General features: G+C 30.7%; 4 protein-coding genes across 4 annotated transcripts in view; 1 reads left to right on the top strand and 3 right to left on the bottom strand.

Annotated features, from left to right (window-relative positions):
* Positions 1 to 4,288: 4,288 nt before the first annotated feature.
* LOC111625825 (peptidyl-prolyl cis-trans isomerase D-like) lies at positions 4,289 to 5,791 on the top strand. Its single transcript, XM_023369063.1, is given in 2 exon segments — positions 4,289 to 4,409; positions 4,412 to 5,791. Coding segments are annotated over 2 exon segments (1,083 nt in total). The 5' UTR covers positions 4,289 to 4,370; the 3' UTR covers positions 5,456 to 5,791.
* Positions 5,792 to 8,189: 2,398 nt separating this feature from the next.
* On the bottom strand, positions 8,190 to 37,623 carry LOC111625812 (BUD13 homolog). The gene is made up of 5 exons (XM_023369045.1): positions 37,533 to 37,623; positions 29,448 to 29,518; positions 24,516 to 24,631; positions 14,376 to 14,536; positions 8,190 to 8,382 (listed from the first exon to the last, which is right to left on the bottom strand). The coding sequence occupies exons 1-5, from the start codon at positions 37,621 to 37,623 to the stop codon at positions 8,204 to 8,206; spliced, it is 618 nt and encodes a 205-aa protein (XP_023224813.1). The 3' UTR covers positions 8,190 to 8,203.
* Positions 37,624 to 67,270: 29,647 nt separating this feature from the next.
* On the bottom strand, positions 67,271 to 69,448 carry LOC111625831. Its single transcript, XM_023369067.1, has 5 exons — positions 69,297 to 69,448; positions 68,200 to 68,313; positions 67,875 to 68,080; positions 67,509 to 67,585; positions 67,271 to 67,419 (listed from the first exon to the last, which is right to left on the bottom strand). Exons 1-5 carry the CDS (start codon positions 69,385 to 69,387, stop codon positions 67,407 to 67,409), a joined length of 501 nt encoding a protein of 166 aa, XP_023224835.1. The 5' UTR covers positions 69,388 to 69,448; the 3' UTR covers positions 67,271 to 67,406.
* An 866-nt stretch (positions 69,449 to 70,314) lies between these two features.
* The window catches only part of LOC111625813 (UPF0686 protein C11orf1 homolog), a 2,644-nt gene continuing 869 nt past the window's right edge, over positions 70,315 to 72,089 (bottom strand). The window contains exons 2-5 of the mRNA XM_023369046.1: positions 71,042 to 71,103; positions 70,867 to 70,965; positions 70,708 to 70,783; positions 70,315 to 70,614 (exon numbers count right to left, since the gene is read on the bottom strand). Of these exons, the coding sequence (XP_023224814.1) occupies positions 70,397 to 70,614; positions 70,708 to 70,783; positions 70,867 to 70,965; positions 71,042 to 71,103 (455 nt within the window). The 3' untranslated portion in view covers positions 70,315 to 70,396. The remainder of the gene's footprint in view (positions 70,615 to 70,707; positions 70,784 to 70,866; positions 70,966 to 71,041; positions 71,104 to 72,089) is intronic.

Genomic DNA, 72,089 nt, shown 5'->3' on the forward strand with positions numbered 1-72,089 from the left:
TTTTTTATGGGTCTAAACGCCCGAGTTTTATGTAACGCTATCTAACTTGCCCGAGATATCTCGGGCTTGGGACTTAAGGCGAAAGTCTGTGTATTATAATTTTGTTACGGTCCGAAATTAAAAATTGAAATAACTTTTAAACTAGTAATCATTTTAATACAGTAGAGTCCCGAAAACTCGGCACTCGATAACCCGGCAGTCTGGATAACTCGGCCACACCCTGGCAGGCCAAAAATCTCTAGTTAATTTTCATTATAGACAACTTTATGTTTCATAAAATATTTTTTGAGGTCTGTCTTGTCGGGTAAATTAATGTACACTGTGTATTTATTAATTTTCATTTTCATGTAGTAAAAGCTCTATGCCTTCATAAAGGATGTACTTTTCCTTTGTTTAAGGGTATTTGGGCAGTTTATTTTCTGTTGTATTCTCAAGCAAACAATACATACAAGTATAGTACAATATTTTCTGAGGAAACACGCATACTTATCCTTTTTTAATTCCATTCCTGATAACCCGGCATTTTTAGAGTTGCCACCTCAGAACTTAGTTTCGCCCGGAGAGGATGATTTAAGAAATAGAAAAAACTCATATGCCTACATATAAAGTTTTTTTATTTATATAAATCCCATAAAACAATTAAGTGTTAATCGTGCGTCATTAAAGGTTGATTAAAATCGCGATAAAATTTTTTCGCGCGGGTAAAAATTTTGAATTAAAAAAACATCCAAAAATAATATGTATATATATTTTTTGAGGGTCCAACAGACCGTTTGTTATGTAATGCTATTTAACCTGTTCAAGTCTAACTCTAACTATAGGGCCTATACTATAACTTATCATTAATCATCAACCAACAAGAACACTGATTATCAAACTATCAGCTATGTACGCTATATCATTTCACTCTTAATTAATTAATAGACATCTCTTGACAGAACAGTCACAAGAAAGAGTACATCTACAGAGCATGCAGCAGCACTGCGCCTATGCCAGTTATAGACGTTATGTTTTTAAGCCAACGACTACCACACTAGTAATTCGGTACACGGGGGAAGAAATATATGCGACGGTTTGCATATAATTTTGTACATATTCATTTCAACTTGCACAACCCGGAGAAATATTAATTAAATCCGGAGCCCGGAGATAACTCACTCAATCCCGGAGTCTCCGGGTCAAACCCGGACAGGTGGCAACCCTAGTCATTTTCACAAACTCGGCCACCCTTCGGTCCACATTAGGCCGAGTTTTCGAGATTCTACTGTATAAAAATTTACTAAAATGTATTAAATTATATTTAAAATCTGTAGATATAAGTAATTTTTATAGCCTTTTTTACCTAAAATAAAAAATAACAGGTGTGTTTATACATTTGTTACAGACCAGAATTCGGTGTATATTTATAGTAACTACAGAAACTTCCTCTAAACTCCACATTTNTGTGAATATTCATCTTCAGAATCAATGGAGCAATTAAGATTTAGTGAATAGTCACTATTATTATTATAACGATGAAAATGTTGTTTTAACGCGCATTTTGGTGTAAAAAATAGGATATTTTTGTTAAATATAAAACTGACAGAATGATAGAAAAGATTGATTTATCGCTTACATTGATAACTATCGGTTATAAATGGAATGATTATTAATTGTATAGTAGATGATAACATAATCGATGATGATTAATCATTATTTCGATTATAAAAATAAAGAAGAGACCTACTTTCTGTTCGTAAAGATAAAGTGCAGCATATACAACGACATATATAGTCATAAAAACTGCTATTTTTGCAGCTGTAATGGATCGTAGACGTCCTCTAGTTACAGTATATCCTTTCCCAATTAGAATGAGTAAGAGTAGGAATATAAGAGTGCTTATAGCTTCTAATAATTTACCTAAAATAAAAAATAGAAATTCATCTTTAATTCTTATTACAGACTAGAATTCGGTGTATATTTATAGTAACTACAGAAACTTCCTCTAAACTCCACATTTTAAACATTTTTTTAGAAATTTAGAAAAAATGTCTAAAAATTTAGAAAAATTTAGAAAAAGGTACTTATGGGTTGAGGACTCCTGTCGGAAATTGCAATTTTTCCGAAAGATTTTTCCGAAATGCAAGTTTTTATTTTTCAATTTTACTAGTCTACTGTTATTTAGTTAATTACATTCAAAAACGCAATTTTAATCGCAATTTCCGGTTAGTTTTAATATTTAACAAATTTCAAAAACTGCTTACTTGAGCAGTAACAACTTAATTTTGTCTTCAAATACTAAAAATAAAAAGAACCATCGGACGAAAAAATTTTTATTAGCCTATTGTTAATGTAAGGTTAACTCTGGTGTAGATTGGGCCTAAAATCCGACTTCTGACGCCAGTGTAAGTTTGCCGACGTTAAGGGGGAATAAAGTCTATCTCGCGTCAGAATGAGCCTAAGGGAAACCGCGTATGTGGGCGGTGGCGATGGAGGCAAATGAAGTACAAGTGTTTTACAAAAAAAAACCCGTTTCTTTGTTCGAATTCATGCTTACATCGATATTGGACAATTCCAAATCTCGGTGCTCCTGTGAACGGCGAAAGTTCGGGTGATCGGTCGCAGCCGGGGCGGACGAGAAGGATCACTGGACGATACAGATGTTCGTTGTTAAGCTGCGGCGTCCTGGGTGATTGGCGGTTGCACAACACAATCTAAATCACAACGGTAGGCTTAAAATGCAAGACTCGCACGAGAAAACCCTCCCTTGTTCGTTCCACGTGCAAAACAACGTGTGTTCAAGATGACATAAACGAAGATTTCTCTGTAAAATAATTAACTCTTTGTGGTTACCCTTAAGACAATGACAAGAAATATGTTTATGAAAAGTGAATGTTTATGAATTTATATAAGTTTAAAACAGGTTAAGTAAAAAGTTGCAATGGAGAATGTTGTTGTTAGAACGAATTTACAAATTGTCTTATCTTTCTTTCTCAATAAATAAACAAATATGGTTAACGACGGAATATCGGAAGTGGCTATTTTGTTTTCGAGATGACGTTTTCGCTTGCTTGCTATGAATACGGGGGCGTAAGGCTACCGTTCACTTGTCAGGACGTCTAATTGGCTCTCAAATTGTCAGGCGAGTGGATAGAGAGAATTTGGGGTCGACGATAAGGTGAAGGGCGTGATCGAGTAAAGGAGTCTACCATATTTATAACAAATAAAATAACAATTTATGAAAAATAAGCAAAATGACAAAAGACTACACAAAGCTCTTTTCTATACCGACCTAGAGATAGTTTTACAGTTCTTTCATATCTCTGTATAGCCGTCCCCTTGACGATTCTGAACGATCCAAGGGTTATAATCCAGTTTCGGCACAAATTACATAAAATCGCGACTTAAGCGGAATTCAGCGGGTTCGGAAGATCGGCGCGATGTCGTCTATCCGGCGTTTGTTAAGATACTCCCCGAGAGGGGGTAAGAACGGTCTTTTATAGGTTTTGTGGGGAATTTCCACCACGTGATCGGATGTTCATGAGTTAAAGGTTATAGGTGATCCTGGGATCTACAACAAATGACGACATTTAGATGCTAACTGTAAACCTTCTTGCAAGACGAGATGCAAGTTCTGCAGAGAACAATGGATGTTGCTAGTTAAGACCGGAAAGTTTACCGGGCAAGATCGTTTTTTCTTTTAGGGCGTTACATAAACGAAAGTTTAATTAATTAACATTTTTGTTAATAAAAGATCGGAATGTTCGTCATAAGAATTCCGGATCTCACACTTGCAAATGATTGGCTGCTTAAAATTTGCAATCGCTTTTCGCTTTTGGTTGTGTGGGTCAATTTTGCTAAGCGAATAAAAATTGCTTTTCGCATTCGCTTTCTCTATTTGCTCAGTGTGAACTAAGCTTAACAAGTGCAGAGATCGTTTCTTTCTTTCCGGCTCCGCCTCAAAGACGACAAAGTTGCGCGATGACCTGAGGAACCCGAGATCGAACCCGAACGGGTTAAAAAAACCCATAAAACTTAGCTTCGTAGTCTGATCGTGTATGTCCCTCATCACGTGGCTACCTCATTGTGACTTAATCGAATTCATAACGGGAGTGTTAAAAAGCCTAATTATTAATTCGCTTTTTAAAGAGTTAATTAAAGAAAGCAATTAAAAATAACAAAGTTTTAATATTAATACTTAAATTATAATGTTATTTAATTTTAAAATATCGACAAATCAATTTAAAGTGAAAAACATTTTTTTTCGTTTGATCTCTCAATCCGGCAACACTTAACGGATTTCATTTTGATTAGCGCATTGAGCTGTTATAGCTTCGTTTCTGGTTTTTTCAGTTTAAAAACCGAAATGGAAACCACTTCTAGTGAATGCAATGCTCGTCCTAAAGTTTACTTTGACATTAAAATCGGAGAAGAGAAAATCGGAAGAATTGTTTTCGAGTTATTCACCGATATAGTACCAAAAACAGCAGAGAACTTCAGAGCTTTGTGCACGGGAGAAAAAGGAACTGGAAGCAAAGGAAAACCACTTCATTATAAAGGTTGCAGCTTTCATAGAATAATCAGGCAGTTTATGATACAAGGAGGCGATTTCACAAATGGCGATGGAGCTGGTGGAGAAAGTATCTATGGTGAGAAATTCGAAGACGAAAACTTCCAACTAAAGCATGATAAGCCTGGACTTTTAAGCATGGCTAATGCCGGACCCAATACTAATGGCTCTCAGTTTTTCATCACAACCGTTCCGACTCCCCATCTGGACGGAAAGCACGTCGTCTTCGGTTGCGTCTATAAAGGGATGAGCGTGGTCAAGGCACTGGAACAGGTCGGCACTGGCCAGAACGATGCTCCGACGGAGCATTGCGTGATAGAAGACTGCGGCCAGTTTGCTCCCGGAGTCTCAGATTTTGGCCTGTGCGAGTGCGATGGCACCGAAGACGTGTATCCGCCTTTTCCGGACGATTCTGACCTGGACTTCACGCAGCTGGATGCTATCGTGCAGATCGCCAACGCCATCAAATCTTCTGGTAATATATACTTCAATAAGGAAGATTTTGTCACTGCCAATTTAAAATATAAAAAGGCACTCAGGTATCTCAACAGATTACACGAAGTTAACGATTTGAAAAAGGAAGAAGAGAAAAAATTGTCTTCGATAGTGTTACCGTGTATACTGAATAGTGCAGCCTGTAAAATTAAACTAAAACGATATGATGCGGCCATCGAAGATTGCAATGAGGCCCTTGACATAGAATCACAGAGTTCCAAAGCCCTGTTTCGACGCGGTCAGGCGTATCACGGCAGTAGGGATTACGAACGAAGTCTGGCAGATCTGCATGAAGCTCTACGATTGACTCCTAACAATAAAGCTATTATTGCAGAAATTACTGCAGTTAAAGGTGAAATACAAGCTTATAAAGCCAAAGAAAAAAAGGCTTATGCAAAGTTATTTGCATAAACATATACATGTTCTTCTAACTCAATTAATGCATTTTTTGAAAAATTTAATCTTTTTAAAATGTCTATTAATTGATATTGTTATAGTAATATTGTGAATATATGCTTTGAAAATTTACACCTGCAAACAATTCGAAAAGATGTATGCAAAGAGAGATGACGGTGACGATAATTAAAACTTGCACGTGTTCCAAATTAGTTGTAAATTTTTTATGTTAAAATTTTATATTGAATGGCACATTGATAGATAAAACTATTTTAAATTATTAGATTTATATTCTAAATATGTAAAAATCAAATGGAACTGATGTAGAATATGAAAATATAAAAGAAAAAATATATATATATTTGTCCTCCTCCAAATATTTTTCAATAGTTTTCATATTGAATATAAAACAATAGATAAATAAAATAGTTTGTGAATGAAGTTAGAGAATGCTTCCAATTTTTTTGTTAATATGCTTATATGTTGCCTGATAAAACTAGCTGCTGTAGGTTGCTACAAGCAATTTCCACTTTAGAAAGAAACAACTATTTGTTTATTTGTAAATATGTTTATATTATTACTAATTTTGAGTAAATGATTATAAAGCATCCAATGATACATTTATTTTCCAGTCTAAAAGTTACAAATTTCCCATTTTTGTGTAGCCATATACAGTGTGGTGCCTCGAATAACGGACTTTCCGTTCGGCAGTTACGTGAGGCGAACAACGGTCTTTCTGCAAACAAGTTCTAATGATGTTTCCACTCTTTTGCCGTTGCCAATGACAATTGGCTATTTTTATAATATGTTAGTATTATTAGAATATATTATTAGTATATCTGAAGTACAGAGCTCCTGTTGGGATTCGGCTTGCTCCCTTGTTTATTACGTACATCACCTCAGTGCAGGGTATTTATATTGAGGCCAACAGGATCAATGACCTCTACAATCACACCCTTGCCCATCATTTCTGACAGGTGTTGAAGAAGAGAGAGAAACTGACCACCTTGGACATGTTTTTCAATAAGTTGCCAAAAAACAAAGGATGGAACAAGAGATGACCCTGCAAGCTCCGGTAGCCTTTCCTGAATCTAACTCCGATTAAAAAATAATAAAAAGAGACCTGCTGCAATGTGTGAAAAGTCTGTATCTGTATGAATGTGTTCCTCCACTTCTCCTCACAACATCTGACTACCCGGCATAATTGGTGACTGCTCCATTTTCATTTTTTTATGGTACAGTACGGTTATTTTATGCTGCGGAACAAATTATATGTTTTAACATATATTTCTATGGGAAAATGCGTTTCGTATAACGGACTTTTCACTTAACGGACGTGCACCTGGAACAGATTAAGTACGTTATACGAGGCACCACTGTATGTTTTGTCTTCAGTATTACCAAATTTTAATTAGCCATAGTGTAATAAAGTGAAAATTGCTAATGTCTTTTAATTCAAAGCTTTGTCGGGCAATATTTAATTTATCTGCAATATAATTTGATTTGTTTTTAATGATGTCAACATTAATGGTTACATGAAAATTGTCTTAAGTAATTTAGTGTTTCCAAAATATCCTTTCTTTCAAATGACAATTTTTGGGTTAACTTTCTGAATGATTTTATCCACAAAATAAAGATTATATCAAAATTTATTTAATGTTTGTTTTTCATAATTAAAATTTATAATAGTTTTTGCATCTTTAAACGTTGTTATTCAGATATATTTTATAGGGAAATTTGATTGTTATGCTTTCCAGCAGCACAGTAATTTTAAGGATAACTTATGTTTATAATATAATTGAAACATTTCATACTTAACTTTTATATATAAACTGTTCTGTCTGTTAAATTTTAGGAGTATGTTTCTGGAAAAACTTATTGTAAATGATTGAAAGTTAATTTGAATTTTACAAAATATGCTACAATTTCCATCTCAAATTGGAATTGGCCTGTAAAACAAAATCAATCACAATTTCATTTTTAAGAGAGACTCAAAAACAATATTTGATTAAAATATTTACAAGAAATGGAAATTTATTAAACTAGTTTTAATTTTGTTTTGAAGTGTACTTGTTGTAAAGTAAACTAAAATGTATGAAAAAATATTTTTACATTATGCAAAAACCACATATAAATTAGAAAAGTTTATAAAATACCTATCTAAATTATTTTCCCGTAACTGTTAATACAGAGGATAGCAAGTAATTGTTTACATGTTTATCTGTTGGATGATCTCATTGTGTTTTAGAATTTGTGTACACATGTGATAAAATTCACAATTATAAAATTTAAAACATTTTATTAAAATATATATCNCCTTGACGGGAGGTGCGTCGGACTACTGAGCATGTCGGATTAAAAAACGTCGGACTATAGAGGGACAACTGTAATTTACGTCAACTAGAGTTCCAAGCCACAGTAAATATCATTATTTGGCAAATTTATTAAGTAAAAAAACGTTAAAAAATTGACGCAATTTCCTACTATATTTAATTGAAATTAACGTTATTAAAATGTGTAAAATATAACGATTAAATATCAATTTTCTAATTTTTGGCTAGATCAGCTACCGATCGTATATCAGCTACTAATTCTGCTCATTGCAACAAATGACTTTTGTTTGATAGGCGCCTATTTGCTTCTCAACAGACAAATACGATACAAGACGTTTTGGATGCTGCAGTCGTAAATCTTCTGTAGAAACCGCATTTCATTGAAAAGAAACTATCTCCATACATTCACTTTATTTATTATTTTTAAATTTTACATATCTTCAACACTCCATTTATACGCAAGTTCTTCAAAAGCCTTTCTCTGTGCAATATTATCGAAATATTTCTTCTCAAAACCGTTTGATCGATCTACGCCGTCCCATCTATGACCAGGATTAATATTGAATCTGTTAGGTGGTGCGGGTGGACCTTTATAAGCTTGAACATTTTCTGAAAACAAAAATAAACATTATTTTACCAAGCAATTCTTCCAAATTTTTAAAACGTATTTTTTTATTTTGTTAAATTTTACAAAGGAAACTGATCTCTGTACATGCTATTGTAAATATTTTGAAAACAACCATGAAAATATCAAAAAAGAATTTAAAAGTACATCAAACTTAAGATATAATCTGATTAATTTTTATCAAGGGCATATTTCAATATATTACATATTACAGTTTAATTTTCTATAACCAAACATGTAAAAGTAAATTATCTGTATATTCTATTTTAAGTATTATAAAACAAATTTTTTACTTCTGTAAATTTATGCTTGTAACTTCTAAATAATCTTTTCATAGATTGCATCAAATAATCGATTAGTTAACTTCATAAATTTAACTAATTTATTATTATAAGTAGACATTATTATTATTATAAGTAGACATTAATCATTATTATAAGTAGACATGTTCAATGTTAATTTTATTAATTACTTAATAAAATTTAAGATGTAATAATTAAATATAGAATGATCTTCAAACAAGAATATAAAACTACATGAATATATTACTTATGAATATGTAAATATAAAACTATATGAATATATTCAAATATTTTGAAAGTTGAATTCTGTTTACATCTGTCTAAATTTATAAGTTACCATTGCTTTCTGATGTTACTCATTCTATTACAGCCATAACCTTTTCTAACATATATTCTCGAATGGCCAATGGCCAAGGTGGTTAAGGCATCGGCCTGCCACTCCAAAAGACTCAATCAAATCTAGGCAGTCAAAACATCCAAGAATTTTTTGAGAATTGTTCCTTCCTCATCACCCAGTCATTCTTCATTGTGGGCCTGGCCAAACCCACAAGGATAGACATGACTAAAAACATGCTCTTAGTGCCCACTTGGAGGAAAGAATAATAATAATAATTATATAGTGTGTGATTTTAAAATATGGATAAGATCTTTGTTTTTAATATTTTTCAATTAAAAGAGCTTTTTAGGATTTTAAATCTAATTTAAAATAGCATTTAATTTTTTTGGAATAATGCCAAGATGAAACTATACTGATTAAACTTTGAAAATATTAGTTCCAGTATTATTGAACAGACTTCAAAATTACACATAAGGTTCCAAAAATAATAACTGAATAATAATACATGCAACTTGATTTATTTATTTATGATATAGTCTTTTGTAAGTTAAAATATCATTTTACAACTGATATTTTACAACAGAATTAAACTTAATAATATAGATTAATTATACAGAAATTACGAAATACAAAATTTTTTTGTTACTTTCAATTTTATCCATATTCATAATCAAGGATCTAGAGCAGTGATTCTTAACTGGTGTTCTACAAACTTTCCTCTGGTGATCAATGAAAATATTTTTAATGTTTTATGCAAAATTTATTCTAATATACAAGCGTCTCCTCCTAGCATTGAAATCCTGCTTCTATGCAGGGTCCACTTTCTTGCATGCCCTTCTCCATTTGGTACAGTCCAATGCGTTTATTGGGGTGATGTTCGCCCTTTTTATGTCATCTTGCAGTTGGTCCATCCACCTCATTTTGGGGTGCCCTCAGAGTCGACATCCAGGTGGGCTGAGATGTAATGCTGTCTTCGCCACTGAGTGTTCATCACTACACATAATATTAATATGTCCATATCATCTGAGTCTTGCTTCCCGCATCTTTTCAGATATTGGGGCCACTTTCATGATCTTTTGGATGTCTTCATTCGAGATATGGTCAAGTCAGATAAAGCTGAGGCACCAGCAAAGCATCTTCATTTCCATGGTATGGAGAATTTGTTCATGGCGGGTACTTGATGGCCAACAGATTTGTAGACTTTTGCCTTCAACCTGATCTGCATTCGGCTGTCACAGAGGATACCAGTGCACTGCCGCCACTTTAGCCAGGCTGCATTGGCCTGCACCTTTGCATCCAGAATGGTTTCATCATCATTGCTGATGAGTGAGCCAAGGTATTTGAAGAGTGGGCTTCTTGAGATCTTGTCCCTTAATGTTAATCAGACCTTAATCTAATATACAATATATTACTTTATTCATAGACACTTTCATTGTTCTATTTTATTCAGTACAATCAAGCTAATTAGTTTATTGCTTCATTTTTCACGAGAATAGTAAACATGGAATTGCTTAATGAGTTTCAAATATATTGATGCTAATGATTCTTCTAATAAAAAGCATATGACCATATCCTTGTAATAAAACATATGGTGTTCCATGGTTTCAGAAAGGTTGAGAACCAAATTTAGAGTAAAAATAAGTAATCAAGTGCTAAAAGTAAAGTGATCCTCTAACTCTTAATCTTCAGTTGTGAATAAGACTACAAGATGAAAAGTACTCATGATAAGTACTTCGAAACAAAAAAACTACTTTTTATTTGTTTTTCCAAACAAAAGCATTTGGAAAAACGAATAAAAAGGCTGCATTTTAAAGGTTTTTGTTTCAAGGTGAGTTGTATTTAAGTGTAGTTACAGAAGAGTGTAAATATGGCAAGTTAAGTACTGGTAACACATTACAAATATTGAAAATATGCACAACTTTAAATATGTCTTATCCAAATTACTAAAATATGGCAAATATCCCAAATGGATTATCAAACTACATAACTTTTTGTCTAAATTTTGGCTGAAATTGCATTAGTTCATAGTTAACAAAGTAGGAATGAATAATGAAAACATTCATGTATCGATAGGTAATAATCCATACAAAAAAACAGTTTTCTTATGATAATGGAAACTGTAAAAAAATATAATCCTGTACCATCAAAAGAATCCAAATAGAATTACATAAATAATTGTAAAAAATACATGATTTTACACAATTTCAATAATTCCATTTTATAAGTTGTTATTGTTTAAAAAACTTGTCATTAAATAATATAAAACTTTTTTATTCCATTATTGTTGAAATTATCTACAGTACAGAAAAAATTATTAATAAATTTAACAATGAGTTAAAAATTTATCGTATATACTAATCTGAAATGAATGTTGTTACTGTTCTAAATGTACTTAATACAATAATGTTGAAATAAATTTTTTTCATTCCTGTAAAATTTTTTAATATAATAATATTTTTTTTGTCTTTGTGTATAATTTTAAATAAGCATTAAAAAGATTTTTATAAATAGGTCTGTTTAATTAAACATTTCATATAATTAACTACACATTATTCAGAATATATTAGCTTATGTAACATTTTTTAAAAAACATGTTTAAATTAACACATTATCCACCACAAGATATTACACGTGTGACTCACCAAAAGTTTTCTCTGCTGCTTCAAAGTACAAGGTCTGTGCCTTGACAATTGATTACACAATATACTCCATGGAGTACCAATAGTACTTCAAAGCATTTCTGTAAATTTATGGTACACAAAACTTCTGATTATCCATGTGCACATTTCTATTTGTGCATTGTCAAAATATTAGAATTACTGTAAAATCACAATGTATCATAAGCAACATTTCAATCTTCACTTAGCACATTCCTCCCTCAACTGTCAATTCTAAAAAGCAAAAGTGAGGTAAGTCATTACTATTTTTTTGTAATGACTTACAAAAATTTTTACAGTAGATAAAGTTGATGCTATAAACAGTAATTTAAAAAAAATACACTGGTAGCTCAGGATACAAACGCCCCAGCATACGAAATTTTCAAGATACAACATGAAATTTGAACATATTTTTGCTCCATGATATGAACAAAAACTCACCATACGATGTACATTAGTTCGCAATGCCATTTTCTATTCACTTCTGTTCATTGGTCTCAGTCTGTGTGTTTACTTCATCGTGGAAGGATCTCGCTCGATAAAGGAAATCTTGAGGTATTATCAGAAAGTGACTTATTTTATTGAAAAGAAACATCCCAAAAAGGTTCACACTGGCCGTATTGCTGCTCAGAGTAATGACATTTGCCTAAGTCATTTTAGAAACATTTTAAAAAGTAGACAAAGCCAAACCTCTTTGGATAGATATTTTACCAAGTGACCTCTATCAGTGAAAGTGCTGGTGGAAGTGAAGGAAAGAAAGCAAAAAGCAGTGAATAAAAAATAAAAAAAATATATAAACACTAATTTTTTAACTTTTCTGTTTAAGTTATTGTTACATTATGTTATGTAAGTTAAGTTTTAGTATCATTTCCCTTCTCCCTCTCCTCTGCCACCAGTTTACACCTCCACCAACATCTATCCTCAAAGGTAAAGTGCAAATAAAACTACATTTTTTTTATCAATTATTATTCTATTGTTGTTATTTATACATTTACAACTACAAAACGCATTTTTCAGTGATTTCCTTACTATAGTTATTTTTTTTAATATACTACGTAGCTTTAATTTGAGTGTATTTTTCATGTTGAAATGAATTATTTGGTTTTACATGTAATCGTATGAAGAAAAATGATTCACCTTATGACATTTTCATGATACGATCTCAGTTTCGGAAAGGATTAATTTCATATCCTGAGGTACCACTGTATATCCTACTAGCCCTAAAATTAAAACTCACAGTAATTTTAAAAAATCTAATAATTATACATAGAAATGTTATGTTTATTGACTAAATATGCATTTCAGCTTAAGAAACTTAGGACTCACACTTGCTTTGAATTATAACTCAGTTAAACTGTATATATACAGTACTTCATTTAAAACCTATGAGCAGGGGTGTCCAACCTTTTTGTTTCTCTGGGCCACATTGGAAGAAGTCGAGGAGTTTGGGCCACAAGTATATATAATATATATTTGTGGCCCAATATACAAGTACATTTAAGGATTAACACGTCTAGATTATAATAATAAGTATTAAATCTTTATCACGAAAAAGGATATTTTAAAAAATTATTTCTACAGACTCTTTCAATTTTTACTTAGAAATAGATAAATTCATTTATTATAAAAGAGACAAATGAAAATTTATTTGAAAAACAAATATTTGTTTTATTTGGGTCTCTATTTAATAAAAAGTGATGAAACACCAAGTGCATTTTTATTCAACAAATATATTTATAAATAATATGTAGCCCAAGAAGTAGCCAATGCACAAATGATAATTTCTATGTCAAACAAAAAAAAAAAGTAGCCACATTTGGCGCAATGTAGCCAAATCTTGCAACGTTGGAAGAAATACTAAATAAAGCTGGAGTTGTGACTCAAAGGATTATAGACCCAAATGCAGGGAAAGGAAAGGAGAAAAGATAAAGAAAATTAAGGGTCAATATTTGCAAAACAGAAGATCTATTTAACCTTTCTCAGTATTTTTCATCTTTTGTCCTTTTTCTCCTTTCCCCAAATTTGGGTCCATACTCCTTTGAGTCACAACTTCAGCTTTATTTAGTAATCCTTCCTCATTCACACATCTCCAAGTATTTGAAAATATTTCTTTTCCACTCAAAAATAAAATATGAATAAAGGTTTATGACTTTGTGAAACTTCATTTTTGAGTTTATGCAGTTGAAATAAATAAATAATGAAAAAATTAAAACATTTGTCGGTCTTATTTACATGTTTATTGGGTCACGGGTTGGACACCCCTGGTTTAGAGGGATATTTCAAATTATCCATGATTTCCATGAATATCCAAATAATTGGGAATTTGATGTACTTTAACTTTTCTTAGCATAGCAAACCAAAACTTATTTTTAGCATATGATTTTTTAATTTTTTTATGTTTATGCAATGTATATGTATATTGACTGTACATGTAAATTCATTCATCTAAGTCTTGAGGCATATATATTGTACCTTGGATAAAACTTTCAAAACTAGCAAAGATATTTTTTTTAAAAAACCAACTCAATGAGTAAATTTGAATTTTCTGAAATGAAAAGAACATAAATCTATAGAACAAAGAGAATGGCCCAGGAGGCATGAAAATTATTTCAATGGTGGCAGTTAACATATTAAAGTAACAGAAACCTAAACATTCATTGATTAAATAATATGAAACATACCAGTAGTTTCATCTTGATTCTTTAAATTTTTTTTCCTGATGTAGGCCAACATTGGATCACCTTCCCTTAATTGACTTTTCAGATGATCTTCAAGTTCGGGATCATCTTTGTATCGTGCAAAAGGTGTTTCTTTAAACTCTGGTTCTGCATTATCTTCAATGCTATAATAAAAAACAATGGTTCAAAAATTATTCATTTCTTTAAAAATTATCAAGGGTAGTACAGTAGCACTGCACCTTAATATGATTAATCTTCACTTAGCACACTAACAAAAATTTCCAATCCAAATTATTCAAACCCTAAAAGTCAAACTTTGACCAAGTAACTTTTGTTAGAATCATCTTTCCAACATCTACACAACTCTAGTGATAAAAACTTACTTTATGTACCATAACTCCTTAATTTACACATAGCATGCATTTAAAAAAATGGCAAAATGTCACTATCATAGTCCAAACCATTGCTGATTAGACTGATCTCAAAAAAAGTGCAAGAAGCTAAATCAAATGATGTCATTCCTCAGATGTTGATTCTCTTCAGTAGTGCTAGAGATATTCGCATATTTATTAAACAAATCAAAATCTTTTAAAAATTTTGCCCACCAGTGGCCAAGCGGTTTTCATTCCCTGAACACTGGGAGTTCAGTCATGGGTTCACGCCTCACTTGGACAGGCTGGCTACATGGAGTTTTCCAAGTTTTCTCCACGTCTGTAATGCCTAAATAGGGGCCAGTTTCCCTTAAAAACACGTCCCAGAAGGCATCCTCCCTAGGCAGATCATGTTGTGTTGCATTGCCATAACTAAACATACAAACTTTTAAAAATTTTTGTCACAGTTTAGTATCCTTTACCTCAAACTTATGCAATCATGTTATAAACTTGGTCCAAACATAATTTTATAACGGCATAAGATCACAAATCTCAATCTTATATCTAATTTTAGACAGTTAAAGTTCAAAATTTAACAAAATGAATTTGTTAATAGTGAAATACAATAATTATGACACAAAATTTACAACAGTTTATAATTAACAATTTTCCTTTAAAGTTTAATTAACAGTAACGTATAGAGTGATAGAACAATAAATGCAAATAAAATTTTTACTTGGTTCCAAACAAAATGAATTATTTTAGAAAGCAAAAGAATTTAACAAACTTTTATCCAACAGAAAAATGCTTCTTAACTTCTAACTTACAATTGTAACTTTCTGAAAATCAATCACATATTCATTGAAATGCTCTATCAAGTTTTAGAAGTTTCAAGTTTTTATCTTTAATGATGACTATTGAGCTGGACCCTAAAATGTTACATGACATCCTTTTTATATACAATAGTTTCAAGAAGTACTTTTTTAAAAACTAAATGAAAACACATATTGCCACTTAGGATAGATCTTCAATACACAGGTATCCCTTGATTAATGTGGTTAATTAATCCCTCAATGCTACTGTGTATATCAAAGATACCATATGTGATTAACACAATTATATTAAGTAAAGACAGCTGGCAAAGCCCATGTTAATTAAAACTTCTGCCACATATATAAATAGGTTGCTGTAATTAATTTTGTGCATTAATCAAATCCTCCATTAAGCAAGGGGTTTGATTAACTGGGCTAGAGCTGCTAGAAATAGTTCTGGAACTTGGAGTTTGAAATGGCTTTTAGAGTTCTTATCACATTTTTTTTCTATGGCTTCTGTCTTTGAAACCTTTTTCCTTCAACACAGTTTTCAATTCCAGAAAAAGGAACAAGTAAGAGGAACCCAAACATGGCAAATGCAGAGGATATTTGACCAATAGGACATTGTGTTCAGCCAAGTACTGGTTTATAGTCAGTGTCATAACATGACACATTGTATTAAAGAAACGATGACTTGAACTGCCATTTTTTTGGATGCCTTCAGCAGTTTGTGGACTTCTGACCATTTTCCTCACAAAAAATTTCATTGCAACATTGCTCCTGTAGGTCCAACAGTTTGGAATGCAACACTGGCACTAGAGATGGTCTCTCTTTTTCCTGTCTCTCTGCCACCACACACAAACCACTAAGATAACATCTAATATGCAAACACCCTAATGGCTAGTCTATTACTGGGGTACAACATCTATCCACTAGAACTTTTCATTTTTCGTAAAAAAATAATTCTCATAATTATTGATTACATCTTCTACATTCAATACTGAAGCACAGCAACCAATGATTGGTTACAATGTTTGCCACTCTAGCCACCTTGAAAAGCTTTACACAATGAATATTTATTGAAGCTCTCTCATTTAGTGGTTGCAAAGTTATAAGTGTTTATTTGCTTAAAAAAACAGAAATTTTTTTAAACATTTACCTTATTTACAATGATTTTTTCTCTACCCTATCATAAAAAAATAATCATTGATGCCACAGTGATGAAATTGTAAAAATGATGGCAGGACCTTTCTAGATGATATTTTTTTGTATTGTGATATTGATTGGTCTAGATTCCTTAGTTGCAGACTTTAATTTAAAAACAGTAATATTTGGAAAAATGCATATTGTGAATAGCTCATTTTTGAGCAAATATAAATTTTACCAAGCTGCAATATAACTCATTTAAAAGAGCACTAAATTGAGCAATTTAATGTAAGACGATAAATTAAGACTCTACAACCAATAAATGGTGTGAAGTATGGCTAAGCAATAAATAACAAACTTTTCATAACCTCTTCTGGGTTCTTCGTTGCGTTTTCTTAATTCTAAATAAGCTGGATCTTCAAAATCATTCAAGAATATAAAATTCAAATATAAAATCAAACAGTAGATGAAGAGTTCAAATAAAGAGAATTTCTGTGCATGTGTTCACTGTGTCACATCAAACACTAAATATTGCTGTCAAGTAAAGCATGCCACACCATTGATAGACACATCTCTTCCTTAAAATTAATGCACATGGATTTGCATTAAGCCTTAAAAATCTCAACAGCCTCTAACCACTTGTTCTGTGTGACACATAAATTTTAAAGAGACCGCTAGGGGTCGGAAGTGTTAAGTGGTGTTGTACATGTGCTCCGTGTTTAATTGCGATTTCTTGGACATAAAGTGTATTATGAAGGTGTAAATTATTTATCGCTAAATTCAGGAGGACAAGCGCTCTCGGTTAGTATTGTTATTTTTATATTCGGTGGACTTTCGTTCGAGTTTTCGAGGCCCGAAATTTCGGTTTTGGGCAAGTTCTCCAACGTGTTTAGCTCTTTATTTCGTTCTTTTGTCTGCGGGTATAGACTCTTTGAATTGTTATTATAATTATAAATATAATTATTTTGACGGTGAGATACTCATCAACTGCGGAAACACGACTCGTTTCCTTATATCGCAGTGGCCACGACTCGTTTCCATATATCGCAGTGACCTTTTCACTCTGAACAAAGGGCTTTGTTCCCTACCACGTGGTGGAGGTAGCCACTCGGCGTACTGTGTACTGTTGCTATTCCGTTGGGGACTTTTTGTTTTGACTTATTGCATCGGTTAAGTGGCTTGGACTATACACATTGTTCAGTACTGCTTGTATCTTCAATATGGAAGGTGTTACCGTACCTCGGGACGATGTCAATTCCCTCGAGGAAACTATTCTCGCAGAGGCCAATGAGCACTTTGTCAGAATTCTAGACCTAGTGCCAGAGTCTTATAAATCGAATATATCCACTAAGGAGCGCAAGGAAGTTCGGGAAAGGCTTACTTGCCTTTTCTCTTGCCTTGGTCAATTCCAAGGCATCCTGCGTGAGGTCAGATCCAACCACCCCAAGTGTTCTCCGCCAACAGCCCAGGCTGTTCCGGCTACCACGTATGCAGACATCACCCGGCTGAATATGAAACCTACCTCAACAACCAGGACAATAAACAAATCTCTCCGAAACAAACTAGAAAATGAAGGCTCTGGCGGAAGCTTTGCTCTTCTCCTGTACCCAAAAACTGACGAGGAGGGCGGCAATTCCACTACTAACATGCAACTCATTGAAAGTGAAATTATGAAAAAAATAAAACCACATGAGCTCAAAGTGAAAGTTAAAGCAGTGAGAAAAGTAAAGGGGGATGGCATTTGTTTCAGAACAAATAGCCACAAGGAGGCCGAAGTCTTAGCGGAAGCCATTGAAAAGCTTCCAGAAATTCAAAGTAAAATCAAAAGCAAGATATCTGAGGGAAGGAGACCCAGAGTAATTCTTAACAACGTACCCATCACTGTTGACAAGGCTGAAATTCTCCCCATAATGTACGAACAAAATGACTTTCTACACACTACCACCAAAGAGGAGTTTCTTGACAATACAAGGGTAAGCACAATCCTGCACAGAAACAGTACTAAAGAAAACTGCAGGCACATCGTCTTGTCTACAACACCTAGGCTACGTGACTCCCTGATACGTACTAAACATATAGCTATCCAATGGGCCAATATTTTTGTTAATGATTATATCCCACTGGTGCGATGCTTCCAGTGTTGCGGGTATAATCATATTTCGGCCAACTGCCCAAACAAGCAGAGGTGCAGCCACTGTGCCAAGGGACACAGGTTTGGGGAATGTAAGAGGCTTGACCACACCCCTTGTTGCACCAACTGCAAGGAGGCCAATAAAGATATTCCAGTTCAAGACAGATATACCACAGACCACAATGCCTTTAACCCTCGCTGTCCAATTACAATAAGAATGAAGACCCAGACTATAAAACAGACCAACTATGGATTGTAACCAGCCACTACATACTACGAGGTCACCTAATTCTTCTTGTTTGTCCACTACCGCTCATAACCTAATTACAACTCATGCTTCTAACCGTAACAGCCATACCAAAAGGAATATATCAATTCTACAGATTAACTTACAGCGGGCCAAGGCCCCTTCCTCCCTATTAAATAAAACAGCCGAAGATTGGAATTCTGATCTCATTGTGGTCCAAGAACCTTACCTCTTCAAAGGCGAGCTCACCAGTTACTCTGGCATGACATCTTTCCCACCCAGGGGATCTAAGAGCAATTTTAAAACGGCAATTTTGGTTAGGAATAAACACCTTTCTGTTCAGTATTTGCCGCACCTCTCCACTACTTATGTCACCACCTGCTCTATCATAATTAACCATGGAAGCATATTTATCTCCTCAATCTATTGCTCACCGTACCAGGACATCGAGCCTATGTTAGATGACCTGGATCAGATCAGTAAGACAGTCGCTGATAGACCTTGGCTGATTTGTGGGGACACAAATGCCAAATCGTTCTTATGGCACAGCCCAGTCGAAGACAGCAGGGGTTTTCGTATGCAAGAGTTTGTAGCAACTCTGTACTTGACCTCATGTAACACCAGCCCCCTCGCCACATTCTATTCCACAAGAGGTGAAAGCTGGATTGATGTTACCCTGGCAAATATTCATATGGCACCAAATGTTTCCTACTGCTCAACGATGACCGAGCCGAGTGCCAGTGACCATAGGTACATCAAGATCGAGCTACAGTTTGATATTGTGAATACTGTCAACACCACCATGTACCACCACACCAACTGGACTTCCTTCCAACAACTTATTCAAGACAACTGGAACTTTAATATGCCTATTATTCAAATGGACGAAAGGGACATCGACAACTGCATCCAGAACCTCACTAACCTTATACTAAACTGTTACCAACTGGCCAGCAAGAAGAGGACCAAAACAAAGACCAATGCCCCATGGTGGGATGGGGAACTAGCGAGGCACCGTAAGCATGTCCGTACTCTCCGAAAACGCTATCAAAACCAGACGGACGAGCAAATCAGGCTCACCCAGAAGGCCGAATACACATCCAACTTTAATAATTACAAAACCCTAATTAATAAAAAGAGACATCAAGCCTGGAGGCAATACTGCAGTCGGTTTAACGAACCTTGGGGTGACCCATACTATATTGCCTTCAAAAGGAGAGACAAGGTAGATATTCCTATGGCTGTTAAGACTAACGAGGGATCCTATACCAATTCCCTGGAGAATACTCTAAAGGAATTGTTTGAGTATCACTTTCCTCTCGATGACCCTGAGGACGACACCGTGGACCAAACAGAGACCCGTAACAGCACGATTGAACCAACCAACCAGGAAGATGATCGACCCTTTACTTACAGAGAAGTCAATCATGCAATTAACCTTATCAACAACAAAAAGGCACCTGGTATGGATCACATCACTGGAAAAATGGTCAAAGAGGTGTTCCTCGCCATTCCAACAACATTCGTCACACTATACAACCGATGCCTAACTTTGGGTTATTTCCCTCGTTATTGGAAATGTGCATCAGTAAAATTTATTAGGAAACGCCAGAATGAAATCCCACAGTTTGCGAAAGACTATAGGCCTATCAGCCTGCTCCCAATCATGGGCAAGGTTTTAGATAGGCTAGTTATTACCAGGATCCTATCCTACCTAAGAAGAAAGAATGCCCTTAGCCATCATCAACATGGCTTTACTCCTGGGAAGTCCACCACTACGGCTCTCACCAAGATCACAGAGTACATCACCCAGGCTAAAGCTGAAAGGAAGCACACGCTGTTAGTCTCGATCGACTTCCGTGGAGCCTTCGACAACCTCTGGTGGCCCACAATCCTGCAACAGCTCCAGGTTCACCACTGTCCTCGAAACTTATTCCATCTGATCAAAAGCTTTATCAACGACAGGAAGGCTGGCCTTTTTGTGAACAACATTAGTCACTGCCATCATGTCACCAAGGGCTGTCCACAGGGGTCAATCTCCGGTCCGGGCCTATGGACTATCGTCCACAGCGATCTGCTATCTAATATTAATAATGATAATGACAACAACCATCTTATCCAAGGCTATGCTGATGACACAGTTATTCTTGTCTCTGACAAGAACTCTGGCAATTTACCCATCCTCAGTAATAATCTCCTAACAAAGGTCTTCAGCTGGAGCGACAAAAACAAGCTCCCCATCAATTATTCGAAGTGCTGCTATATAATTTTTTCTAAAAACACTCCGCTACAGAGAAGCCCACGCATTGAGATCAATGGTGTCAAAATCTCCCGTGTCAAGGAATTTATATACCTAGGTGTTAAACTCGAGCAACAACTACAATGGTCCAGCCACATTGACATGGTGGTCTCGAAAGCAACTAAGGCATCAAACGCCCTTTTTTCTATCGCTAAGAATACCTGGGGCATTGGATACAAAGCAGCCAAATACATTTATCTAGGAGCAATTGAACCTATTTTGCTCTATGCGGCTCCGATCTGGGCGGAGGCTGCACAGAAGGTTCACATTCAAAGGAAGCTTTCTAAGGCCCAGCGCATTGCAGCTCTTAGGATCTGCAGGGCTTACCGGACGGCCCCGACCTCTGCCCTTCTGGTCATTGCTGGTCTGCTTCCTGTCCACATAAAAGCCAAAATGGCAGCCAGGATCTGGAACATTAACAACTTAGGCACCAGCAACTACCTCTGCAACACCAATAAGAATAATACTATGCTTTCTGATCTCCCTGAGCAAGTAAAGGAAGATATCAAATCCTACGGTATTGAGGTGAAGGATGCTAACTCTAATATGACGGTAGGCTACCCTACCATCAGTAGTTACACCCTTCCTCATGATGATACCTGTGACATCTCCATCTACACCGATGGGTCCAAGAACAACGAGAATGTGGGGGCAGCGTTTGTTCTTATTAACCATCAAAACGGCGACACTCATAAGTCTGCCTTCAAATTAGGTCCTCATTGTTCCGTCCCCCAAGCGGAAATACTTGCTATTACTAAGGCAATCGACTACGTTTTCACCGATTGGTTCCCCCGTAACAAAACCATCATCGTTTATACCGATAGCATCACTGCCATCCACTACATTACTGGCCTCCGACGCAGAGGCGATAACGTTCTTCGAATCCACCGTCATCTTGCCTCTAATACGCACAACCACAATGTACATTTTAAATGGGTACGTGGCCACTCGGGTGTAGCAGGCAACGAAGCCGCCGACAGCCTCGCTAAATCCGCCGCAGCCTCCTCCCTCCCGTCTAGCTACGACAAAATCCCACCTTCTAAAATTAAGTACTGGAACTTCCAGCTTGCAATCCACCAATGGCAACAGGAATGGGATAGCAGCATCACCGGCAGGACGACTTTCAACTTCATCCCTAACATCACCCAGCGCCTTCAGTGGAGACACTTCTCTCCTTCTTTCGCTATGACCCAGTTGCTTACTGGTCACGGCAACTTCAAGGCATACTTAAAAAGATTTCATATTCTAGAAGACAACATCTGTCAGTGTGATGGCACTTCCATCCAGGACAGCAGTCACTTCCTCTTTGACTGTACGCTGTTCAACCAGAACCGTGACATTCTTATTGGCAGTGTACTCTATGCTGGCTTCAACTGGCCCTGTCCTTTTAACGTCTTCCTTGAAAACAAGGACATTTATTATAAGCTAGCAGACTTCCTCTCAGCGACGGCAGCACTGAATCCAGCGAGCAGTCTACACATCGCAAACAACAGTGTTCGAAATCCTGATTGAGTGGACTTCTCTTCAAAAGTGTTTCTTCATTGTACCCAGGAACTGTTACCTTGTGATTTTCACTTCCTTTGTGGCTTTCTGTATCATAGTGTTATGCTACTGATCGCTACGCTACATGCTACTGTTTTATCTGTTTTACTGCTTTGCTTGTTCTCCCCACCGCTTGTCAGGCAGTTGTCCTCATTATTTGTCTGTTTTTTTTTTTTTTTTTACTCTGGTTTATTTGTAAATAAATGTGATGCGTGTGCTGTGGGATCCCACCTCTTCCTCCCTCTTCCTGCCCCCACTTTCATCCCCTATCCTTCGCATTTCTCCTTCTTCCTTCATTTCTTTTCCCCTCCTGGTCGTACCTATGAGTGATACCAGGAGCTCCCCACTTTTCATAAATAGAAATAGAAATACTTGTTCTGTGTGTGGGGTAGTAAGGATGATTTGGGCATTGGGGAAGTCTGCCGTAATATCAGGGTCTGTTGTGTATGTGGAGAGTGCCATGGTACTCTCCTACTATGCTGTATATGCGACTTAAACAAACATTTTCTGACACGCATTGAATGTTTAATAGACCAATGTACACCATTTCCAGTACACCAGTATTTCACACTGGTTATTAGTTGTAGAGAGTCTTATTTTATTATTATCCCAGTGTGGTATGCAGATATGTATTCATGTAAAACACATACTTGTATGACATTAAATTTGAATTTGAGCAAAGTGCAAGTGTAAAAGGAATATCACTAGTTTATTGAAAAATTACTCAAGCAAAAACACAAGAATATTCTTTAATAGAAAAAGATGTAAAGGTTTGGGATGAATAGTTTTCACACAAATGAGTGTCTAAGAGTTGATGATGTCAGTCTTTTATGTCATTTAAGTCTTGTATGTTGTGTAGGTTGTTAAATAAAATTTTTATTTCTTCACATTCATTTTTAACAGTTAAACCTACAGAGACTTTGTTTTTGCTAAACAAGAAATAATGTCATCTTTTTTAATCTCTTGTTTTATAAGATTTAAACTTAAGAAATAATAATTCTAATAATAATGATAATGATATGATAAAATAAAATAATTTTGTTATAAAGAAAAACAAACTAAAATTGCAAAGGGTTAAACATACATTGTGTAACTCCAGTGCCTACCATCTTATCCATTTGGCTATGGCCATTACAAGAAATACAATTTTCAAAGACTTATAAGCTATACAGTCAATTTTCAGAGGCCCCCTTTTTTTTTGGAAATGCTTGAGAAGTAGGTCCTATTATTTGAATAAGGCACTATTCATGTTTAGGGTTGCATGCTCACCAACTTTCATTCAAATCAGAGACTCAAACGTCTGGCATTCTCCTTGTCAGTCAGGAACCTCAACTATGTAAGACTGAGATAGTTGGAAAAACATTCAGCACACTCCATAGAATCAACACTAAAGACCCTACACAGTAAGCATCAGAAAAAAAAAAATCGATACTTTTACTGTTTGATGACATATTGAAACTTTTTCTTGAAGATAAATTTTTTATTACAATATATAACCTAACTCATTTTGCTCAGTCTTAAAACTAGTCATTTCATACAGATTTAAATATTATCAAAATTCTATCTATTATTTGAATTGATTATAAAAACAATACTTTGTTTTAGCAATATCTTTTCCATCACTCTCTTCATTCTCTACTTCTTTCTGAACTGCTTCTAATTGTATGTTTGAAGTTCGTTTTAATTCCTTTTTGGATGTTTTCTTAATATCCTAAACATATTTAAATAATCAAAATGAATTATTCTACTATTACTATTATTACTAATATAAATTATTATTATTATGAATAATTTGACTATTAAAAATTCAACTACATTATCTATTTGAATCACTGAATTTATGCAGTTGAGATGATAAATAATGATCTCATTTTTTCTTATTTTCCACTGACCACTGAGTAAACAAGAATTTTTTAATGCAGAAAGATGTTTCATTATCCATTGTTTTAACTTTTTTACAAAATGCATTTCAGCCAAAAGTAAAAAGTAAAAGAACAATGCCATGGATAATAAAACATCTTTTTGGATGTAAAAACTTTTGTTTGCTCAGTGGTCAATGGCAAATAACAAAAAATGAGATCATTATTTATCATCTAAACTGGACTGATTCAAATAGTTAAAAGAAGCCAATATTTAATAAACTATTATAAATTTCTATTGTAGTTATATTTTATATAATTTTAAAATATACTTTACAATGTTGAAGTTGTACCATTTGATCATTTGTATTTCTTGTAATATACAAAAATTCATTTGGAATCAAAAGAAGAAATAAACAAAGCAGTATTTTTGTTGTTGGAAGATTGGAATCTTGCAATTTATTTATTTTTTTTTTACATTTTATTATAAAAATGAAATGTAATTTTGTGTTATTTATCTGAATAATTTAAAGATTAAAAATAAACAAGTATTAGTTCAAAACAGAAACCTACCAAAATGAAAAAGTAATAAATCAATGCCATGATATTATGGTTTATGCAGGTTTTACTGTATTTTAATATTAATTTCTGATATGTTCTTATGTAACAAAAAACAAATCTTCAAGACATTCCACATACTGATTAATCAGTTCTAATTTAGCAGACTAAAAACAACTGCAAACTTTTGATATTCAATCAATCAATCAAATCTTTAACTAGCATAAAGGAATAATTCCCTGTTGCAGGGGGTAATACATAAATTAGATGAAAAATTCACAAAAGTATTAGAACAATTTTTTTGTAAATTATTTAACATGTACAATTATTTTTTACAGTAAAAACCAAATAGATCTACTCTAACAATATACAAGAAATGCAGTTTTAACTAATGTATCCTTACTGGAACTACTACATTTTATACAATGTTATTACACATTAAGTTTTACTATCTTAAATTTCTTTGCATTTCCATAATTTTAATAAAGTAATTACACAATTTAAAGATCTTTTTTTGTTAAGGTTGTTTAAAATATTTCTAAAATCAAGAAATGAGCTACAATGAAATATCCACAGAATATCATGAGTCATGCATGCTTGCAAGTCCCTGGCAATTCTGCAACAAGTGAAGCATTGAAAAATCCTTAGATTTACACCAAAAGCACTCAGTGTTTTAAAAATTAATATATGAGTTACCAATAAATAGTGAATATTTGTTGAGTTGTAGTTGGGCTATTAATCTTCTCACATTAATGTTTATTGATTTAGTTATATATGTTTAAGATGATGGTATATTTAATATATTTAAGTCCAAGGAAGATAGTTACTTTGACTTAGATTGTCTTGGTCCTTATTTATGGATTGTGAAATTGCAGAATCTAACAACAGTGATGTAGCCATATTTCCAATCTTGTATATTTTTTTAAAACAACAAATCTGACACTCCGAATGAATTCAAAATTTATTAAACTTGGTTTGCCAAAACTGATCGGTTTTTAATTTTTACTTTGTTTGTTTGTTTCCTGGTGTAAAAAAGTTATATTGTTGTTGCTTCTGAATTTTAGCTGTAATAAAATTTAATTATACGTTTCAGAAAAAAAGGAAAAAACTAGATACAATTGGTTTCATGGTGAATGGCATATCCAGGAATGCTTCTTTCTAAATAGAGTAATCTTCAGAGGAAATAAAAATGAAAACATTCTAATTCAAGGGTGGGCAACCTTTTTTATAACATGGGCCAGAATAAATTTTACGTTTTTTCCGCGGGCCATAGTAGTTAATTGACACCTTGTGACCTGTAAATTTTTAGTCTGAAAATATGAAATAAATAAATAAAAAGAAATTAATTACTACAGTCGACCCCCCTATAACACTGTTGATTATTCCGTTTTATATGAATTCCATGTTGTATGAGTCACTTAGATTTTACAAATGCGTGTGCCGGGCTGTGAACGGCTCACCTATTTGTAAAATCTAGATGACTTTAAACACAATAAAAACAGCACTATGTAGTTGGATACGACAAACATTATATTTTCTAATTGCATAGCTTTTGCACATAGATTTTCTTGATGGATGACGCGATGAGATATAAATAATTTAGAAAAATTCTGTTTTCCCATTTTTTGTTTGAATAAGGAAATGACTCCCTTATTTTTTCCTGTCATTGCTGTTACAACACTTCAGAAAATAATATTCAATTTAAACTAGACGAATTACATCAAAAAATATTTATTTATAATTTCTTCTAAACATCTCGCGGGCCAGATAGAAACTTTTCGCGGGCCGTAGCTGGCCCGCGGGCCGGGGGTTGCCCACCGTTGTTCTAATTTATATAAATAGTCCAGTCCCCAAACTGGGCTTGTATAATGAATAATTGGGTTAATTATTGAATTATATATGTAGGCTGTTTTTTTTCAAGCTACAATCGTCCATAAAAAAAAAAAAGAACAGACAAGCTTTTCCATCCCCTTGTCAAAGAATATTGCCACCAATGACTTGAGATGGGCCCTAAGGTTGTTTTAAAGATTGTCATTAGTCTTGAACCTCTGTCCTCCTAATCATTTTTTCTGTTCAGGAAAGGTGGAAGTCACTCGGCGCTAAATCGGAGCTACACGCTGGGTGTTTAAAGGTGGTGAAGACTTTCACCCAGCTTAAAACTTTTTAATGTGTGAAGACTTCCACCTCCTTCCTGAACTGAAAATGTGGCTAGCAGGGCAGAGGTTAGAGACTAATGATGATCTTCAAAACAAAGTTAAGGCCATCTCAATTCACTGGCAGCAACATTCTACAAAGAGGGGATGGAAAAGCTCATTCACAGATATGACAAATGCTTCAATCTTCATGGGGATTATGTCGAAAAGTAACCATGTATGTACCCAACTTTTGATGATAAATTCATTTTGTTATTTACACTTGTCTTTGTTTTATGGATCATTGGAGCTTGAAAAAACCATCCTCATAGTTTCATGTGTATGTATAGATTCATTGTTTTTAAAGCTGAGCTTAAGAACAACAGCTTATGAATAGCTTGCTTCACTTTATTATTTAACTTGGAAACATGTGCTTTAAAAGTGATATTCCAATCAAATGTGACACACAAAAAATTAACTTCCTTTACTGTTTGTAGCAAAGATTTATAAAGATATAGTCTAGATTGTTTTTCTGAAATTTTACTATTGTTTCAAAAAATGAAAATTTTTTGTTTTAGTAGGATTTATTGTTTAATGAATTGATTTAAAGTATAAATTCAGTTGCTTAATTTTCCTTTGCAAAGAGATTTTAGTTGGAACCAGAATTACAAGGTCACTGGCAAATAAAATGTAATGAAAGACAGTTACCAATTTCAATACCATCAGTTGAATTTTGAAAAATTTCATCAGACCTTTATAAGGTCTGATGAAATCTGCATGTTCTGTCAATCTTCAAGCAAATTTTGTTGTTTCTTTTTTATAAAGGCAGTAATAACTTGATCCCAAATCTGATTATTTCTAAGTGTTAATCATATAACTGGGTTAAGTGACTTGGTTAATTGAATTATATCTAAAATGCCTTCCTGTGACACAAATTGTAAGTCCAATATCAATTTTATAAAATTATAAATTTCTAGTTTTGAGATGTTTTTCGAAGTAAGATAGTTGTTCAATATTATATTATTATTAAGATGAATTTTTTTGACTAAAGCATCTATTTTGAATTGCATAAGTTCTTTTTCCATTTTTAAGTCATCAATTTGTTATTTCAGACTATTAATTTGTCTTTCCATTTTTTGATACTGTTCTTTAGTTTCAAGAATGCTATCATGAATCAGATCAAGACCATCTTTTATGGAAGTCATTTGATTAGATAGTCTTTCATTGGAGGTATTTATAAATCTTAGATTCTGTTCCATAAAACTGTCATTGAAGTGTCTGATGATTGCTTAGGTTGGTTAGTGAAGTAAAGCATAATACATTTGACTCATCTGGGGATTTCTGTGGACTGTGATACTATGTCCATATGAGGATCAATAATGGCTAAGGATGATTCCTGTGAGCCTTTATCCACATATAAATTAAAATCTGTTACGAGTTTGGTATTAGTCGTAGTTGATTGGTCTTTTCTGCTGCCCAGTTTGTTTTGTTTAGTGGTGGTCTTCCACGCTTTACCTGTAAATGTTGCATTTTAGCTGGAATTTGACTTTCTCCAAAGGACAATAAGTCATATTAAATTCTATTCACATTTTTACAATTTAGAATAATTAAAAATTACAAGTTCACAAATTTCCTACATGTTGAAGTGCAGAAGAAAAATCACCAGCAGCCTCAGCAGTCAAGACATGCCTCCCAAACTTTTGATATTTAGAAATAGAGTTTTCAATTAGTAAAAAGATCAACAAATCAAATTTTGTAAATGGAATTTTAAATTTTATATTTCTCAAACATTTGATTTATTAATCAAATAATAATAAATAATCTTAAACCAAATTTTCATTATATTCTATCCTATTAATTTTTGTTTTAATTGTTGTTAAATTCTAATAAATTCAAAGCTTTTATTTTGAAATAATGCTTAACTAATGAAATAATTGCTCTATCTAATTAGCATAAATTACAAACATTTAAAACTTACATTTTTCAGCTTCTTATCCAGTTTTTCGTTATCTATTTTTTCATTACCTTTTTCACTATCTTTTCCTTTTCCTTAAAAGATAAAATTAAAACATTACATAAATTATTATTATTATTTAAATAGGTAAATATGATGGAAATACTATTAAATTAAATTACATCATCTCATGCTAAACCTGATTTAATGCTTATATTGTAAATTACTCAATCAGATATACCTTAAATCTGTAGCAACCTTATTATTAAACATGCTCAAAAATATATTTATTAGACAATATTTTCACTATTATAAAAGAGAAACAGTTTATATTCTTTATTATGGTTACACCTTAAAATCTAATTATTTTTTTTATTAATTAAAACAACACATTTATTTCTTGCTGATATATTAATAGTCAATATTAAGACAACCATGTATGTACCCAACTTTTGATGATAAATTCATTTTGTTATTTACACTTGTCTTTGTTTTATGGATCATTGGAGCTTGAAAAAACCATCCTCATAGTTTCATGTGTATGTATAGATTCATTGTTTTTAAAGCTGAGCTTAAGAACAACAGCTTATGAATAGCTTGCTTCACTTTATTATTTAACTTGGAAACATGTGCTTTAAAAGTGATATTCCAATCAAATGTGACACACAAAAAATTAACTTCCTTTACTGTTTGTAGCAAAGATTTATAAAGATATAGTCTAGATTGTTTTTCTGAAATTTTACTATTGTTTCAAAAAATGAAAATTTTTTGTTTTAGTAGGATTTATTGTTTAATGAATTGATTTAAAGTATAAATTCAGTTGCTTAATTTTCCTTTGCAAAGAGATTTTAGTTGGAACCAGAATTACAAGGTCACTGGCAAATAAAATGTAATGAAAGACAGTTACCAATTTCAATACCATCAGTTGAATTTTGAAAAATTTCATCAGACCTTTATAAGGTCTGATGAAATCTGCATGTTCTGTCAATCTTCAAGCAAATTTTGTTGTTTCTTTTTTATAAAGGCAGTAATAACTTGATCCCAAATCTGATTATTTCTAAGTGTTAATCATATAACTGGGTTAAGTGACTTGGTTAATTGAATTATATCTAAAATGCCTTCCTGTGACACAAATTGTAAGTCCAATATCAATTTTATAAAATTATAAATTTCTAGTTTTGAGATGTTTTTCGAAGTAAGATAGTTGTTCAATATTATATTATTATTAAGATGAATTTTTTTGACTAAAGCATCTATTTTGAATTGCATAAGTTCTTTTTCCATTTTTAAGTCATCAATTTGTTATTTCAGACTATTAATTTGTCTTTCCATTTTTTGATACTGTTCTTTAGTTTCAAGAATGCTATCATGAANCAAGAATCTTTCTGTAACTAACTTAATCTTTTCATTAATGAAATATACAGAACAATCAATGATAAAATCTTTCACCTAAATAAGTATAATGATTTTTTTATGGTTATTACACCATAAAAAAAATAGCCTTACAGTGAAAAATAAATTTGTTTAAAATTGATTCATGTAGCAATTAATATAAATAAGACAAAGCTATTATTATCTTGTGTAAGTGCAGAAAAATGTGAGTGTAGGGATGTAAAGCTTAACATTAGAGATACTAATGGTCTCAGATGCATTTACATACACTCATAACCTGTATGCACTATGAAAGTTTTGAGAATCATGCAATGATAAAGTTCTTGACAAAAGATCATCATAGGCCATCAGAAATCCACAAACACTTTTGTAATGTGTACAGTGATACTTCTTTGTATCTAATGATAAAACAAAAGACAAAACTTTTTAAACTTGGAAGAGAATCTCTCATGATGACTCACACAGTAGATGCCTGGCTGCAGTGATCACTGAAGAAAGCATTGTACTTTCCAAGGATGATCAACGTCTGAAGATGAAAGAAATTTCTGTGAGATTTGAACTTGTCTTCTTCAAATTCTTCTTGAACATTTTTTATAAACAAGGTCAGTGCAAATTGGCTGACTAAAATTCTTTCTACAATTCAGAAGAAATAGTGGGCCAACTGCATTCATCAGTTTTTGGAGCTCTGTGAAGAGAACATTGTAGTAGTTCTGCAGTCCATTGTCATTGGGGATGAGGCCAATGATCCTCTGTTCAAAAATGAATCTCTCTTATTATTTTGGCTAGTTTTTCTGGAAAGCTCTTAACAGCTTTTTCATCTGCAGATGCAATTTACCCTTTAATTTTAATATTGTGAAATGCATTTCTTTTTAAGAATCCTGCCAGCCATCCTTCACCAGCAGAAAATTCCCTTTTTTTTTTCTTTTTTTTAAATCTTGAGTTGCTTGAAGACTTGATAGTTCCAATTTCTGTAATTCTTAATCTAAAGCTCCAAATAGTTAGAAAAATTTTTTCTAAGATTTTTTCTAATGTCTACTGTACAATGATGTTTTTGAGCTTGGTTTTGATCCACAGATAAATTTTTCATATAGAATTCTCATTTCATTTAATTGTTCTGACAGCTAAGCTTCATTCAAGCCAAAACTTTTGCCCACAGATATTGAACCTTTACCACTCACAAGGCAGTCACAAGATTTTTATTTTTGTTTCTAATAATATGGCTTTCTTTACTCTTTTCTTTGTAATTTTAGACATTTCAAACTTGTAATCTACCATAAAAATTAATATTTAAAATATTTTAATTAGACTACACTTGAAAATTAGACATACTGCAAACTTACTAAAAATAATAGCTAGCTTTTTATTCTTTAATACACCTAATATAACAACCACTTCACTCTGACAAAAATGTTGAGCTAATTATACTTCAAAAAATGAATTGATAGAATAATGCAATATGTGAAAGCCTTACATGAACTAATGAATTACTTTTCATCAATTCTCTTTCTTTTGTTTCATTTGCTCACATCAATGATAATTTATTATTTTATTATTATTTTTTTACTTTATTAAATTTTAAAATTGTCAGAGTTTTTCCTTTGACCATGTTATTTCAAAATCATGCAAAAAAGACCATGTGAAAAAAAAAGTTAGGTGTACAACCCTGATGCAAGTGAATTTCAGACAGTCATGAAAACCATCATGATGAACTACTTGTTGCAGCCATTGCATGCAGGCAACTGTGAGATGGACCTTGTTAATTTCATGTCATGCAAAGATCAGGTTAAATGGATAAAACCTAATAGTGAACTCAAACTCAACACCAGCAACATGAAAAGAATCCATGGAAATGTTTGAGGATTTATCCTTGGATGACCAAAATACAAGGAGCTGTGTTGCTAGTTGGAGAGTACCTCATGCACAATGCAGAGAGCATTTGTAGTACCACGAAACTTTGAGTGATCCTGGAGATATTCTCCTGGAAATGAAGTGCTATGAAAATGCCAATGTTATGCCCCTCTGAATTAGCAGGAAATTTTAGGTAACACCTGTAAAATGCTTTCATGTAAAAATTTAACAATATCATTATACAGGGTAAACAAAATGTCAGGGCATGGTTACTATAATATGAATGTATTCCAAAGCATGTAGAAGTTTTTAACTAATGTGTAATGAGTTCACAACAGAATATATGTATGCACTTATTAATGGCAAGGTAAAAACTGCAAATAAACTGTTATGAAACAAAGTTCCAGGAAAACAAAATAAAAAGACCAAAAATTTTTTACATACATGAACGAGAATGTTGTACTGTATCATGTTTATTTTGTTTTATTAACGTATCAAATAAATATATTATTTACAATTTATTAATATTGTATTCAGGGCTCCTACTCAAATTTTTGTTTTAATTTCCCTGACCAACTCTGTACAAATTTTCTGACCCTCATGTCCCTTATGGTATGGCACATTAACAAAATAAAACATCACTTAACTTACTATGCACATGTGCTATTGCTTCTCCAACTTTTTAACAGGTTATTTTTTCTAATTAACAGTTACACATTTTTTTATAATCGATGAATTAGTAAAATGAAAAATAAAATAAGAAAGACAAAATTATGGCATGTCTTCTCTACATAAAACTAAAATGTTTTATTAAATAATAATTTATCTTGTTATTAACTCATAACTGTAAAACTTCATGGCTTTGAAAAAAAGCAATTAATTATTATTAAAAAATTCTGTACAATCCATATACAAAAGTAAAAATTTATTAAATTTGTTCCTTAACAAATTTTCCAAACTTTATAAAATATTAATAAACTGGGAAAAAAGTTTCAGATATCAGAAATTGTTTTGTTCTGCAATTAAAAAATATTATACAGAAAAATGATAAATAGTACCATTTGAATTAATATCAAGTTATTTATCATTTTGGTTCTTTATCATCATTTTTTCCATCAGTTCATTAACATCTGCCCTCAAATTGAAAGTGTAAAACTGCAAGAGAGAAAAAATTTTTGAAATATTTTAACTTTCTATCAACATTAGATTATTAAGAGTATATGATTTTTCTCTCAAACTTATACTGAATAATTAATACAGCAGTTTTAAAATCTAAAAGTATTTTAAAATTTAAAAATAACAATTGATATTGTTGTATGCTTGCATATTTTGTGTGCTATAATTTTGGGGAAATTTTGTGTTTGTTTGGGTGAAATTTTGGATTCTGAAAATATTCTGCACCCCCTTTCCATAAGTTGCATTGTACCACAATACTTCTTGCTGCCTGCAGACAGCTACACTTGGTCAGCCATACTATCAGAAAACAAATTCAACAAGGCAACCAAGGAAAAATTCCGACTTTTTGACAATTTTTAACAAATTCCAGGAGCATAGAAACCCTGTGCATAAAAATATTATAAAAATGAGTACTCAAAAATTTCTACAGAATGTACTGTAGAGTCAAAACGATCAAACCAGACAAACAAAACCATTAGAAAGTGTCAATGGTCTTGGAAATCTATAAAATATAAGTAACAAACAGCATTAATTTGGCATCTTTTTTCAAGCCACTTTGAGTAATTAATCACTGGATAAAAAGTTCCTATGTTTGACATTAGGTTACATCAATTATTTGTCACTAATAGATGAATTATAGATTAATATATTAAGTTTAAAATATATCATTTAAAAGGAACGTGCTCAGCAAAATAAAAATCTGCATCTTGTAAGGAGGCTTGTATTAATGCAAGGGATGCAGAAGGCCTTCCATCGGCCTGAAAGTATATTGTTAAAAAATCTGCAGGAAACTCATAATTTACACTTTAATTTTATTCTATTAGTAGATACTTATATTTAATAGTATTTCTGAGTTTATTTTTATTTTATTCTTTGTTTTTATTATATTTTTTGTACATTACTAATATATTATCTTTTTAATCCACTGTCAGTTTTTTGAAATTTGAATATTTGTATTCAATCTTATGGAACGGAATCTTCCAATTGTCCGTTTTAAACCTGACAATGGCCTATGGAATAGGTTGAAAAATGTTTGTTTAAATTAAATTTTCTTGGCAATGATAAAGGTGTTTGGTTATTAATTTATATTAAGTTTAACATTAATTATGTTGAGAAGGTAAAAACTGCTATGCTACTCCACACCATTAAATGGCTGGGCAACAGCTATTCATGTCAGCTGTCTTTGATGTTGAGAAGTTTCATGTATTAGTATATATATATAGTATTTAATGTCATAGAGTAAATATATCTAGAGAATTCACTTGGAAAATACAAAAAAATTTTGTAGACATTAGCGCTCAATTGGCAGCTAACTGAATTAATCAGAACTGCCAGATATTACGTGAAGATCATGTGCAAGTTTTGAGTCACATGATTTAATGTTTGTGTGGTACATGTGGTTTGGTTTAGACAAGAAACCAAAACCAGGTCTTGTTTTAACTTTCAAGATAAAAGACAATGAATCGCAAATGACAAAAAACAAAATATAATTGAAAATATCAAGTGTAAGAGTAATATTAGCTGAACTATACTTAGTTTGGGATAGAAATTATTATTATTGTTAACTTTGTTATTATCATCACTGTTATTAAAAACACAATGTAACTTTATCAGGTTTATTTTGCTAATAAACATTATAGACTGCTGTTATTGATATTTTATTTCATTTTTTAAATAAAAATTAATTTTTTATGAGCATTAAAGGAATTACGTGTAGAAAAGCTGATTACTTTTTAAATTTTTATTTGTAATATATAATGGAATATATAACAAATCAATTATTTTATGTATTAAAAATATATAAATTTATAAAGTTTGCTATCACCGTGATAAAATATCTTTAAAAATAAATTGAGGAATTTTGTAAAGTTATACTATTTACTATTTATCAAAAGTAATTAAATCAAGATATTAAGAATTAATAATAATCATAGTCATGTGATTTGTTAGAAGTCAAGTGTGAAGGACATCAAATATTATAATTGTGACCTATAGATAATATGGAATACATTTCAATATTCAACAACTGGCTCAACAGTGAGAAAATGACTTATCTAAATGGATTGTTGAGTTTTCTGTTGAAGCCCTTGATGCTGACATCACAGGCTTCAACAGACAACTCAATAGACTTGTGACAGACATTGTCTCTCATCTTTAGGAGACAATGTCTATGTCACAAGCTAGTCGCTGATTGGCTAATCATTTGTCTACATCTCAAGAGATTATCACATCTCTCCAAATGCAATCTTGGACAACTTTTCTCTTAAAAATTCTCTTGTCTCCCAGAGATGAGCATGTATTCTTTTTACGTCCAGTGTTTTTTCTGTAGCCTCGATTTCATTACATCCAATATGGACAACTGAATGCTACTCACCTTATACAATCATTTTAGGGAATGTTCTCTATCTCAGAAAAAATATATTTTGAGATAGAGATAATGCTTTTGAATTTTTTTAAAGCAACTACTCAGAAATGCCATTGACTCCATCTTTTTTTAATGATTCTACATCAATTACTGAACCATTGAACATGCTGTTAATCTTATCTGTTACTTCCATCCATCCCTCTAAGTATTTTTCAAAATATTACTGATATCTAATTTCTTAACTAAATATACATGATTTTCTAACTAACTTAGGTTATTAAAATTTCTATTTGTTAAGAGAATGTTACTCGTGACTTTACAATCTGTAAAAACATTATGAAACAAAAACATCTCTGTCAAAATTATGTGCTTTGTTTGAACTGTATGCTTTCCTTATCAGGTGGAGAAAATAAATTTTATTTTTAAAAAATATCAATTACATTCTATTTTTCTTAAACTTTGAAAAAATTCAATTAAATAAGAATACTGTAAATTATATGTCTTTGTTTTATGGATCATTGGACCTTGAAAAAACCATCCTCATAGTTTCATGTGTATGTATAGATTCATTGTTTTTAAAGCTGAGCTTAAGAACAACAGCTTATGAATAGCTTGCTTCACTTTATTATTTAACTTGGAAACATGTGCTTTAAAAGTGATATTCCAATCAAATGTGACACACAAAAAATTAACTTCCTTTACTGTTTGTAGCAAAGATTTATAAAGATATAGTCTAGATTGTTTTTCTGAAATTTTACTATTGTTTCAAAAAATGAAAATTTTTTGTTTTAGTAGGATTTATTGTTTAATGAATTGATTTAAAGTATAAATTCAGTTGCTTAATTTTCCTTTGCAAAGAGATTTTAGTTGGAACCAGAATTACAAGGTCACTGGCAAATAAAATGTAATGAAAGACAGTTACCAATTTCAATACCATCAGTTGAATTTTGAAAAATTTCATCAGACCTTTATAAGGTCTGATGAAATCTGCATGTTCTGTCAATCTTCAAGCAAATTTTGTTGTTTCTTTTTTATAAAGGCAGTAATAACTTGATCCCAAATCTGATTATTTCTAAGTGTTAATCATATAACTGGGTTAAGTGACTTGGTTAATTGAATTATATCTAAAATGCCTTCCTGTGACACAAATTGTAAGTCCAATATCAATTTTATAAAATTATAAATTTCTAGTTTTGAGATGTTTTTCGAAGTAGGATAGTTGTTCAATATTATATTATTATTAAGATGAATTTTTTTGACTAAAGCATCTATTTTGAATTGCATAAGTTCTTTTTCCATTTTTAAGTCATCAATTTGTTATTTCAGACTATTAATTTGTCTTTCCATTTTTTGATACTGTTCTTTAGTTTCAAGAATGCTATCATGAATCAGATCAAGACCATCTTTTATGGAAGTCATTTGATTAGATAGTCTTTCATTGGAGGTATTTATTAAATCTTAGATTCTGTTCCATAAAACTGTCATTGAAGTGTCTGATGATTGCTTAGGTTGGTTAGTGAAGTAAAGCATAATACATTTGACTCATCTGGGGATTTCTGTGGACTGTGATACTATGTCCATATGAGGATCAATAATGGCTAAGGATGATTCCTGTGAGCCTTTATCCACATATAAATTAAAATCTGTTACGAGTTTGGTATTAGTCGTAGTTGATTGGTCTTTTCTGCTGCCCAGTTTGTTTGGTTTAGTGGTGGTCTTCCACGNTGCCAGGCATGCACTTGCTAGTTGTACCACTGGAACCCAAGCAAGCCTTCACTTCCAGATGTATTTAAATTTAGATATAACCTTATGCATTTAACCACGGTGCCAGCTGGAAATGACTTTTACCCAGCAAGACATATATATACCTCATTGGGTAAAACATTAGCTAACTAAGTGCCATTGTGAAAATGTACTTAGGCCATGGGCATAGGAGTCGTCCCAGCTGATGCCGTGATTAACCACAACAGTTATATCTAAATTTAAATATATCTGGAAGCGAAGGCTTGCTTGGGGTCCAGGTGGTGCAACTGGCAAGCAGAGGTTGCAGGTTCAAGCCCCACCCAGGGCCAGTTCTTTTCTTCTAGATCAGTGGTTCTTAACCTTTTTAGTGGTCAGCACCCTTTGAATCTGAAAATAAGCTCTTGCACTCCCTTAAAAAATGTGTGTATATTTTTTTATTTAAGAAAAAACATTTATTGAATAAACAAATGCTGTGTTAATTTACAATATATATTACTATATAATATAAAAAGCAATATTTAAATTTTAATGGCTAGTTTGTTGTTGTTTATCCATAATAATTCTATTAAAATGAGGCTCTTTTTTTGAAAGAGCCACATGTAATTCATCACATACATTTAAACGATTTCTGGCTTTTGTTTTGATGTGCAAAAGTGCTGTATTCAAGGTATGCAAACACGTCTCAACTAGTTTCTGTACTGCACATGACAATGTGTCTACATTAACTGCATTTACTGACAAGTGCTATGTGCTGAGAGACGGTAGATCAGAGAGTGTAGAAGTGAGACGGTAGAAAATGAAGAAGTGGGGTGCCATGTGGCTGGGTCCGACAGTTTGTAGAGAATACATCGCCTCGTTCGTATTTTTTTTTTCTTTTAAAAAGTTTTGAAATTCCTCTCACACCTCTGGAAATGCTCTCTCACACCCCCAGGGGTGCACACACCCCAGGTTAAGAACCACTGTTCTAGATGATTCTAAATTATTTAATAAATTATTTAAATTATAATTATTCATTTAAATAAAAAAGAGATGGCACCTAACATATACCTCTAATAGCAAATTACTTAGTATTAATTATTAAAAATACCTGATTTATAGTCCAAGTATTTAAGGAAATCATTTGGATAAGTAACATACTACAATATTATAATATTATAACATTTAAATTCAACTATCTTATTGGATATAATTTCAGATTTATTGTTAATGTTAAAGCATCTAAATAACAATTCTAATCATATAACTGAATTCTCAGAAAATTATTCTTTTTTACAAGAAATGCATAAAACCTCATTGCTGCATAATGGAATAAAAATTTCTATTTAAATTTACATTGTACTGTTCAAATATTCAAAAATCATGATCAAATAAGGTTTAATTTAAATTTTTGAATTTTGCTTGAATTTATTTATTTAGTTGTAATAGTTTATAATGTTATAAACTACTTTTTATAACATTATAAACTATTTTTTTAACTTATGAAGAAAAAAAATTTTACAATTATTATTATGCTTTTGTCCACTTTGGATATTTTTGTAAACTAGACTTGTTATATTGAGGGAAGAGAATCACATAATTTCAAACAAAAGCCTCTTTAATGTAACTTGGAGTAAGTAACATTAAAGAGGCTTTTGTTTGAAATTATGTGATTCTCTTCCCTCAGTGTAACAAGTCCTAGTTCACAAGAACATTCAAAGTGGACAAAAGCATAATATAAGTAATTATGGACAAGAAGCACTTATCAAAATTTTACAACTTTTTTTAGCAACAATTTTTAATGTTTTCATATTTGAGTTATGGAAATTTTAGTAATTTTCAATACTAAAGCAAAATTCTAAATCCTTTAAAAAATGAGTTGTCTTTTATTTGAATTCAAAATATAATGCAAATAATACAATAGTAAGAATTTAACCTATGATAATGTACAATAATTCCCATTAAGAATATCCCATTCAAAATAATTTTCTATGTAACATGTTGAAATTATTTAGTCCTGTAATTATTTTCACATTATACTATATCTATCTAGCATTCATGTGCATTTTCAATCTTATAATTATAGCAGATTTATTACTTGTATTTACAAAACTTTGCAATTTGACATAATAAAATTAATAAATCCTTTTCATATATTTTCTCAATTAGTAAATTTAAACTATCTAATTCCTTTGAAAAATGTTCTTGAACAAATTGTTATACAGCAGGCTATGCTAGAATGAATAAGCAGTTTTTTTAATCTAAAAAATCAAAATGTTACAATAAATGTGACTGACATAGCATGCACATGTGCATACCATGTCAAGATTTTTCCACTTTCATTAGAGTATTAGTCACTGTCTCTATTATAATTTGTAAAGTTGAAATATCTGTTTATTTGTATCTTTCTTTATCCATAAAAATATATTTTTTAATTCTCTGTGTTAAACCATGCCCTCCTTTATATTATATTTTGACACACTATGACGTTTTCATACTAGACTTTTTCACATCCACTTTATTTTCTTATGTACTTTACAGTCTTTAAACTAATTGTTCCAAGCGCCAATATGCATTTCGGGCTGGTTCCCCTCATCTGTTGGTTGATACACATTCTCCACAATGATTTTTATTGTATTGTTGCCATACATAAAACCAAAACACCACTGTGTACTGTAAACCAGTTAAAAATTCCTAAACTTCTGTATTTTTATCTAAATAACTAATTGCAGAGTTCCATTTTCTACATTGGATACAGTACCTACAATATTAGGGTAGATCATAAAATAAGTAGAGAAAAAAAAATTGCAGATTGATAAAATCAACTTTAACCCATTCTTGACGGCCAGTGTATAAATACACCGTTGTGTACACTGCAATTTTTAATGTTAATGTTTAATTAAACATTAAAAATACTTAAAACTGAAAAAAACGAAAGAAATGCATTAATTTTCAAGAAAAAGCTTCAAACTTTATTTTCCATTGTCTGGCCTTTCTGTGAAATTTGACACTGGTGAGTCATTGTTTACACAGCTGGATGACCTTGAACACAGCTGGAGTTGGATTTCCCATGACATTCTCATAGAAGTCTCGGTAGGTGATGGGTTTATAGTAGGGTGAATACTAGCTGGACATATATTTTTAAATATTTTTAAAAAATTAAATTTTTTATTGCGATTTCCAACCCCCCCAACTTAATTAAATGTATATATAATAAAATCTATTAATTAAAAAAATTAAAAAACTATTGGAGATCGTTTTTGACATCAGAAAGTAGCTTTAAATAACTTTACCAAAGTCAAATCCGTGCACTACAACTTTAGAACGATTAATTAATTTTGAAAATGGGATTTAAAAAATGCCATTAAAAAACAATTAAACCTTAATCGAGCCTTATCAAAGGCTAATTAAAGTCGTGATAAAAATTTTTTGCGCGGGTAAAAATTTTTGAAAAAATTTGGAGACTTAAAAAACATTCCAAAAATTAAAAAAAAAAAACAAAAATTTTTTTGGGGGGCCAAAAGGACCGAGTTTTATGTAACGCTATGTAACCTGCCCAAGTTAACTCGGGATATTGGTTTAAAAGGGTTAATCAAAGTAAGTGCCACACTTGTTAAGGCATTTGTCCTATCTTTCCACCAGGCAGTTAATGCCACACTTGAAGAACTGGTGAGCTGCTATGACAGCCAGTTCTCCACTGCATTCTTCACCTCGTCATCCAACTGAAACCAGTGCCCCTTCAAACCTCTTTTTAATGGATAAAAAAACACTGCAGTCACAGGGGCTGAGGTTGGGGCTGTGTCAATTCTGTTCAATGAGGTCATCAACCATTTAAACAATTCCAAAATTCCCAGTCACAGCTGAGGGTTATCGGTGGATTATCCTTCATCAATTGACTGCCACCTGCAAACTTCCTACACCATTGAGAATCATCATTTTCCCTTTCAGGGATCAGTCTTCCCCACACTGCTAATGCATAACGGGACTTTAGGTACTTTATTCTTAAAGTCCATACTTCTTAATTCAAGTTATAATGTTAATATAAAAGATAGAAATTACAAACTATTGAGCCACTCACTTAGGAAGTTGTTTTACAAATGAATATGAGCTACTTTGCTCTTTAATATCTTTCTTAGAAAGTTTAACTTCCTACACCAGTTGAAAATTGTGGTACATGAAAGGCTGTCTTTTCCATAAACCTCCTTCATTCTCTGAAAAATAGTGACTAGTTTTTCACCTTCCGCTGCCAAAAACTGTATTATGGCCCTGATGCACCTCTGGAGAAGTCCATGTTGTCAGTTTGGTCATCTGTGATTACAAACCAAAACCTGTAATGAAGCATTGCACTCTGATTATAGTTCAACATGCACCACAGCTTCTTTATATGCAGTGTACCCACAAAAAATAAATCTACTTATTTTATGATCAACCCTAATATTTCACATAATATTGGACAGCAGCCATATACTACTTAACACAAGTTTAGCATTCTGCGAGTCATCCCACAGACTGTACTTCCACATTAAGTAATTTGCATATATGCTGTAAAGTAAATATAAAAATAAAGTGAATGTGAAAAAGTCTAGTGTCTAGTGTCAACACTTCATAATGTCTCAAAATATAATGTATTTTTAAAATTATTCTGCTATATAATTTTTGCAATGAGCCAGCAAAATAAAATGAGAAAGCTAATTAACTTAGACATTAAGAAAGAAATAAATTGCAAGTGAGAAAGTGGAGTGCTGAATATGCTACAGATAAATCAACAATCAATACAGTAGAACCTCGAAAACTCGGCCTAATGTGGACCAAAGGGTGGCCGAGTTTGTGAAAATGCCGGGTTATCGGGAATGGGGTTAAAAAAAAATAAGTACAAGTGTTTCCTCAGAAAATATTGTACTGTACTTGTATGTATTGTTTACTTGAGAATATAACAGAGAATAAACTGCCCAAATACCCTTAAACAAAGGAAAAGTACGTCCTTTATGAAGGCATAGAGCCTTTACTACATGAAAATGAAAATTAATGAATACACTGTGTACAGTAATTTACCTGATAAGACAGACCTCAGAAAAATACTTTATGAGAGCTTTTATACTTTTATAAAGCTGTCTATAATGAAAATTAATTAACTAAGGATTTTTTTGCCCTGCCAGGGTGTGGCCGAGTTATCCGGAGTGCCGGGTTATCGAGAGCCGAGTTTTCGAGGTTCTACTGTACAATTTTAAGAAACAAGAATAAATGGTTAAGAAGTGAATCTCTAGATTAAGCAGTTCACATTGTAATATCATGGAACTGATGGAAATCACATATATAGGGTGTTAAAAATTAAATAAATTTTAAAAGTTATTTTTACACTTTGATTTTGTATTATATTTTTCTTGCTTAAATGGTTAGGTTAGATGGTAACTTTGCTTTAAGCCGTGGACTTGAAATGGATTACACTAAATACATATATTTCAATGTATGCTAAAATAAATGAGATTCTAGAACCAATTATGTTCATTCTAGCATACCCCACTGTAACTTTGAATGTTGCACCTTCAATATATTGATTCAAACTATTTAAGTAAGAACACTGGTAAAAGCAAAAATATATCAATGAATTATTTGAAAAGAAATAATTCATTGAGTAAATTATCTGTAAATAAGATACTTAGATAAAGCTGCTTTGGACTTTAATATTAAAGTTGTTGCTAATTCTCCATATACAGAGAAAGCTTATCTTCACACATCTTGTCAAATATTTAAAATGAAAATATTTACACAGGATTTTTGCTTTTAAAAATATCATGATTCTCAATAAATTCTTCATATATAATTCTCTGAAATAAAAAAAATTATTTGAAATAATTTTAAAATTAAATATAAAAGTACAGTAAAAATAATTAATTACCTGTAGAATCTCCTAATGTTTTCCATCTTGCTTTTCTTGTTTCATCAATAATTGCTACAATCTGAGGTGCTTCTTCTCCAACTTCTTCCTCTTCTGAATCATGGGCCAATGATTTTACATTAATATCATCATCAATAATTTTAATCCTATCAACAGATTTTTAAAATTTTATATGAAGCAATTGAAATATTGAAATGATTATTTTAAATATATAACAACATTACTAAATTACAATGTATATAATTGATAATATTATGTTACCATAAAAATTTATTTTGTTTTTCTAAAAAATAGAAATAAAATACTGAAGATTTCCTTTTTCTAGGCATGTTTTAAAATGCACAATATTAAAAAATAAACAACTAAATACAAATTAATGCTTAAATAAAAATTTCTACATTAAAAATAATGAATATGCATCTCTGTTATTTAAAGATACATAAAAATTCTGGTTACTCAAAGAATTTTTCATCATTCATTATCTAGAACAGGGTGGGCAAGCAAAAGTTCAGTGGGAGCCAAAACATAGGTTTTGCAAAATGCATGGGAGCTGCAGTTCTGTACCTTTTTATTCTGTAACACAGTTCTGTATCTTGATTTTATTATATAATATAAAACAAATATTGAATTTTTTTAATAAACATATTTTCACAAAATTGTGGAAATAAAACTGTAAAAATAATAATGGAAAGAGGAAATTAACACTTTCAGCAAGAGCCACATTTGCCCATATCTGATCTAGAATATGGAAATTATTCTATATTTTAAATATTTCAAGCAAAAATAATAATGCCAACAGACAGTATTAATATTTTTCTTATAATTGTTAAATTATTAAAATTCTATTATTAATTCATAACCATAAATCTACATGGCTTTGAAAAAAAACAATTATTATTATTCATGAACAAATTCTATATAATCCATGTACAAAAGTATATATTTATTCAATGAGTTTAAAAATAAACAGAATAAGCATTGAAAATCATGTCATAGTTCATATTGTGCTATATAACTTCTATAACCATTGAGTACAACTTCAATTTAATTCCTCTGTAATTTCCACATTCCTGTTCATCTACTTTCCCTTTAAAAATTAGCACCAGAATACTTTTCCTCCATTCATCCAGTATTCTTTCCTGCTGCCATAGCTTTTTCATAAAATCCCATACAATACCAGCTTCTCTTTGCCTAAACATCTCTATACTTCTACTGGGATTTGATCAGCTCCTACTGCTTTCTCAATCTTCATTTTTCTGTGTCCTTCCTTCTTGCTTATATCTCATACCACTCCATTTGACTCTCCATCCATTCAGTAGTTCCCTAAGTTCTTTCATCTTTCCTTTATCTTTCGATCTTGTAACATTTCTCCTTTCCCATCTTTTATTGATGTGAAATCCTTTGTTGCCTTGTCTCTCATTTTTAAAATTCTCATCAACTGTCTTATCTCCATTTTTTCTTTCTAGTTCCTCATAGGTCTTTTCTACTACCTTTGCCTTTGCCACAGCACTTTTCATCTTTTTGCTTGCTTATATGCTTCTTTATCTTCTGTTCTATCTGTCCTTTCCCATTTTTTCTTCACTTTCCTTTTTCTTTTTCTTTTTATTGCAGCTTATACCTCATTTCACCACCAAGCCTCCTTTCTTTATAGCAGCCCTATTCTTGATGCTTTCCCCAGCACCTCTTTTCCAATTTTCCTTATAATGCAACTATTAAACTCCCACCATTCCTGCACATCTTCCATTAGCGTTATTCCTCTAAGCATTTTTTCTAAACTCCAACCTCAGGTCTCCCCTTTCAATTTCCATCACTTTATCCTTTTTACTTTCTGCTTTGGATATCTCCAGATTTTGTGAGTTTTTATCACACAATCAACTACTACCAATCTCTGTCATACAGCTAAACTTTCTCCATTTATTGTGTTGTAAGCTGCATTTGCCATTCATCATTTCCTTAAAATGTTTCCTGCAACATATCAAATAGTCAATCTGACTTATTCTGTTTCTACTCTTTTATAAGCTAATTTTCAAATTTTTTTTTTGATGTGAGTATTGACTATTGCCAGGTTGAATGCTACTATGCATTCCATTATCCTATCTCCATTTCTCTTGTCTATACTCAATACACTCTTCTTTTCCCTCTTTTACAACTTTTCACATGTCCATTTAAATCAGATCAAACTCCATGATCAAACTCATGTTCTCCAGTATTTCCATTACCGTTTTATCCAATTCAGTCCAGAAGTTATTCTTTTCTTCTTCTCTGCATCCTATTTGAGTGCATAAACACATACTATTATCGCTAAACTTCTTAGATATAAATTTTACAGCCAAATGTTCTTCCTGACATCAACCTTCATCATTTACCCAGGCTTGGGACTGACACCTAATGGCTTGCTTCCTCAGTGGCTGATTTTTAACATTGTTGACACAACAATTTCTAATTTATAGTTTTAATTTATTTTTAAAGAAATTTATTCTGATATTTAAAAACTTGCTTTATGTTAATTTGTGCTCTTTTGCATTCAGTCTGTTATAGAATTGCAAAATATCATGAAAAATTTATGTACATTAAAAAATTTTTAATTGTGTTTTCTTCTTAGAATTTCTTCTTCAATATTCCTCAGGTTACACACCTGAGAATAGTCAAACCTCATGATGGTAGCTGTTTATTCACTCATACATATATATGTCTTCTTAATCCAAAAAATTACAAGAATTCCAGTAGACTATCTTACAGCCTTTAGGTCAGGAACATCCTTTATCGAAGATACAAGTTACATATGCATTTCGGGCTTATTTTATCTTTAAGCCCCTCTCGGTGCTATACAAAAAAAGGTTTTCTATGATTTTTTCTTACAAATCCTTCTGCCACACTAATGTAAAAAACCCAGAAGTGTCATATTAGTGTGGCAGAAGGATTTTTAAGAAAAAATCATGGAAAATCTTTTTTTATATAGCACCGAAGAGGGGCTTAAAGATAAAATAAGCCCAAAATGTATATGTAACGTGTATCTTCAATTAAGGATGTTCCTGACCTAAAGACTGTAAGATAGTCTACTGGAATTCTTGTAATTTTTCAGATTAGAGACATATATATGAGTGAACGAATAAACAGCTACCATCACAGATATTTGAAAGAATAGTGTAGTCAAACCTCAGGTTATGAACACCCCTGTTTACAAACAATTCAGTTTACAAGCAAAATTTTAAACACTATATTTGCCCCAGTTGTCAAACAAGCTACTCAGCAACAACGGGCCATAGAATAGAGAAACACAGACAGTCAACTCCCTATACTCTTTGTGTTAAAAAAAGTCGACCTCCTGACCAAACAACAACAGGACTACCGACTCAGAAGTTAGTGGTGCCAAAATCACCTTGCAACATTAGACATTACAACACAAATCATCAACGACGTTGAGATTTAAATTAGATTTCAATGCGCATGCAAGAAATGTATTATTTCTTGTTTTCAGAATGTGCCGCAATTGAATTTAAATCAAATTAATTAATAAAAACTGTGTTAATTGACATCCAAGTATTCATGTTTAAATATGCTTTTAAGTTATATATATATATATTAACTTATATATATATTCCAAACACCTTATATATATATAAGGTGTTCAGAAATTCCTGTTACAAACTTCTAGGACTTGTAGAGGGGAGTGAGTACATGATATTTTGATTAGGAACCCATGTCTGGAAACATACTATTTCCGTTCTATGATGGTTTCAATTCAGATGTTTAACTCTTCCACTTCTGCTTGAGGAATTTGAATTAGCCATGATGCAGTACAATTATTAGAAAACTATTTGAAAGGAAACATAACAAAGCATCCATTTATCACTTACATTTATCACTTACGTAAAAGTTACTCTGAGACTTTTCTCTTTCCCTCAGCAGAAGTGGTAGAGTTAAACGTCTGAATTGAAACCGTCATAGAACAGAAATGGTACGTTTCCGGACATGGGTTCCTAATCAAAATATTATGTACTCACTCCCCTCTACAAGTACTAGAAGATTGTAAGAGGAATTTCCAAACACCCTGTATATATAAACTATATAACTTAATATATATATTTTAAGTTATATATTATATATGTATTATAATATTAATATTTATTAATACTAGATAGCCAGTTAATTAAAAGTAAAAATAACAGTTAAATTTTAAAATAAAATTAAAAGTGAATATGTTATGTTGAAACTATAATTAAAAATAAAATCAAAATTAATTAAATTAAAATCAAATCAATTGAAAAATATAATATTATATTATATTGCATATGTAGACATTTTTATGCATGAAATACAGCTAAGTAAGCCTTATTTTTTTTTTTTTAAATTTTGTGGTTTTGTTTTGGAGATCAGAAACAAAATCCATTTTATATTGTTCCACATGGGAAAATTTATTTCAGTTTGAGAACAAATCAGTTTACAAACAAGTTTTAGGAACAAATTAAGTTCGAAAACCAAGGTCTGACTGTAATTTTCCTGAGAAAGATGGTAATGCACAATCAAAAATGCTTGCTTTTATATATTGTGTCAATTAAAATGTGTTTTAACAGTGAAAGACAGTTTTAGACAGAAAGACATTTATTGTGTTAGAGGTTAAATAAATTTTATACATACACATATGTAAACAATTAACCAAAAGTAACTTTTTTGAGAATTTTAATACTTTTTGTTGGATATTAGGTAAGATTGGAACAATCTCAACCTGGGATCTTAACAGGGCTGTAGACCATACCCTTAAGAGCAAAAAAGTCAAAGGAACCATACTTCTACATGCAACCCTTTGTAAGATTTAGCCCCCTGAAAGCAGTTTTCTTCTGAATGCAATTGGGTCTCTTCGTAGACTGTATATCGTAATAATTACACTACTCACAAGCCTTATATAATACAGCCAAATTTATTATAACACTTCAAACGTTTTCGGACATCTTTAATGCCCTTTTTCAAGAACGAACCAACGAAAATCGAATATTGGCGAATTCATAAAAACGATAAATGCGTTTTGGAACGCTTTTTAAACAAACTCTTATTGCGCAGAATCGTGCCGTTTGTTTACCGTTAAAAATAAAGAATACTACCAATAACCACTAATACGATACATCAACCATACATATATGAACCTAACATAAATAAAGACAACAATGCTAAATATAACCATAAAATCACTAATAATAATGCACGTGTAGCCCGATTGCACCTTTCATATGCATGCTTTTCCAAAATTTGTCTTGCTATTTCTATTATTTCGCTCCGTTATATTAAGCTCGATCTCCATGCTTCCGATATTTTACTTGCTTCTCTAAAGTTAATTGCTTGTCCTTCTTGACTATTTTTACAAATATGCCACGCCTCTGCGTATTTGAGATGCCTTTTGTCGTGAATTTTTTGTATTAACTTTGCCTTATCCCACTCTGCTTTAACCTCTGTCGGGTCTGCTAGGATGTATGTCGCTAGCGCTGTGAATGCAATTGGGAGTTTATACTTCCCACTCCACTAAACTTATTGCATATTTAACAGATAGCTGAGCATAAAGGTCAGTTTATGAGTTTTTTGCGCAAGCCTATCGATAAACTTACTGCTGTAACCGTGGGCTGCGGCAATGCGCTTGATGCATTGGATTTCTCGTAGCGCGTCGTTGTCGTTACCCATTGCTCTAGCATTAACGATGCACTACGAGAAATCCAATGCATCAAGCGCATCGCTGCAGCCCACGGTTACAGCAGTAAATAAAGGTCAGTTATCTGTCAAACACACAATAGTCATTCTAATGACATTTATCAATAAAGAATAAAGAGAAATCCAACATACAACCCTTCTCAAGATATTTTCCTTCAACTGTAAAATTCCAATGGTGGCAGTTCTGATCACAATCTTGTTGCAGACATCATGTTTGCAATTTGACCAGTGCCTGTTAACATAAATAATAAATGCATTAACTTCTGACTGAAAACAGTTTATACCTCAAACCTGTTCTACTGCCCGTCAGTCCAGGCTCACCATCACTCACCTTGACCAACACTCTGCACATAGTCACGTGCCGAGGTTCAAGTAATAGCAAGCACAAAAGCACCCATATTCCCTAAAACTGTATAACATCAAGTAATCCACGAACAGTCAAATGGGCTACTCAAAGCCAGCATAGTCACATAGTTAAATGGCATTCCTAGTGGCGCACACAGCACGACTCCCAATCATGCCCTACAAGTTGACCAATTTTGGAAAGCTATATACGAGGTCTGTTCAAAAAAATACACGGACTGTTTGAATTGCATGGCTCCAGTTGGTTCCAGGGAAATCAGCTTGGTGTCGCTAGGTTTGTACAGATCGTCTGGTGATAAATCCATTTCCCGATTACAGATATCTTTATTTGTTGATTAGCTATGCGGTTTTTAGTGAAGTGTGATTTTTTCGTTTGTCGGATTTCAGAATGAATGAGCTAATGGAGCAACGACTTGCTGTGAAATTTTGTGTTAAACTTGGAAAATCTGCAAACATTTGCAGATTTTCCAACATGGCTTACGGTGATGTTGCTATGAAGCGTACGGCATTTTCAAGTGGTCCTCCAGACCCAAAAAAGCTCGCCAAATCTGATCCAATGTCAAGGTGATGCTGACAGTTTTCTTTGATGCTAAGGTGTTGTTCACCACAAGTACCTCCACCAAGATTCCACAGTGAACCAAACTTACTATATTGAAGTTCTGAAACGTCTGAAGGATGCCATCTGTCGTGAAAGGCCAGAAATGTGGAGGAGTGGTGACTGGTTTCTCCATCACGACAATGCTCCAGCCCATTCAGCCCTCAGAACTCGTGAGTTTTTGGCCAAACACTCGATCACTGTTCTTCCCCACCCCCTACTCACCTGACCTTACTCCTTGTGACTTTTTCTTCTTCCCCAAACTGAAAAGACCCTTCAAAGGAAAATTTGAAACAGTTCCAGAGATTAAGGCAAATGTGATGAAGGCGCTGAAGGACATTACAAAAGAAACATACCAGGACTGTTTCAACAAGTGGAAACACTGTTGTGTGCATTGGGAAGGAGAGTACTTTGAAGGAGACCCAGACATGTAACTTCTACATAAAGTACATTTTGTTTTATGACGTCAGTCCGCGTATTTTTTGAACAGACCTCGGATATCTTTCAAAGGGTTGCACGTAGAGGTATGGTTTCTTTGACTTTTTTTCTCCTACGATATGGTCTACAGCTCTGTTAAAGTCTCAACTGTCTCACTCAGAGCTTAAGTTGAGCCTTTTTTTGTGACTGCAACTTATCTGCTTATGGTCCCAAATAGAAACTGTTGAATATAATAGGAATACTGCATTGAAAAACTGCAAAATTTACAGTTAGCTGCTTATGGTTCTGTACTCCAAGATATATTTATTAGATTCATTTTCTATAATAATAATGGCATAAAAGTTATATTTCTAACAATATTATCAATTTAAACGATACAAACCTTGGATTAACCACAGCCGGCTTCTTTACTTTAATTTTCTTCTTTTTCTTTTTCGGCTCTTCATTTAAATACTTCTTAAGATATTCCTTTTTGTTCTCCATTACATAAAATACCCAGAAAAGTATTCAAATACTTAATATAAACAATAATCACTAATATCAAACACTAAGAAAACAACAGATCGGTTTAAAAAGTAAAGGCCAGATGGCGCCCGCTATTTTTAGAGTTAAACTGTTGCCAGATATTTCAAAATTATAAATAAAGCATTCTCAAATTTATTTATAGAAGAAAATATTTGTTATCTGATTTTTTTGCGTCTATACGGATTTTAAAATCTGTCAAAACTGAACTTAAAATATTAAAATTATTTCTAACTGCGCGCCAGTTTTTCTGCTATAAGCTATCTTGTTATCTGTTGATATTAATTCGTGAATTTTAAACGGATTAATTTTCAAAATTGGATAAAATTAAGATATGTTATCATGGGCGCGTTTGGAAATTCTAAACGGTGTCACCGGTAACTGCTGACAATTACCGGAGCGTTTAGAAAATGTAATCTGAATAACCAACCGCGTTTAAAAATCACGGTTATAATGTCACCGGTTGTTCTGTAGTACTTTTAACGAAGTAACCACAGTAACAAAGCTTTTACAGCTGTTCTATTGAATTACAGGATGGCGGACACATTGTATCGTGTGACGAATGTGGCCGTGATTTTAAAAATTTAGAGGAAATAGGACAACATTTTGTTTCCGCGACACAAAAAGATCAGAAAGCCATGTCGTCCCAAATTTCAGATGTTTTGCTCAGTTTACTACAGCGTAAACTGAGCAAAACAAAGAGGTAACGTAGCTAGAGGGATGCAGAGGACGATTTTGCACTTTTGGACTACTGCAAGTTTTTTGGGGGATCGGAATAGTAAGTTAGACGGTTACAAGACGTCAGATATAATTTTATTTTTCCATGAAAACACTGCTTATTGTTGGAAATTTCCGAAATGGTAAGGTTATGTCTTATTGACTATTACACCCATTTAAGCGCTTAGTTGTATTTAATTAATAACAACATGCTACAAATGACTTTATTTCTTTAAAACCCATAAAGTTTTGTAAATACAGTACATTATATATATCTATAAATTTGAAACATTGTCCTGTCCTAACTCTTATTTTGGCATTTCTAAACATTTCCATATTTAAATTTATATATTATTTATCTAACCACCTAAAAGGGGTTCGTAAACTAAAAAATTGTTGTCCTTCTAAACGACTGTTCAAGAATTACCCAGAAGCAATTTTTATTTCCATATGTTTTATTTAAATGCATTTCGGTTTTCTCAGCATTTTCATGCTTTTTCGTCGGACCCTCCTCAGTCTACAAAGTATGAATTTTATTGTAAATTTACAATTAAAACATTTTTCAAAAATTAAACATAAATAAAAGACTTACAATGTTTACACAAATATTTTACAATAGCTACCGTCTACAACCATCTAAACATCACTTTAAAATTCTACGCAAAACAATCATCCCGCATCGCGTAACATCTTTTTGTATGACGTCATTCCATACATCATCAATAATCATTCCGCTATTTAAATTATCATCATTTTTAATTGCTATGTGTACCTTAAATCTTCTTAATTAAATGAATATCGTTTTCTCTAAATAGGATTTTGATGCTGTTTTTATTAATTTTACAGTTATTTTCATTGCAGTGAAAGTATTTTTTAGCTACGGTTAGGCTATTTAGGCTACGAAACAAAATTTCGTCAGAATTCGCATCCATAGTAACCGTAGTCTTAGTCTGATTGATGCATCATGTTCTTTTATCCTTTTTTCTAACATTCTAATTGTTTCTTGGTGATTAGATAAATAACAGATTAAGCCACTAATATTGCTGAATTTATCTAAGTTTATATGATTCCCATCATCTTCTTTCTTCCTGAGAATATCCCACATTAAATAATATATAATGTGGCATAAATTCCCACATTAAATAATATATAATACAGGCATAAATATATTTACCTTTTCTAAAAATAGAAAATGACAGAATTGATATTCAAAATTGTAAAGGACAAGCATATAATAATGTTGCTGTAATAACTGGTCAACAACTAACGTTTAGAGACGTATGAAAAAAATTAATAAAAAAATCAGAATTTATCGCTTGTACAAATCACATGATGAATTTGGTAGGTGTACATGCAACTTCTGTTGCTGTGAATTATGTTACCTTTTTGAAACTAGAATAATCAATCAATCAAATATTTTTATTTGCATTAAGGCTAAGTCTTGTTACAGGGGGTATTTTCCAATAGTATATTATTATACAGTACATTTGTTAATTTTTCATCGTTTGATATACATCACATTCAAGATCATTAATAACATTACAGTAAACGTTTAGTATTAAACTTTATCATTATTTTCCTTTTTAAATATTTTACTTTAAGTAACATAATTAGTAAAAACAATTTTTTTTCTTTTTTTTTATTAATTTATTACATATTTTTTAGTTCTCTGGTAATTTGAATAAAAAACCATTAATTTTATACATTTGATTTAACGTAAGATTGTTTAATTTAGTTCTAAAGTCTTTGATTTTGCTTCGTAGATATTACTTCTATAATTTCATATTTTTGATGATATTTCTTTAGTCCTTCGCAGTCTCTTAGTATATGATTTAAAGAATAGTCACTTGATTTACACCAATAACATCTGTCCTTAGTAAAATCAAAATAAGTATTATTGATAAACAATGAATATTTATTAATTAAGTTTTAATTGAATTAATAATCTTTTTATATTCATATTGATATTAGCAGTTATGATTTTCGAAGTAGACGGGATGTTTAAAATGTTGATATACCATGGATGGTATACAGACTGATATAATAAGTTGTGATCCCTTATTATTGATTGAGAAAATGCTGATTCGATCATTAAAGAGTATCCATATTGCCAATTCGTTTCTGAACTATCAAATAATCTGTTTGATATTTGAACTATCAAATAATCTGTTTGATATTTGAACTATCAAATAATCTGTTTGATATTTGAACTATCAAATAATCTGTTTGATACCAAAAGATTGTAATAATTTATTGAATTTATATTGCCATAGATTTTTATTGTTATCTGAGTTAAAATTTTGATTTAGCATTATTTGATGTAAGAATCTTATATTATCTTCATTTGACTGTTTTAATCTATAATAGAATTTAATCAGTCTCTTTAAATAAAACGGAAATAGTTGTAATCTGTTAGTTTCGGCACGAATTGCATAACCAAGAACTGTTCTTTCTATTTTATATAATTTTCGTAAGTAAATAACATGGAATTTTTCTAAATCCTATAATAAGTCTAATGCCCAAATAGGGCTTGCATAATATATTGAAGGGATAATAAAAAGATTAAATAGTTTCATCTGTAGTTTTATATTCGTCATTTAAGTTGCGCATAAATAAATAATATTGTCCATCAAAGTAGTATTTATTTTTGTAGTTAGATTTTTCAGGTGCGGTTGAAAATTACAATTCCAATTGAATGATATTCCTAAATATTTCATTTACCAAGGTGAGAGATTGATTATTTAAATAGTATGATTTTTCTTGTTTTGGAAGTTTAACATTATTTCTAAATATAATTATTTTGGTTTTTGAGATATTGATCGTTAAAAACAGGGAATTCAGATAGTTGTTTATTATATTTAGTTTGTGCTGCAAAGCGATTTTTGTTGGTGCAAGTAATACAAGATTATCTGCATATAATATATAGTGGTAAATTCTTCCAGAAATTTGAACACCTTCAGTGTAGAGTAGAAATAATTTATCGATATCATTTAAATAAAAATTAAACAAATATGGCGATAGCGGTTCTCCTTGTAGTAATCCTCGGTTGATGTTTAATTCTGGGAATATCTGGTTATCGTGACTAATGTTGATTCTTTAAAGATTGAAAATAATTTCGCAATTGAATCTAAGAATTTTTTTCCTGAGCCACATATTTTCAATTTATTTATCAAAGTTGGGACATGAACTGAATCAAAGGCTTTTTATATATCAATAAAAGCTGAATATATTTTCCTGTGTTATTAGTAAGTAAATTTGTATTATTGATAATAAGAAGAATAATGCCATTTCTGTTTCTTTTGATTTTATAAATGCGAATTGAAATTTTGAGTTTAAGTTTAGTTCAGTCCATCGTTGGAATCGTAGTGCCAGTATAAAAGTAAAGCATTTTCATAATGTTGGTAGCAATGCGATTGGTCTGTAATTTCCTGGATCTTTTCTGTCTCCTTTTTTATATATCATTATCGGTTTTACTGTATTCCAATTCCGGAAAGTTTGCTGAATTGTAGAATAAATTGAATAATTCAAGCAATGCTTGTTTTACCGATGGTGGTAATAATTTTAAGAATTTAACTGTAATTAGATCCATACCTGGTGCAGATTTTGTTTTCATTTTATTGATTGATTCTTCTAATTCGTCATAGGTAATTATCGGATCTAAAATTTCATTTCCCAGATTCAGCGTCTCTATAATGGTTATATTAGTTATAGCAGTTATTCTTTTATAATAAGTGACCAGGTTAAAAAGTCAATTTGAGATTGATTTTCAGTATCCTGTCTACGCAATTTAGGCACAGTTGACCAAAACAGAGTATTATCTTTTTTTAATATTAGTTGATGTTCAAGATTTTTAAAATATTTTTTTTTCTTAGATTTTACCAAGTTATGATATAGTGTCTTAAGTTTCTTATAGTTTATAAGGTTTGTTTCCTTTGACATATTCCTAACCTGTTTTAAGGCTTTATTTTTCTTTATTTTAGATATATAACACGTAAAGTCATACTAAGGCTTCTTAAATTTATCGGTTTTTATATTAATCTTTTTTATATTAATGAATTTTTTTATTAGATTTTTCAATTGATGATATATTTCTATTCCATTTCTTGGTAAAAATTTAGGTAAATTTTTGATTTTTTCACTAATTTGCAATTGAAAATTCAGATAATCATATTTTATTATTTGATAGGGTTGAAATTTTCTATTATTTGGTTGGATATTTGCCATTTCAAAGATAGTCATGACTGGAAAATGATCAGATAGGTCGTAATTTAAAACTTGAATTTTTACACATAAGTCAGACAGCAATTCAGAACTATCGTAAGGTCTATTACTGAACTTCCAATATTAGCAACACAAGTAAATTCAGATGGATAGTCATTTTTTATTCTTCCGTTTAAAATTATTAATTGCTGTTGTTGAGTATTTTTTATTAATTGCAACCCCAATCTGTTATGTTTATTATCTTTTGATTTTCGGTTAAAGTGGATTAGATTATTTGGTCCTTTATAATCTGAATCTATTATCTGCGCAATTCTGGAATTAAAATCACCAAACAACAATATATAAGGAGAGATATTTTTCCATTTTTCAAGGTTTTTGAATATTTCATTTAGTAAGTCTATCTGGTCAGGCGGAACGTAAACCACCACCATAATAATTAACTTTTTGTATAAATGTTTCATATCAGTATTATTAATTTGTAATAAGATTAGAATATAATTAGTTGCTTTTTATATAAATTTTACGGAACCAATGTTTTTTTCTTAATATTAGACAAAGTCCTCCATGCGGTCTCCCTGGTCCTATTGGTTTCTGTGCGTCAGAAGACATAACTGTATATTCCATACTATTTTTTATAATTTCATTAACTGGTGTGTCTAGCCAGGTTTCAGTTATACTTAAGATATCAGTATTATATAGTAATTGAGAAAATTCTTGAGTTTTTATTTTGTGGATTAAGACTTGGCAGTTCCAGTTCGTGATATTTAAGTCAAGATTATTTGAAATTTTAATATCTTGATCATTTTCACATTCTAATTCTGAATTAATTATGTTATTGGGTTTTTCTTTAGAGAATACAACAAAAAACCATCAGCATATACCAATTGATCCTGAATATGTAATTTTTTGACGATTAATTAACAGATAGTCATCACGCAGTTTTAGTTGTAATCCTTGTTTCTTAAAATCTGTATAATATTTTAAAAGTTTTTTTCTTCTTTTGCGAGAATCTTTATTTAAATCAGCTGACATATTAATTTCTTGCAATTTCCCAGTGTCTTGTTATATTTCAACTTATTAAAGTCTGCAAGGATTCTATTTCTTAATTGGTTTGATTTTAATACTATGCACTTAATTTGAATATATATTTTCTATACCTTCTGATTCGCTGCAAACTATTTTTAAAGTATTAGAAAAAAATGTTGCTAATTCATTTTTAGTAATACTTTTAAGATGATTTGTATAATCATAAATTATAATTTTATTATTTATTTATACTGTTAGTCATAGTATCCAGTTTATATTGAGTTAATTCATTTTCCAGTCTTAGTTTAGTAAAATCATTTTCTATTTTATCATTTCTTATTTTTATTTGTTGAATTTGATCTTTAAATTCTTTAATTTCATTTTGAATTATATTAATTTCTTGTCTTATAAGTGAAAATTGACTCACCAACTTATCATTACTATTAGTTATCAGTTCGACTATCTTATTCCATAATTCTGCTGTTGAAATGTCTATTTGTTCCGCAGGTAATTGTTCTTGTGAGGAAGTTAAATTAATTAGCTCACCTGTTTGATATGATGATTTGGCTCTTCTAGGTTCAATATATTCAGTGATAAGGTTTGAATCTGGTTCCAATGGTTTGATACTATTAGTCAACAATTTCTGACGAGTAGGTGATCTTCCTCTCTTTGTTGGAGTTTTCTGTAAGGGACCAGGATTTGGTTCTACTCCAGCAATCAGTAACAATAAAATAAGAAGCTTAATATTATTCCTTTTATTCGAAAATAATTCTAAATTTTTCATTTCTTGAAAAATTAAAGTATGGAAGTGGAGAGAAATTCACGCCAACAGCTTTGACGATCAGAGCCCCCCGAAACTAGAATAATTGTCACGTGTTTTTATTCATCAGCCCACCGTTGAGACGTTTTGATGACGATCTGACGACTGGTCAAAGTGTCAAGCGCATTGTAAGAAACTCGGTAGAATGTAAAAAAGAAAATGTGATTAAAAAGACAATTCTCAAAATTCTCAAGTGTTTTACAGAAATTAGTCGGTTAAGAAGAAAATACAGATACCAGATCAGATATCTGTTGTACTGCTTGATGCGTTGCAATCGTTTTCCATCTGTGCTTTCTTAGCCTGTGAGATTCGTTTTTCTTGAAATTAAGAAGGCATATGTTTACCGCTAAACCAAATGATTAAACATAAATTTTGAGATTGTTGAAATAATTTTGAGATTCCAATAGCTTCATGAACTTGCAGAGAAAAATGCAATCGAATATTTTTGATGAAATATGAAATTTATCTAGATCACGATGACATAGAAGAGTTTTTTGTTGAGAGAAAAAGTTTTGTTGTTGAAGCTATGCAAGATGAAACAGAGACGTGGAAGGAAAGCTTTCTTGAACTTTTATAGTTTATTCAAAAATATAAACTTGGAAACTTGGTTTTATATATTGTAATTTTATTGAAGATTTTTCTCACAATTGCTGTTCGTGTCGATAGCTTTGGGAGTAATTTTTTGAACTAAAACTAATAATTAACTAAGATCTATTATGAGCACCTTGCGGTTGAGAATTCTTGCCATGCTGACTACAGATCAACAGTTGAGAGACGAAACAGACTTCGAGGATGTAATCGAAGATTTTGAAACAGAAAAGCAAGAAAAACGAGCCATTATTTATTGTGGCATCGTCACAATGCCGGGCTGTAATTTCTAATTTATTTAATTTAAAATATATGCTCTCAGCCTCAAATCAGGTAGTAACCAAGCCTCAGATTAATAGTACCTAACACCTTTTAGGGAAAAATTAAATTAAAATTACATGACTTCTGGTTTACATCGGAAGGTCATATATAGTAGACTACGCTTTCCATATCTGGTCTCGCCTTTAATCTAACTAACTTCATTCTTGAAATTAAGGATAGACAAACAGACGGACGGCAGTGGAAATTAATAGGTCTACAATTTTTACTTTCTCGGTTGTTACAACAGAGGGAAAGTATGGCGATCCGGCAAAAAATGACCCCTCCAGATTTTTACATTTTTAGGCTCAGGGGACTTTGAAACGTCGAGAAATGCAAAACAAAATTCGGGGTAATTTCTGTATGTATAAATGTTAATGCGTGTGTATATTTGGCAGGATTTTGTTCACCCTGTTTGAAGCTTAATAATAACTCCTATGCTTTTTGAAATTTGGCAGGGAAGTTTGTTTATTAGAGGAATTGATGATTTTAAATTTTGGTAGTTAAAGGTCAAGGATGTGGGGAGATAATATGAGTCGTATGTATCTCCAGTAAGGTCGAACTTAATGACGATTTTTACTAATTATCAGCATTTACAATTTTTTATAAAACCCATCCCTACCCTGAAAATTAAGCTGTTTGCCGTTTTATAATAGTTAAAAATATGAATATTTTAAAAATAAAATATGATAACAGATAGAACCAAATAAAATTTTAAATATTGCCGGGAAAATGGAGCAACTGGTTTATTTCAAGCTGCAGCCTAATAACTGTAAAATGTTGTAGTTAATTTTTCCACTTGAGAAACAAACATGTTATCTTAATTTTTCCACAGGTTTTTCGCTGTAGCTATACGTCTTTCTCACTTTTTTCTAAATGTTTGGTATACCGTTATGTTATGTTGTATTTTTCGTGGAGGAGGCAAACTCAAGGACCATTCTAGGCAGCATAAACCTGAGCTACGCCACTTTAAAACGAGCTGAATTTTTTATTTTTATTAATTCGATCCGAAATATTCGTGCGTAAAATATAAACATTAGTTACAAATTAGAAATAAGATAGGTAAAGAAAATGATTGAATACATTTTCTATTTTGCTACTTTTCGAGATTTATCATCCTGGAACGAAACCTTAACGTTCATTTCTATTGAAATCTTAATGTTCGTTCTAACTTCTTTACAATATTTTACAGAGAAATCGGTTTTTGCGTTATGTCTCACGCGAGATTTACTTCAGAAATTTCAGTTGGAATTAATTCGACAAGAACGTGTCCAAAATGTTTTATTCTTTCTATAAAATATATTGATGCCAGTGATTTTATATGGTCTGGTAGACCAATTTAATAGAAAGTGTTTCTCATTATTATAAGAGATTTGAAAAATGAAAGTAAAATGTAAATATGTCAAAATATTTATCGTTGAAATTCAAAAGAATTGTAATCGTACTTTCTACACAACGTTTTATGTATCAATATATGAATAGTTTCGCAAGCAGGATTCGAAAATATCACATTTAGTCAAAGGATCAAAAACTTGTATGGGATATTTTTGATATTTTCGATATATTCAATTTTCAGGATATTTTTGTGTCCAATGGCGAAGAGAAACTGAACGGTTTAGCATTACTTTCTATAAAAAATTCAGAAGCAAGGAAAATAAACTTGCATGGATGGACAGTGGATGTATTTATAGCAATTAAGTTCTGGAAAATAACGAAAAAAAAAGAAAACAAAACATTAAATTCAGAGTGAGTTTGCTTACAGTATAATGATGTAGTTAACTATTTTTAAAATCAATAAGTTATTTATCACTTTATAATTTTATGTATTGTATATTAAGCTGATGGCTGTTGCAGCTTAGCTTCGGCTTGCTGCTCTTGAGGGATAGAAATCAAGTCAGGAATACGATCGTCTGAGTTTTCCACCAGTGCTGCTGGTCTCTGAGACTTCAACTGAGAAGCCCCCTTAAGATTTTGCATTGTGTGGTGGCTGCTACATCTAGTTAATAGAAGCTGCGACTACCACCGTGGATTATCAAATGGGTGAAGTGTGGATAGGTCAATTTCATCCCTCAACTTTCGGTTGACCAGACACAACGGACCTTTCAGGCCTCGGTGCTGAGTGATTCTCTCACAACATCCAATGTATCGATATTAGACTGTGTCGCGAAAAATTGAAAGTCGCGTGATCAGCGCTTTATCTATTTTCAGGCGTAAAGTGGAAAAATTAAAATGAATTTTTTTTTTTATGAGAATTTTGACGATAAAAACAAGTTATTTAATTTACGTATTTATTAATATAGGATTATAATTAGTACAAACATACCGGTATTTATTATGCGTAATAAATTGCTAATTCTTCATAAATATGTTTTTATTTAATAATTGCATGAAAATTGGAATAATATCCGTAAACAAATTAATAATATATTCACATTAATATATGTTCACAGTATAAATAAATATCTATATCCATTCAAATCGATAGGTAGTCATTGAAGAAATTAGTATTTTCAAAACGTGGCATCTTTGCCCGCTTTGCAATAGATTTCTTCTTATGTATACAGTATATGTATACGTTGTACGTACGATAATAAACACAGCTTCATTTAACAAAGATTCATATTGAAGAATTCTAATGTAACACATTATGTTAATCTGTATTCCAAATTTCACTTAGCGGTCTAAGATCATTAAGAGAAATTATGTCAATAAATTTGAAGAATTTTGTATAGATCTATACAGTAATTTCTTTAATTAGACTTTACGAAAATAATGATATCGCTATGTGGATTTCATCTAACAATTAAATTTTGTAAACGAATTATCTATTAAATAGATCGGCATATATTTATGCGATATGTCATACAATCTAAGGCACTATATGGCAAGACGTGTGTCCCGGTGCTAGAAGTCATTGTAATGAGATTTCTTTCAAACAGATTCATAAGTGCACGTATATGCAAAAATTATGATTCTATTATTAAATTAGTTAACATTTTCCTATTTAGAAGTTTCCTGCCAATTTTTCCTTAGTGTAATCCGCTTTCAACTAATTTGATATTGTTTTCCTGAAGTGAACGCATAAGTACAGTATTATTCATCGAATGAAATATCAATGAACCATAGGAGAAATGACAGATATTATCAATAAATTTTAGAATTTAAGAACTTGATAATTCTTCTTTCTTAATTAATTAATTAATACATTATTTAATTTTTAGTTATATAATTTGCATTTATAAAATCAGGACGTTTAGTCACTTAGTCAATTAGTTGAAAAGCAGGATATGGACACAAAAAAATCTCGATTGTCCTGTCAAAATTAGGACATATTTATAATAGTATAGAATATTCATTGTTTGTACTTATTAATAGAGTAGAAACAAAAAAAATCTGACTCATTGTCCATTTTTTCGGATTATTTGCATGAGAATTTGTCGATGTTGGATTACTTGCAATTCATTTTGTATTAATTAATAGTACGCACAAATTTCTATTTGTCTAGATACATAATTGTTCTCTGTATATAATTCAGTATATAAATAATAATGTTTAAATTTTTAAAAATTAATTATTGAAAGTTAATTATAAGAATAGAACAGCAGTTAGAAAATAAAGAATAGAAGGAACGTATCAAAGAAATTTAGAATTTGAATTCTGTTATGAGAGTATTGCAATTAGGTAAAGAAGCAACTCAACACAATTCACAATTTCATATACAGTAAATAAAATCATACATTTTATGAATTAAAAAAATATATGTAATTAATATTTAAATATATAATTTATATAATAAATACACCAAATAAGTTGTAATTTAGACATTCTAATATATTAATTCCAAAGTAAGTACAGAATAATCAAATATTTTGGTTCTGTTTAAAAAGTCTGTTACACCTTACTGTAATAAAATTAATGATCATTTACTTTTTAAACCATTGTTAAATTTCTTACATTACTGTACATTAAAACTAATTACTTATAATAATTACAGTACATTAAAAGTAATTATTATAAGTAATTAGTTTTAATGTTTTAAAAATGATTATATGTTAATAAATTGCTAAATATTTTATGGTTGATTTTAAACAGTTTAAAATAATTTTAAATGATTTAAAACAATGACTGTGAGGTTTAAAAGTGGAACAATTTCAAATTATTTAATTTGATCTGGAACTGATGGCTATTATTTACATACTTTTATTGACAGATACATAATTTATTAATGATACTTTTGAATATCAGTATAGTACAGTACGTAGTTTATTTTCATTAAATTAATATTTATAAATATATTTTATATATTATATAAAATATAAAATAAAATTCNTAAATTTGATGAGAAATTATTAATTCATTTTAAATAATTGTTTTATATTATTAACTTCGAAATTAGAATTATAGAAAAAATAATAATAATTTAATTTTAGCCAATTGCTTTTAGATTTCTGTTTGATAGAATATTTAAATAAAATACTTTCTTTAAAATATAGTGAAATTGAACTTACAGAACTAACTGAACTAACTGCACATGGATAGTTCCTGTACAGTTGGTTCAATGGTATTTAAGCTTCATCATACAAACTGCTATATTTAGAATTTATCAACTCCCACTACTACTAAGATACTGCTGTCTTTAAGTTCAATAACTTTGGAAAAACTGATACATTTCTCATAAGGAAATTATAAATTATTTGAAAAGATAAAAATAATATGAAAAGGAAAAACAAATTTGTAAATTTATTAGAATATTTCATAAAATTTATATTAAACTTGCTTAAATTGATCTTGAATGGGAAAATATGCACGTGGTCATAATAAGTAGCCTGTAATTTGTACAATGATCATGACATTTCTAAACAAACAAACTTAAATTTTATTTAAATTATATCTTAGTAAAGATGAATAAAATTCAATTTATATATGACAATTAATTATTATAATACTGTATCTAGCTATTTGATATAAAATATTAATAGCACTATATGTTATAATGGAAGAAATTTTCGTTGAGAATGAAATAATTTAAAATATTAAATGAAGAGAATAATTGAATGAAAATATTTTAGATATTATTCTTTGTAAAATTTTAGTTTTAATGTTAAAATGATAAAATTGAAAGGCATTCGTTTTATTAATTCTCGTTTTCATTAGAAAAATCTAATTTAGTTTTAAGTAGTCAATTATAAAAATCTGTAAAAATTATTTTAACGATTTACTTTTATAAATTATATTTTGTATGCGTTTTAATTCTCTAATTTTAATAATTCTTGAAACGTTATGTATTTCATTCTTGTTTCCAAGTTTTTGAAGTATCGAAACAAACTCTTTGCCTTCATAAATGACTAATGAAATAAAATTCAAAACACTTATTGGAAAATTAAAAATGTAGCATATATATTTTTTTAACAGAATTCATAAGTAGTTAATTTTTTTTGTTGAATTATTTTTCAACTTTTATTTCGTTACGTATTTCGATTTTCTATACAACAAAAATAACTGTATTAGGTTATTTATAGTATAAAAATAAGCGCTATTTACGACAATGTTCTCATTTTGTTGAAATGTTAAAAATGCTTTTCCAATTTGTTGCCTTGAGTTCGTCTGATTTGAAAAATTAACCCCTTCATTTTATTACGTTCCTGTTTACTATTAATGTGCATGACAACTATGAGAGCTTCGTTTTTCGGATGTTTTCGAAGATGTTAAGAATGGATCGTTGATTATAATATACTCTTAACATTTTTCAAAACTGAATAAGACGAATAACTTAGAATAAGACTATATTATTATCTTCATAATAGTCCTATAAGGCCATAACCAATATATGAACAGTGAAAATAACGGAAGGAACTCTTAAGATAATGCTCGTAAGAATATATGCATAATCAAAATCTGAAATTATTTCAACCCAATAAAAAATGAGACTACTTTATTAAGAATGAAGTTTTGAAACAAGTCAATTAAACTTAATATACAAATTTTATTTAAATTTTTAAAGAAAATAACCCATTTTTTTAATTGAAAAAATAATATTTATATATTTAAAGAATTAAACTCTTAAATTTATTTTCTAATATGTAGTCCTACAAATTTTTAATTAATTAAATTAGTTCTTTTATATTTGAATAATAATTAGGAATAATTATGTTATTGTAATTAAATGTATCTTTTAATGCGAGAATTCATTTCAGTTATGTACGTACCTATTAGCCTATGTTATATTATTTTCAGATTGTTATTATTTTTTATTTTTTGTACTTAAAAGACTAGATTTTGGAGCCGATTTATGCTTTGAGCTTAATGAAATGGTCTTGCTTGCAGTTCCTCTTACTGGATCTGGGCGGGACCTAGTTACAAGCACATGAGGCACAGTTCTGGGAATCTGTATATAGGCCTATAAGAACCTCCTGTAAAGTTAATTTTTACAAAAGAAAAAAATAAACACGGATTTTTCTACATAAAATTACAATAATAAATTTTAGAATTATGCAGACAGTTTGGATTCCAGTGCAAGAACACAAATAATAGTCGACTTACTTATTTGAAGCAAAAAAATATTAAACTGCGTTGCAGTGAATAAACAAAATTAGAATACAGGGTTAAGCCAAATATTTTCTTTTGTCCTATTCTATGCAAGTTTCTATATTTCTGTGAACGACCAATAAGAAAATTATATTATTATTTCTAATGAAAAATATTAAATGTGTTGTGCTTTATCGATTAGAGCGCTTATACTAAGGGTCAAAGCCTTATGGCCGGTCACTCATGGGTTGCTGCTACACAGAAGTTATAGTTTAGTTCAGTATTATTTCTTATATTTTGCATTATTACAACATTTAACAGTAAAAAAAATTTGTTTTTCTTTAATTTAATTATTTATATAAGGTTTTTTTTCTGACTATTTTTAAAGAGGGTCCTCAAGAGATTAGCGTTTTGAAACCGAGAATTGTATGTTCGGCTCTGGGTCTGGTTACTATATCTGCTGATATTATTTTTTAATATTTAATAAAAATTTTACATTAAAAAATTATAAATAATCAGAAAGAATGGCATAAGCCCATATGAATTGGGCAAAGTATCAAATATATTTATCTTTCGATTTTATTAATTTTATAATTCTTAATGTATCAACTGAAACAATAAATAATATTTTTAAAATATAATATATAGCATATTGAAATTTTAGGTTTATTCTGTTAATTTAGTATTAAGAGATATTTCTTTGCAAATTACTAATATTTAGCTCAAGCGGAAGTACTAACAGTAAGTTATATTAATAAGTTATATAAATAAATAAGTGGAAACAGAAAATCATGACAGTTATGTTTCTATTTTTAAAATATCTTTAAAATAATGATTTTTATTTACTAAATTAATGATATATCAGGTACTATTAGAATGATTATAGGAAAATAAGTAAGAAGATATTTAATGGCTTGTTACTTTCGTTTCGAAATTCTTACCATAATTTAATAGATCATTAATAGAAAATTAGAGTAACATTAACCCAGATATTTGTTATAATATATATGTTTAGATGTATCTACTTATGTTATTTAATAATTTAATATAATCAATAATTCACATGCAATTTTTAAGGATGTAATCTAAGATTTTAGTCCAGATTTTAACTATATAAATTTAGCAACTATGCGAGATTCCTCAGGCATACTTTGATAAATCTTAGGTCATAATTTTGAAGTCCCTTTCTTCAGGCCTCTCAAATGATGTCTTGCTCGGTATCAGACGATTCAAAATTAAAAAATAAAAATAAAAAAATACATTTCTGTTCTGTTATTTGAAACTTTATAATCTTGACATTAATGAAGGAATGAATTTTGTTTTAGCTCTCATATTTTCTTATTTAGATATGTTTTTATATCCTTAAATATGCGAGAAATAATAAAAAATTAAGAGGTTTTATTCAATTTAATAACAAAAAAAATATATATAATTTAAATAGTCAAAGAATTTACTATTCAGAAAAATTTATTAACTGACATTTATTAAAACATAAAAATTACAAATCGTATATAAAAGTCTAGCTAAAAAGTGAATATTACATGATTTTTTTTATTACAAAAGTTAAAAAATTAGTTTTGTAATTAATGAAATACTTTCGTACAAATGAAAAAAACGGGAAAGAAAAATAAATGATGGTTTACAATTTTTTTTATGGACGAATTATTTGGTTGATGTTAAAGTAAAGACTAGCTGTTTCTGAAAGGAACTCCATTAAAAAAAAGAGAAACCATTCATAAAAATGATATATTACAGTATCAATGACGAGATCTATAAATAAAAATAAATTTAAAAAAAAAATTATTTCTGCGAAAATTTATTGCAAGAATAAAATAATTATAATAATAAATAATACTTACACTATCTTCACTGGTAACTCCACACACACTATTGCATTTTTTCCATCGGTAAATTGATATCTGACGTTAAGCGCCAACTATATTTTAAAACAATCAAATAAATTAAAATGTTTACTGAACTTAAATATAAATTAAGTGTAATTATTTGTGTTTAAATTACAGTGTCAACATTATTAAACATTACTGATATATCGTAATTTAAAACTTGTTATAAACTACTGAACAGTTAAAAATAAAGTAAGTTTACACTTATTTCGATCATTTAACTAGCAAAATTTTATTATAAACTGGTTATTTTATCGGCTGAATTGTTTAATTGTTTATTTTTTAAATAGACAAAAGCATTTGAAATTACATAAAACATACCGAAGGAAAAAACGGCTGGACTGGAAACATTGAATTGTAAGTATATTTTCGATCTGCAATTAATCCTTTGGTTTCTTTACATGTTAAGTTAAATTCATCTCTAGCATTCTCACATATTTTTTCACTTCTTCCATAAGGAATTGGTAAACCATGAAAAACGCCATAAATCCTCCTGTTAACATTCGATGAAGAATTCTTTGTAGGAACTGAGAAAACGAAATTTGTAAATATAAATAAATAAGTTGTAATTTTAATAAAAATAAATTAATAGTTACATAAATAAGCAAGACTAATAAACTTATTTACGTTGTTATTTTTAACTTACTGAAGCTAACAGTCACTATATGAGAAGATCCTCTGATTAAAGGGCATCTAGTTGTATTTGTACATCCAGAAACATCAATAGTGACATTCCGTGCACTTTGTGACGTACCACGACCTATAACAATAAAACACATTAGATACCATCAATAAGAAGTTTTGTCATTAACCTCAAAATCAGATTTTTTTTTTAGAAAGAAAGAAAAAATGAAAAAACAGTTTCTCTTAAGGAAAATTGGGTTATAAGGTATCTGATTTTTCAAATAATTTCTCATAAAAATGTTTCCTTTTTAAAGAAAAGTTTCCTTAGATTTGTTTGATTTATTTAAAAAATAAAAAGGAAAAATTGATATTATATTGATATTATATTGTTCTTTCACTTTTCAGTGAGGTTAATAATCCTTAAAGGAAAATGACAGTGAGAATAAAAGATTTCCTCGTTAATTGTAATTAAATTACAAAGTAGATCATTTTTTGAAGTACTTTCAATTAACAATTCAACAATTCTCAGCATGATACATCTTTTTATCTAATAACGTGTCAAAGACCTACTTTTAGTTACTTTGCCACAGTGACACTTTTTAAAGGCATTTCACCCAGAGTTTGTAGGCTGCATTTGATTGCAAAACACGTTGATGATTACGTGATTTTCCTTAAAAATGTAGCCTATAATCATTGTCAAAAAATTATAAATCTAGTTTAAAGATAATATAGAATAATAACAAAAAAATTCCTGTATGGTGACTTATTCTAAACGATTACGCAAAGTTATATAGCCTATATATTTACTTTATACTCTAATAGTATAATTGAAGAGCTTCAAAATTATGTAAAATGTCTGTATTTTGCAATCTATATTAGGATATAAACTTATTTATAAATTAAAAACATCATTAAAACTTTTCCTTTACTAAGTGTACTTGACAATTCCCCGAGGGAAATGACCGATGTTTCTAGGTTTCTGGGTCGGTTAAATTTAGAAATAAAACTGATTTCTCCGTATAATTTACAACGTAAAGTACATTATACCATTAGAATACATAATAGAAAATGTTTTCTTAATTACAATTCCTTATATCTTACACAGAAAATTAAACTTACATGGTATAGCAGTGGGCGATTCGGCATTAATCCATGTAAAGATGAAGATAAAAGTAAATAAACCAAACAGATAGTTTATGTGCTTTCCCATCCTGTACCGAAAATTCTAAAGAAATCTTAAGGATGTCAGATTATTGTACAATCTATTTATTTGCGACCTGCTTCTACCTGCCACTATAAGAACCCAATAACAGGTTGTTGGTTTTGAAAAACGCGCATTGATTGGTTGATATCTTCACGTCATGTGAACACTTCAGAAATTTGTCACAATTTCATACGCTTTTATGAAATTTTTAAAGAAATTTCAAAATTATTTTCATTAAATATTTGTAAAAAAAATAACAAATATTACTTAAAATTTTTATTTCATCTTATTAAGATCCTTAACCTTCAAGTTAAGTGAACTTAAATGAGGTAATTTAGATTTAAAGCATTAAATTATTAAAATAATATAGTGAATATACATAATTTTTAAATAAATAATTTATTTAAAAATGAACCTACGTTGTTATTAAAATGAATAACTTGATTATTATTTTTAAACATGTGATTAAAAATAGACTTTAAGTAGTATTCAATGTTCATGTTGTGTTAAATTTAATAAAACAAAAATAATAAATATATATATTAAAAAAATCCAGGAAGAAATTTTAAGACTTACATAATCATATTCTGAGAAAAACTTACATTTAAAATAATTATTACTTAATATATATTGAAATCTAAATTTTTTAGTTGTTATATATATATTTAATTTTTAGAATTTAAAATAAATAATTAATCAGGAAGTATCGTTTAATTGATATATCATTTTATTTAAACGTTTAAGTGTTTTTTTTTCTGTGAAATATATTAATTAAAAACAAGTTAAACAGAGCAAAAAAAATTAATTTTTTTCATTTAAAAATTAATATAACAATCTAGTTATCAACAAATCTGTAAAAGTAGGACTCAGAATTAAAAAGTCTAGACATGGATATGATTTTCCCTCAGGCAAAATGTAAATTTTAAATAATGGTTTTTATGGTAACTCAAAACATCTGGCATTATTTAATAACGTAACAAAATGATTGCGCGATCTTTTAATATTAAAATAATAATTAAAAATTATGAAATTCTTGAATGCTTTCTTCTTGAGGATAAGTCTGAGTTGCTGCTTCTTTAGTTTTTTGGATTTCTGGAATAAGATTCTTTTGGATTTTTTTCGGATGAGGATCGCTATACGATGTTTGAGTTATACTTTGATAAAATTTGGGGGATTTCATGTAATCAGGATCCAGCTCAGGTTGGTGACACGGTAAGCAGCGGGGTTCTTTATCTAAAAATTAAAATAATAATAATTTTATTATATAAAAATAGCAAAATTTTCTAATTTATTAAACTAATCTATTGAGCTATTGATAGAATTTACCATTAAATTTAGGAGGGATAATAATTCCATACCGGTTATAACTACAACCGTAAGTAGTTAAGTAACAATGTTCGTACTGTATCAATTATAAAAAATAAATTAAATAAAATATAAACCGCAATATTATAAATATTTTTTTAAAAACGTTCAGTTGCATACATTACTTATTCTTTTTTTCCAATATTCGCGATTTCTGACATCGCTCAATTCTTCTTCCCAGTTATCAACAAGTACCTTTTTGTTACTGTATGGAGTTTCCTATGTAATAAATAACAAGTTATTATCATTTAAAGTAAAATAAATTTATATGTTCTAATTTTTAAATAAAATATACATTGTTTACAGAGCGATCATCGGAATATTTTTTAAATATTCGATTAAAAAAATTAAATAACTCTAACAAATTAATTAGCCTTAATGTAGCCCAATAAGAATCTGGCTGTTTGTTTGATTAGCAAAGTTGTATGTTGTTATAAAAAATTAAAGCTGAATTATTTTTTAAAATTTATAAAAATATTTTAAAGTAATTTTAATGTAATAAAATCAATTTAAATTTATAAAAGTAAAGTATGACGCAATTAGCCGAAAATAGCAAGACACAAAACAGAGGAATCTGGCAAATATGGAAAGATTAATTCAGATCGTCTGTTTTCTATTTTCCTTATTTTTTAAAAAGGTTTATTTAAAAAGCTTCCTCTTTTTAAGGAAGAGAAACACAAGATAATTAAACAAAATATAATTGTTTTAATATAAGGCAAAATATTTTTAAAAATAAATCCTACCAAAGAGTTGAATATAGTGTAATAAACAAGGAAAGTTTCATATGATAGAACATAGATAATCCGCCATTTTGAATAAAAAAAAACTCATGTTTCATAGTGAATGTGCCTAATAGTTACTAATAAATATATCTAAAAGTAACCGAAATTCAACATCTGGCAGCCAACCGGATAAACTTTTACTTTAATATTTTATGTTTTCAGTTAATTTCTTTGATTATTAATTAATAATGCGTTTATGTATTGCAATACATATTTGTAATTACGAATTCCTTATTCAAAACATTAGTCAAAAACATTATTTACAATGTATACGAATTGTACATACAGACACATTAACTATGTATATGTATGACATATGCATATGCATATATGTACTACACATGTATATGATTTGTACTAATAGATACACGGGGTTTTCTTCATGTATCTAACATCTAAACAGAATCCAGTTCCCATATAGAAAGTCCTACTAGAAGTTACCCCATTGGCAGATCACCCATGTGTTCTGTTGCCTTACTCCGTCAATCCACTGACACAAATCTTAATGCTGGCATTTTAATCTTTTGTGAATAAAGTTACATTTCACCTTTGTACGAGTAT

This window comes from Centruroides sculpturatus, unplaced genomic scaffold (genome assembly GCF_000671375.1).
Source record: "Centruroides sculpturatus isolate CEXI.00-Female unplaced genomic scaffold, Cexi_2.0 scaffold440, whole genome shotgun sequence".
Taxonomy (NCBI): domain Eukaryota; kingdom Metazoa; phylum Arthropoda; class Arachnida; order Scorpiones; family Buthidae; genus Centruroides; species Centruroides sculpturatus.

Bases quoted from the DNA above. Each gene is read 5' to 3' on its own strand.
- LOC111625812 (XM_023369045.1), bottom strand. From the start codon at position 37,623: ATGACTTCCATAAAAGATGGTCTTGATCTGATTCATGATAGCATTCTT. The intron at 29,519-37,532 runs GTCTGAAATAAC...TTATCTTTTAAG, and splicing joins AATGGAAAGACAAATTAATA to GAAAAGGAAAAGATAGTGAA. The intron at 14,537-24,515 runs GTATTGTTTTTA...TTTTTATTATAG, and splicing joins AAAGATATTGCTAAAACAAA to CATTGAAGATAATGCAGAAC.
- LOC111625831 (XM_023369067.1), bottom strand. From the start codon at position 69,387: ATGGGAAAGCACATAAACTATCTGTTTGGTTTATTTACTTTTATCTTC. The intron at 68,314-69,296 runs GTAAGTTTAATT...TTATTGTTATAG, and splicing joins ATCGCCCACTGCTATACCAT to GTCGTGGTACGTCACAAAGT. The intron at 68,081-68,199 runs GTAAGTTAAAAA...TCGTTTTCTCAG, and splicing joins TATAGTGACTGTTAGCTTCA to TTCCTACAAAGAATTCTTCA.